The sequence below is a fragment of the Ixodes scapularis genome, unplaced genomic scaffold, assembly GCF_016920785.2.
Source record: "Ixodes scapularis isolate PalLabHiFi unplaced genomic scaffold, ASM1692078v2 PGA_scaffold1__304_contigs__length_218370807, whole genome shotgun sequence".
Lineage (NCBI taxonomy): Eukaryota > Metazoa > Arthropoda > Arachnida > Ixodida > Ixodidae > Ixodes > Ixodes scapularis.
The window spans coordinates 59,445,555-59,517,643 of record NW_024609846.1 but is presented as its reverse complement, the minus strand read 5'-3'; the positions used below and the strand labels follow the sequence as shown (position 1 = coordinate 59,517,643).

The following is a 72,089-nucleotide window of genomic DNA, read 5'->3' as shown; positions in this document are numbered from 1 at the left end:
TATATTTGTTTTTTAATATCTGTACTTTTAGCAACAAGCCAGCCATAATATAGGGCTCAAACCGGAAAATTGGTATGTCCTGATTTCAAGTTAAACGGTTTCCTTCGTTGATAGCAGATCGATTGTCGCAGATCTGGAGCAACATTCCCGTTGTGAAACCTGCGCGAGCCAAAAGAATATTTGTTACAAAGGCTCTTTCGGTTTTAATAAAATAGCTCTCTATTTACATCCGGACGAACTCATCCTCGACCGTACATGGAGAACCTGTATCGAAGTTCCTTAAACATTCCCCAATATCGCGAGGAAAGTTATTTCGAATGGAATGCTCATTTCACTGGGCGTATAGTGCACTCCACACTGCGCGATCACGAAGTAAAGCTACAATCTCGAGATAGCGACTGTGTTCCCTGGCAGATCGGTATATCGCGGGAGGAATGCAATGCTCCGTTCACCCCTTAGCCGGCAGTGCGGTTGGAGCCACGCGCTCGCCCGGCCAATGAACAGCTTCCCTTTTATCTTCCGAACCCGCTCTCTACGTTTGGGCTTGGGCGCTGCAGTGATCACGTGACAAAATATAGGCATATCACTGATCGAACCAGTATGTGGCTTCCACGGCGCTGTCAGCTTAGGGGTGAACGGAAGAACGAACCCGGTCTGAGGATTCGAGACGCAAATATTTTGGCGAGGAATATGAGTCCTCCCCATCCGCACGTTCTACTCGGATGGCATTTAAGGGCGTGTGCTCTGCAGAAGCCTCCGCGGAGAAAAAGTATTTCGAATGTGGGGAGGCCCTTCGGGAAGGTGGTTTACAGAGATGATTCAAGGAAAAAGGAATTCCTGGAAACGTTCGCTCTATAAGCCTGCCTTATTTTTTGACGCGGTGCATACGCTTCTTCCCGAGGGAATACGCAATCCGAAAGGCCCATCGAAAAACTTTCGTTGGTGGTCTGGATTATGTGCGTGGGTACACCGATCCGCAATCGAAAAATATACGTGTCTTTTCGTAAGTCTGGCTGCAGTACAAAGCACTTCCGGCCTTTAAGCTACTCACCCAACGTTTGGAGCGATAGCTGCGAACCGGCGCTTCCAGTCCACATAAACATTATGTTCTTGCATGAGCCTAAGACGGGTGGAAGGAGAGAGATACATTTGCCTCCGGCTTCACAGCATAAGGTTTGATTATTTGATTTATCTTCACGACGATGGCCTAGTTTTTGTGCAAAAAGTCGTTTTTTTTTTTTTTGCATTTTCAGTGACACACACTGAAATATCCAATCATTGTATTTACCAGATACGCCCATGTAAACAATCGGCGGGAACTCGTAGATTGTTCTCCATGGGGGAGATCATTAGTGGCATTTTCGCCAGCAGTCACTAAGTGACCTTATATTTGAAGAACCTAAAAATCTTAATAATATGGACCAACCGAATTCTGTGATGAGTATATAATTCAAATTAACGTTTCCAAGTCCATACATTTAAAAAAAAAAAAAAAAAGACAATGACTCAATTCTTCTCAGCAACAGCGAGACACGGGCCTCTTGAATATTGAGTTTCGGTGACGTCAACCCACTCCCCCGTTGTACTGACTCACCAGTCAAAGAGGAATAGCATTTCAAATGAGAGAAACCTCATGACGTTCAAAGGTGGACTCCATCAAAAGTTCTGCCGCCTTTGTCTTGAACTTTGTTTTTCTATTTTTCCTTTTTGGGGAATATAGCTGCTGCGACTGTTCGCGCGCTCTTTGTTCCGACGTGCAGGGACTTTCTGAAAAGGGTAACATCTGTGGAATGAAGAATTTCGTAAACGCGTTTCTTTTCTTGTGTGTGTGTGTCTGTGTGTGGGCGGTGAACGAGACATGAGTTGGAGGATGTAAGGAGAACAATATTTCACGACAAACGGAACCCAAAAGACTGGACTTCCATTGTGCCTGCGGATTAGCATACTAAAATTCTTCGTTCTGCTTTCATTTTCTATGAAGTAACCTTACGATGCTGCCTTGGGAGCGCCAAAACGTGGTATTTCGCCATTACAAAGAACAGTTAAGCTAGCTTCAAGTTTAAAAGTTTGAACCGAAATTCGAAGAGTCACTTTGAAAGGATTGGTTAGTTATGCATACTTCTCCTTATATCTAATTTTAGCCCCTTTCCTCTGACTTTTAGCAACTTGAGCTTGCATAAAAAGCTGGTTGTAATGTAAATTTCTTCTTAAACAAGAATTTTTTTTTTTTTTTTAGTTTCAGTGCGATTATTGAGAAGAGGCGCGAACCATTACATTTATGAGATCCCTATCATCGTCCCTATCGTCGTAATTATTTGAAATTCAATGGACCTCATTCGCTTAGGTGCTGAGGCTAAAACACTGATCATGCGTCTATTCAGAATAGTTCGAGTGCTCCCCTTACCCGAAAACAATATTGCAAATAAAAAATGCATACCTGTAAGGATAGACCAATTATTCTTTTGGTTTGCTTCGCGTCATAACACTCTAAGTTTACAAACATGTGAGGTCTCAGAACGTAGATGCGCTACGTTCTGAGACAAAAGTCACCGTACAATCTTAAACGCCCCCTCATAAAAAAAAAAAAAATTTTTGGTTGAGATTTGTTTTCGTGAACCGTGTAAAAAATAGATCCATTGATATAAATGGATTCTGATATTCACTTTCCTAGAAAATGCAGGGACTCACTGTACAGCCACGAGGATCCGGTTACAAAAGTTACAATACCCACTTAAGATAATATCGTTGTATAGCCCGGCACGAGCAAGCTCCGGAAAAGAAGAAAACAATAAAACGTACCCCGGGCCGAAGTAGACCGTTCGTTCCTTATAAGATGATAAAGAGGGACAACAAAAAACAGAAGGCGAAGGCAACAAAAACCTCAACTTCCACCGTCAAAAAGAGGAATCTACGGAAGCTATAAATAATGGGAGCGTTTCGGGTGGCTAAGGTTTCCGATTCTCTGCGGAGTCTCTTTTATCTCAACTTTCTTTGCTCTTCGATCTTTCTTTCTTATGGCCGTTGGCTTCTTTTTGATTGGATGGATTTCCGAAGCACTAGACTTTATCCCTGCTTGAGCCTGGAGGCTACAGCCCGTCGTAAAAGACACGGAACGCTTCCCAATCCCCGGAGCATTCACTGTCTGGATTTTAGCGTCGCCGGTGTAGTGCAGGTATGGGAACGGTGAAGCTTAGCCTAGGCGTAGGTGAACTTCCAGAGCAGACCAACATAATGCTAGAGAGGCTAAGCGATCTGGATAAGGTCTTACTGGGAAAGTTTTGTTGTGGGTTTCGAGCTTGTTGTGCGTGTGTGGGTGTGTGCGTACTCGAGTGGCGGGTGTGCGTGCCTGCGTCCGGGTGTGCGTGCGTGCGTGCGGGTGTGCGTGCGTGCGTGTGTGAGAGAGAAAGATTCCAGGTAGTTTTTGGCTCTTAAAGAATATCCAAGCAAAACGTTCGGATATGTTGTTCACCACAAAACGTTTAGGTCTTATGAAGCTTTCTTGAGGTCACTTGTATTCCAGATTATTAGCTAAACGATTTTTATCGTAAGAGCACAAAATCTTTTCCTTCTGTGGAAAAAAAAAACTTTTTTTATATATTCTTCTGTAACCAGGTATACATCTCGCGAACGGTTCAAGGACTTCAAGCTTCTAAACAACTGCATGCCACCGTTCTACCACTATTTTCACGATGCAATAACCAATCTTCTGTTGTCAGTGGTATTCCAACAAAAAGGTATTTATAGATAACAATGCGAGCTGAAACTAAGAGAGAGGTGGAGACCAGTGAGCGGCAGGGACGTCGGAACGCAGTGGAGACAAAGGCTGCTAGCTTTTCGTCTACCCCCTAATCATCCTCCTCTCCCTCAGTTTCTGCACGCATAGAAGGGCAAGGTCACCAATCAGTTTAGACGTCAATTGTGAGAGGAAACGATAGACTCTTCTACAGCTACATATACACGAACTCAACTCTGTGACGTCACGGCGCGGTGGTGGCGCGTCGATCGCACTTCCGGTCTGCGGCTGTGGGCAGAAATCCCCATGCCAGACGTGTATTCCTGCGTTGTTTTGAAAGGAACCAGACAAAAACCTGCCTTCTCGTCAAAACGTCGCGACTGGGGCCGTACCAAAAGTGTCGAGAAAGGTTTGAAGGTCAGTTTTCACCTGATCGGTTCGTCCGAGAATCTGGATTTGTGCCCTGAAAAGGGAAAAGCAGACGCCGTCGGACAGCAATTGCTTGGGCGGGAAGCACTTTGGGTTGAATGCACGGATACTTGTGGTCATCAGATTTATTTGTTTTGTTCTAACATGGACGCCAGAAAACCGTCAAGTTGTGCGGACCGCCTGCAAACTACGTTCAGTGCGTCTTCAAGTTCAAACGGCCGCCTTATCGTTCGAAATGTCGTCTGCTCTTTCAAACGTTTCTGCTTGTCGCCTGCTCTCTTAGACGACGCCGGCCCGTAGACCAAATGTTGGCCCGTTACTTGCGATAAGAAGTAAGTACAGGCCTCAAAGAAATTAAATTGGAAGGTTGGTAAGCAGGCTCGATATAAACAGTAGATACAAGGAGTTGTTGATCATAGTTACCAGTGACCATCACCGACCTGTTATGCCTAACACACTTGGTCCGATTCTGCTTGCGATTTTCAGTATCGACGTCGACCATCTCAGCTACGGTTCACGCTTTTGCAGCCCGAGCGGCGTCGCGACTGACAATTGCGAGCGAAATCTCATCATGCGAATCAGGCTTTAGCGTACATACAGCTTCGTCCACGCGGAATGCATCGCCGCATGTCACATTATTCACGCCAAGTTTTGCGGTGTAACGAGCCTCGGTAATTTCGCCGACGCCGCTCAAGATAGTCAGACATCGCCAGGAAGATAGAATCGACAATTCGAACGCTAAAACGGGCAGGGGGACTCACACCGACGCCGACAACATCGCATTTCAATGGTTTGTTTATGGGCGACGGCGAGCTTGTTGCCCACACCCCCCTCGCGCATGCGCGGCGCCGGTAGCGTCCGCTAGGGGCGCTCCGGTTTCTTTGTAAACATGAGAGTGTGTATAGAGATGTTTTGTGAATCTATTGACAACTATCCTTTATTCGTCGCTTCATATGGTTTTAGAGAGCATCTCTTAGGCGTCCGTTTTCGGCTTGAGCGGCGTCGGCGTAACCGCACGTTGCATTATGGGACGTTTCCCATAATGACGTCACACGTGACGTCACGTGTGACGTTACGAGGGTTACGAGTGACGTCACCGCGCATTGCATCATGGATAAGTTCTCCCACTAAATTTAGCGGAAAAATTTCCCCGCTAAATTTAGCGGAAAATTTTCCTGTTACATTTATCGGAAAATATTCCCTGCTAAATTTAGTGGGAGAAACTTCCTGCTAAATTTAGCGGGAGCATTTCCCCGCTAAATTTAGCAGAACAAATTTCCCGCTAAATAAGTCTCCCTCTAAATTTGGGGGAAGAAATTCTCTGTTAACTTTAGCGGAAAATGTTTCCCGTCAGATTTTGCGGGAAAATTCCCGGCTAACTTTAGCGGAAAAAATTCCTCGTTTAATTTAACAGAAAAAATTTACCGCTAAATTCAGCGGAAAAAATTTCCCCGCTCAATTTAGTGAAAAAGTATTCCCGCTAAATTTAGTGAAAAAGTATTCCCGCTAAATTTAGTGAAAACGTATTCCCGCTAAATTTAGCGCGAAAAAAATTCCCTTCTAGATTTAGCGGAAAATTTCCCCGCTAAATTTAGCGGAAAAAATTTCAACTTTAGCGGAAAAAATTTCGCGCTAAATTTAGGTGAAAATTTGTTTCCTAAACTAAAGAGGGAATTTTTTGCTAAATTTGGCGGGAAATTTAGCGAAAACTTATCGCTAATGGGAAGGGGAGCAGGAGAGGAGGGAGGGGGGAACGGATAAGGAGGAGGCGCATACCCTCCTCTCCGTACCTTCCCCTCTTCCTCCTTAAGGGCTGCGCTCTAATTCGGCGTTACTGGGGATTGTGAACGTCTTTCCTTTTTTATTTCTTTTTTTTTTCTTGTTTTCATTATTTTTTTTTTTTACTTTCTCCGGGGCTTGGGATTCTCCCAGGTCTATCGTAATATTATTTAATTTGGCCTTATTGGTACCATTTATAAGTTGCCATGTCTCAAGTCTAGCTAAGAATGTTTGTTTTAAAATCACTTAACAAAACGTCAAGACTGCAGTAGAGTAGATGGCAGACAACGCTGCCATCTACTCAGCTCTATCTAACGCCTGCAAATTTCTTCAAATCGAGTTATTTGGTTTAGAAACACGAAAACAAGGCTGACAACGCTGCCATCTACGTGCAGACAACGCTGCCATCTACTCAGCTCTATCTAACGCCTGCAAATTTCTTCAAATCGAGTTATTTGGTTTAGAAACACGAAAACAAGGCTGACAACGCTGCCATCTACTCAGCTCTATCTAACGCCTGCAAATTTCTTCAAATCAAGTTATTTGGTTTAGAAACACGAAAACAAGGCTGACTCTTGCAGGTGGTAGTAGTTAAATAAATATAGGCAAAGAACAATAACTTTAAAGCATACCCTCGGGCGTATCGCGTTTAGGTTTAAAAAAAAATATAGTAAAAAATAAACTTCTACTTTTTGCGTCAAATTCTGAATTTACGTTTATCTCTTAAAATAGCTATTTAGACTCCCAGCCAGGTTACCTCTGCGATCGAGGGTCAAAAAGAATGAAATACATACGCTCGGAGAGCAAGCTTTCCTATGGGTTATGGGAAATGTCAGCGGTAAAGGTTTCCTCATATTATCGATTTGGAGGCTCGCCCGACCGAAGAAGATAAGACGAGAACATACGCTTGCGAAGTTTAGAACATGGAGCACACTTCCCAATTTTTCGACACTTTATTTGCTTCACAAAATTATACTCCGGACAATTTATTTTAGCGGTACATTACTAGGCCGCGTGAACCGTCAGAACTGCGAGGCGGCGCTATTGCGCTAACATTCGACGGAAAAAAAAAGAGAGCTTGGGGGAAACTTTGCAATTCGTCTTGGAAAACCATTAACACAGCCATCGAGATACCGACCCCGTTGGAGTCATCGTTAGAAGTTCCGAACCGATAAAAAAATACACGGGCAGTTCTAGAGTTTCTACGAGTACGTTCGAGTGTGAAAACAAGAGTCAAAGCTAGGATGCAGGCGAGTAGTTTAATTTATTTCAAATTGATAATACAGACTGCCATAAAAAAGGGTGAGATAGGCGCCTTGTCTACTGCCTATTTCGGTCCCTTGCGTCCGGTATCACCAATTCGTATAAAAAAAAACAGAGTGACAGAGAGTGTTTGTAGGACAATACGAACATTCGACACTGATGGTGCGACACGCGGTCCGATGCCTACTTGTTTCTGTACAAAACTTGCCTTGATTTTCGTATAGAATCCCTTGCAGAGAGATAGAAAGGCACAAAAATATAACAATGGTCACTGACAACGATACGAAACGAGAGTACGGCTTGTTCCTTCACACGTCTTAACTAACGGTTGGTTCCTAGGCTTTCTTTTAGTCCAATGGCGTCATCTCACTGGCTTGAGAGTGACAGTAAGACAGCGGGGCTCACCCCGGCTCCTTTTATTTTTTAAGTTGCCGGTTACTATAATCTTATAAACTGTCACAAAAGTGTTTTTGTTTTTAATAACAGTTTTATTGACGAAAAGCATGAAGGTTAGAAGCAATTGAGCAATTTGGCATCGCATGACAATGTCCCTTTTGTTTTCGTGAATATCACGGAACGAATTAAATGGATAGCTGATGCAACAAAACGAAATCAACAAATAATCTCAATTCCGTCACTATAGGCAACCTGCGAAGCTGTTAGCGGCAGGTCTGGTGGTATCTAGTGACTGAAGCGAGAAACATTAGGTATGCCTGGAAGTGGCGGCTGCATTGCTCAAACGGGAGCTATATACTGCCGCGCGCCAAGTAGGCAGCGCGGCCGTGGCCTGACGGTTAACGCGTGCTTGTTTCCACGTGAAGAGCCAGGATTCGATTCCCGGGAGTTACGTGTCCTTTTACTTATTCTTTCAGTTTAATGTTATGGTGAATTCGAGAACTCTGTGGCCTGTTCCAGATGCGAATGTTCTAGTCGCCGGACCTTCTAGGTCGATTGTTCCAGAAGCCAACGCGTGTACATAAGGGGCTCCACTGGGCGATCTGCAGTCAATTTCGCCCCAGCGTTCGACTCGGCTGTCACACCGATTTCCACGCCCGCGACGCTCTGCTTTCTTCTGTACGTTCCCTTTTTATTTTTTTAGGCACAAGTTCGCCCCATTAAACGTTTAGTTTCTTTAGTTATAATCGCCTCACCAATTGTCATTCGTGACAATACTACCTACATTGGTGGCGTCGCTTAAGCCTAATGTCCGAAGCAAGAAATGCTCCGTTGGACAGGAAGCCGTGGGCGTGTATAACATGCGAGTATACGGCGGAAGCTACGGCCCCTGCGGGTGAATCGGAACGACGGAGTGCGGCACGTGTCTAACGTGTCGCCGGAGTGATCTTTTACTGCATGCGAAGAGGGCTTTTCGCTGCGTCGTGCTCCAATACGCGTGCGTTGCGCCCGTATGCGGAGAGCAAGTCGTCTGCTTCTTCCGCAGGAGTTGCGGGGACGTCAGAACGATGCTGAGCTGCGATTGGCTTTGATTGAAAGGATAGTGGGCAGAGCTCAAAGCAAGCAGCCTTGACGTCTACCCACTACCCTTTCAATCAGAGCCAATCAGAGCTCGGCATCGTTCTGACGTCACCGCAACTCCTGCGCAAGAAGCGGACGACTTGCTCTCCGCATAATCTTATAAATATTTTTATTTTTTTTTTAGCATGAATTTTATTGTCATGTAGGTTGTACGATCAAACTTGCGAGGAGCTTCCCTTTAAAAAGACACTCAAATTTAAGAAAAAAATGTTTAAAGTGTTAATTATCTTTTTTTGGACATTTTTCCACTGAAATTTTTTTAAACAATATTTACGTTGTTAGATTCAATTTAGTTGGTTGTCGCGACACACTCTAAGCCCACCCACAGAGCAGCGACCCAGCCCATTACTACTGAATTGCCTAGACTGCTCGGCTGAACACGCTAAGAAAACTATAGTGTCCCCTTTCGCGACGTAGAGTGCCTCCAGTCTGGGCTTCGCTTGCTAGTCGTGCGAGCAGACGCGCGGCAGTTTCCGGCATCGTCTGCCATTTCACAACCGTCTATCGTCGTCTGCAGTGCCCGTGAGACGCGGACATGAAAGCTGCGCGTCGGCGTCTGTCTTCGCCTCCGTCCGTCTGCTATTCATCCGCCGTCTAGAAACTTCTGCAGAAGACGCGACCATGAAAGCGGCGTTTTAGCGTTCCATCATGCGCGAGTCACGCTCTAATACATGCGTATATCAGTGGCTATCAAAATGCGGTAATAAGCGGCCAATAAGACTAAAAAGATCAATAAAAAATATATTTTCCTTTGACCCTACTGTTCTTATTTTATTTATCTTTTTCACATGGCATCCGTCAGCAAGGTGGATGAGCGTCATGATGCACAATTAAAGCGTGACGTAAAAGTATTCCCTTTGGTAGGCCAGGACTCACTGTTAAACTTGATATATACTTGGTTTTCGAGGCGAAATGACGGGATTATAGACAAATTAACTCCCGATTGCTTCCAGCTAGATGGCTTACAAACTCCTACCTGTCTAGGGAGGTATCTCCTCGGTATTAGGCCATGGTTGCAATCAATACGGTTTCACAATTCACAGAGCAGCGAGGCCGCTTTTACGGGAACCAACATCTTTATTCAGTACCAACACACGCAAAGGAACAAGTCAAGCCAGATCAAGCAACGTAGTTAACGTGGGAGGCTAGGCATAGGAGAGTTCCGCAACGAACCCAAGCACCGGCACAGTGCTTCTGAAGACGCGTACTTGCGACAGCTGTTGGCTGCAAAATAAGTCGATTGATGAAACCTTCCTTTAAACACCACGGCGAACGCAGAACGACTCGCACTGATAAAAATAAACGAGCTCAACGAGCGTAGCCAGCCATGTTTGTTATCGTTTGAAGCCGGAGTGACCGAAGCTATGATGACGAAGCGGAAAAGAGGTCTGGGGATATTTTTGAAAACAAAAATGACCATAACTAAATTATTTGTTTCTAAAACATAAAATATATTGATGATATAAATACTATTACGGCACGGAGAAACAATTTTACAACGAACATGTTGCACGTTAATCATCTTTCCAACCAATAAGAGATGATTGGCTGGAAAGATGATTGGTTGGATTTAGACGCGCGGGGCGGGGCCCACAGGGGGGCTAACTCCCCTTAATTACGTCTAACAGGGTAAATATTGCTTCTTCTTTTTTAATATTAAACGATTTTTTTTTTACTTTAGTGTTTTTTTAACGGAAAACTTGGATTCATTATTGATGTTGAGAAAACTATGCAGCGCTCTTCAGTATCATCTAGGAATACCACGTGTCACATATTACGATCTAATTCCGTCTATATGTTTAATAAACTGGCCAGAAAACTTCTAAATGTGCCAAGCCGCCAATATGTGCTAGCTCTAGCATGCGACGCGACGCGCAATCAACAGCTTAGTCAAAACCAGGGAATTGGAGCAGCCAACATTGAGCCACTACGTCAGAGTAATGTCTACGTCCTTCTTACGTTTCGTTTGTTTTTACTTCTGAGAGCGAAATTTTCACGATGATGTCATGAGTTTCTCCTCCCGGTATTGGCTCAACGTCGTCTACGTGATCACCGTAACACGGATGCGTTAGTTTATGCTGCCCTGCGCGCTTCTCGGAGCTGGGAGCTGGGAGCAGTCCGTTTCGTCTCACCGCTGTTGTAGTTTAAGAACGACGTTACGTTTACGATACGAGCGCGAGCCGCATCGCCGATGCCTAACTGCGATGCCTGGCGAAAGATTTATATGCTCGCGATGTTGTGTTGCTGCCTGCTCGAACTATACCAGTTGACCAGCCCGGGAGTTGACTAGCCCGGGAGCACGGCATTCATAATTTCCTCTGACAATCCTGCTATTGACAACAAACCTGAAGTGTGCAGTACAGATTCATAAAAGTACACAATACAGGCGATTAAAGAAGCTGGAGACACATGCACAGATTCACAGCTGTGAATCTAATGAAGCAACTTTTTAAACTGCTCTCAAAGTGAGCTTAACCACCTATTGTGAGGTTTGTTCTCATCGGACAGTCCGCGGCGCTCGGGGCTTGTGTTTCTTTTTTCCTTGCGGCGCGCTCCTTGCAGACCCCTCAAGGTAGGAATCTTCCTCCTCGACACGATCTAGCGGTCGCTTGGAGGGCTCGGAGCTGTCGTCCATTTGCAGGTCATTGTTGGTGGCATTGTCTGTAAAGCCGTCGTTTCCGTCAACTGTCTTCGTTTGCTGGCTTTTTGGGGAGCTTGAAGCGGCAATGTAGATGTGTGTGCCGGTTCCACCGCAAGCAGCTGTCTTGGCAGAATCCAGACTTGACGTGGTGGTGTCTAGGAATGTGCCTCGTTCATCACCGGCTGAATACCTTTAGGCATGGCGGGTTGAATGCCAGGTGCTGTCTTCAATTTGCAAAGCTGCTTCTTTATCAATTAAGAACTCCAAGTTGTCTTCCTCGGGGCAAGCCGCATTACAGTGGCGTACGTCCGGATGCAATCCTCTTGCTCGTGACCAAAACGATGGCACTTGGCACAGCGAGGTTCGTGGAATTTTCTACGAAAGTGGCCTGCCCCCTTGATCGGAGTCAAAGCGGTAGCTCCTCCATGGACAAGAGCAAGAACGTTGCTGTCGAAAAGACACAGCTGTACTTGGCGACGACTTCCTTCAGGTTCATTCTCACCAGCCTTGTCATCGCCTGAACATTCTGAAAGCCTTCCGTTCTTTATCATGTCTGCGGCTACTTCGTTGATCTGTCCGTGGGGCTTGAGGGCTCTCCGCACTGTGTCGTCGCTGATGTGAATTGGTATCCAGCGGAACCATATTCGCACCTCGCACTCATCGGGATCTGTGAGCAGGCATCTTCTTTCTTGCACCACAAGTCTCTTAGTTTCGAGAAGTTTCCACTTCGCTGTCAGAGAGTCGAACGTGAAGAGCCAGACATGGTTGATCTCGTACGCGCCGGCTTGAATGAGGCCATGGCGTTTTATTTCTCCTCGAAAAACGACAATCTTGAACGGCAGTCCGGTGATATCGCAATGAGCGAATACAGAGTTCAAAACTTCACTACCTGTAGGCAGAGATGACAGAACCACACGGTAGTCATCCTGGGACATTTCAGCAGATAACCCATGGCAGGTGTAAGTCATTGGAGACGCTCCACGGAAGGCCATTTTCTTAGCAATCATTTCGAACGGTGTCTACTCGGCTACGTGAGCACGCGGCAATATTACAGAGTTACTGTGCGACAGGTTAAATCACATTTAGGACAGTTTTCATTGAATGTGCTTTTAATATTTTGTAAAACGTTCAAACATATTATAGGCATCCTTATGCCTATGCGTCGAATCTATAAGAAGTAATGATGCCGACACTTCGGACGACCCTGAAGTGTTCCACGCAGGGGATATAAGCAATTAACCGACTTGCAACGCAACAAATATATTAACCGGCACAGTGCTTCTAAGAATAGAGAACAAAAAGCTACCCTTCCTTGCATTTAAACGACGCCAACACAATAGAACCGGTTGCTCACTCCCAACACTCAAAATAAGATTAATCCCGACAGCAGTTAATAAACAACAGAAAACACGACAAACAAAAGTGAAAAAAAAAAAAAAAACGTCGGGACGTTCGCTTTTTTTCCTCTCTCCCTCAATTGTTAGAGTATGGCAGGCTCGTAGTTCTTCATCCCCTACTGCGCTCAAAACGAGGACCGTAAAAGGCAACGCACTAGGGTTAAGAATGGGGAAGGGGGAAGCCGCTGCAGTTCCACCGCGAGCCGCCGCAAAAAGAGATCCAAGCAGCCAATAAAAGCGGCCGTTAATCACGTCGGGGGTGGCAGTAAATTAATCACAAAAAGTCATCGCCTTTGTAAGTCGAGCTCGCAGTCATAAAAGTTGCACGGGATCCTGAACCGGGCCCCAGCTCTCCTCGTCGGCGTATTCCCCGCGATCCCGCGGGACGGCGCTCCAGTCGAGAGGACACCAGAGCAGGACACGCGCGCTCGTGCACGAGAAGGCCAATTGGGTTAGTCGCGCTTACTCGAACCGAGAGGCCTAGCGTCAAGCGTTCTTCTTACCGTATCCTGAATAAGGATAACAAAGGCCCCGGCTTTTCAGGCAAACTTGGCAAAGGATTTAAAAGAAACGAACGAAGGCAAGCGTAAGATTCTGTTGCGCCTCGCACCTTAGGTGGTCGGAAACTAAAAAGACGAATGCAGTATAGGGTGCATTGAGATCGTGTCTTAGTCATTTCTCGTGAGTGTGGTGTTCGTTAGATCTTGCCGATTGAGCTGTAATCACTTCATGCGATTTATCTTTGAACACGGATGTCGCCCCGTGCACAACCGGCACTTCAGTTTATTTTTAGCGTCTTATAAACATATAAATTGACCAGGGTAAAGGGTTAAGCATACTCCTCATATATTCATTGCATTGTGATTGCGTGAAATGCACGAGGACCATTTTGAAAATGAAAGTTATGTTATATCTCGTATTGCGAGATTATGGCTGTTGGAATCATTGATATATGGCCTGAGCAAAAAAGACATCTATTTCATGGTGCTGATGTCATGCAATTCTGAATGTAAGGACAATTTGTTTTTTGTGCAATCGTATGCGCCCCTTTCCCCTGCCCGCATGAGCGATTGGCCTCTTCATTTATCTTAAACTGCGGCACTGGATGCAATAGCCTATAAACTGATCAAATAGTAAAAAGTGCAAGAGTAAAAAAAATATATGTCGTTTTTAAAGTGTTTTACCACATACGTTCACACATTATGTGCGTGCCATAGAGGCCATTAAAACAGATAGCTACTGTATAACGCTACAAAATAAAAATAAAAATTCCAATGGGTAAATTTTATGGGGTTATTGAGCTTACACTGATGAAATTTTAAGAAATAGGTTTGCTCTCAACATCACTAACCAATTAAACTTAAAATACGTCCGGGTCATTGATTAATTTTATTGCCGGTCAGTTATACGTGATTGAAATTCGTATTTATTTCGAAGCCGCTAGATTTTCTACAAGGTTAACGGAAAAAGATTATATTTGTAAAATGTATTTGTATTTCTATGTGTCCTATCCTTCTGTCCTTATTTATGAAGCGTTGTTGCTACTTATATATTCGTATTTTACGACGGATAAAAATTCAAATATTGCATCTCACTATACATCAGTATATCAAAAACAAGGTTAATATAGAACGCTCCCAATCTTGTTACAAAAGCAACGCGTCCGTCCTACCACGATATTTCGGTCGGTGACACCGAAACCCGAATTCACAAATTCGAAAACTCAAAAAATAAAACGCTCCCTAAAAAAAAAAATTAAAAAAAAACGTGCATCGTCCATTCCTGTCTTTCATTCATTGTTTGCTCATAGTCTGACTGGGCTCTGCGAAGCCTCAATAAAACGACACTTTTGGGGATTCGAGTGACAAATAACGGTATCAACCAAAAAGAATATCTTTCGTATTTCGGAGACACAAAAAGAAAAGAACAGGGATTTTACCAGACACGGCGAAAGCAGCTTTGAAATCGGGAGCAATATAAGAAGAGAAAAAATACCAACAAAAAAAAATGCGGGATGTGCAAGACGGGAGAGCAGCTCCTCGGCGGCACGCATGCGCAGGAGGGGGCCGTCGGGTCTCCCCGGCTCGGAAGCCCACTTGTTGGCCTGGCAACCCTGCGCCTCTCGCTTCTCGCTCGCGTCGGGCAGTCCTCGGAGAGCGGGCTTCATTCCGATGCTCCGAGCAAGACGGGGAAGTCGTCCTCCCTCGGGTGAGCAGCTCGGCGATCGGCACTGGACCGCCATCCATCATGCTCTGATTTCGGACGCCGGCTCGTGGCAGCAGCGGCGGGGGCAGTGAGCGGTCGCTATGCTCACCACGGCTCGTACAGTTTGTTGTCGCAGCAAGACGAGGCATGTCGTGATAAGGAGCGAGCGGCACGGCTGAATAGATGAAGCCTTTCGTGAACTAGGTCGACACCCATCATCACCGCTGTCATGCGTAACGGAGTTGAAACGCACACCGAGGACTGCCTCTTTCACCAGTGTCGACGTTTCGCCGAATGTCATTAGTGAGTTGCGTCATGATGTGACACTAACTGTGTTTCGCTTTTTCACGAATGGGTGCCCAATGTTTGTGGCGCTAAAAACGTGATAATTTGTCCTCGCTATCCTGCATTGTACTCGAACTGAACAAGTTGCCGCTGATGATCTTAGAAAACTGGTAAATATTCATTAGCGTTTTCATACGCGTCCGTCACCTACCAGTACAACAACACTCATTACTGCTTTTAACATCGTTCCGGTGCGCGCGTATCTTCTAGAAAGTTAACTCATTCGCATTTCTCAACTAGACGTTCAGTGTATGGTAGTGCAATCTGCTCGTGCAATAACAGTCCTCTCAAAAGGGAACTTTGGACGTTAAGCGAGATATAGACCCACGCATTCCAGTTAATTATTCCCCCTAAACTTACCAATGATACTCAAAGGCACAGTGAAGCCCGTCGAGAAACCAGACAACTTCGTAGGCGAGCAGCATCCGATACCCCCTGAAAAGAGTCAGCACGTCCACGTCCTCTTCAGCAAGACCTCATGGCCGGTATCTGTTGTCTGGACCCTGCTGTCCTTTCTGGTGGCCCTGACGAGCCTGGTGAGCCTGGTGCAACCCGAATGGCTAGTTCGCGAGCAGAACGACGTCCCAAGACCGTTCTTGACGTACGATCCGGACACGCTGGTCTACATGCTCGGACTTTACGGAGTGTGCTACAAGGACACAGACGTCCTGGTGACCGGCAGCGCCTTCTGCTTCAGCTTCGAAGGTTCCTCGGGCGACCTGGGCACGGGACAGTTCCCCTCGACCACGTGGCGACTGAGTTTCCTCCTGTTCGGTTCGGGATGCGTGCTGTTCACCACCAGTTCCCTGTTCGCCATACTGTCGCTGGGACTCTTTGGGCACCACAGGAGGAGGTTCGCGGCCCGGATCATTGGGCACGCCCAAGGCGTGGCAGGTAAGTGAGATTTGATAAGTTTTCGTACTAATTTTAAGGAGTCTACCCGTTCTCTCAAATGAGAGAGACTGCAAAGAATAAATGCCTCGCAAACTCTCATAAGCTTATTTGCAGCAGTTGTAAATTTTCTTGAGTGAATAGGGACACAACGGAAAGCCACTCTGATTTGAAAATGGCATTGACTTCCTTGCCACATACAGGCAGTTGGTGTGTGATTTGCAGTCGTTTATCCGGGGTCTTTCACGTATATCTTGCAATGCGGATTGGATAAATGAGCGTCAGTAGAATGCTCATTCATGCTTAAACCAGGACGAACACAACATTGAACGGAATTAATGCTATTTGAACCTTCATTGAAATTGTTTGCTCAAAGGGCGGCCGACCTTTGGTCTCTTATCATTCGAGGCTTGGTATTCGAGTGGGTTAACACATGTGACCATAGAAATATATAAAGCGAAACTTTGTGTCATAAACATACCGACTATAAAAATTATTTTTCTCCTCTCGGTGCTGAAATATGTGAAGCAGTAGCGGCATGGATTAGTGAAACCAATACCATAAGACTAACGTTAAAGTCTCTGGGTTAGCAGTCCATCTCTCTTTATCATCTTCTGCTGCAAAATCTGTACGACAAGGAACCGAACAGATCTTTCGTCGTGTTGTTCATCTGTAGGGCCTTCATTAAAAACGTAGACGTGCCTTCCTTTCCTTTTTTCTATTGATTTGAGACCTCATCCCACTTTTATCAAGTTTCTTCGAAGAAATACACTTTTAGTGTACTAAGTAGGCTTTTTGCGTATTGGTTTTTGACGAGTGTAAACAAGCTTTTAAAACATTTTTCTTTATTTTCTGTTTGTCTATCTGGTCGCTTTGGTAATATTATGCACAATTCATGTTAAAATATGGAGAACTCAGTTCTTGATTGCAGCTCAGAGAACCGACGCTAGTAAGCGTATTTCTTACATTAGCTTAATTTTGTTTCTTTTGAGCTCGCAAAGTATTTAAAAACAGATCACAAGGAATAGGGAACGCTGTTTGCATATTTATTGCAGCAAAAGAACAAGCCAATGTAGCAAAAATGCCCAAGAAATTAAGCTCCCCCTGATTGCGTTCTTCCGTGCCCATCGACATTGGAAGAAAAACATGAAAGGCCCCAAAGCACAATGGGGAATACCTTTGTAGTGCCGCCAACAAGAGTGGCGGTAGTGATTGCACAAAGAGAAGTTAATTAAGTCGGCACGATTGTGATTCCGCTTGCCGAAAGGCAAGGACCCAAATCCTATTCAGCGATGCCACAGTTATTCGTAGGCAACTCCATACAACTACGGGCAGTGAATGAGAAAGAAAAAACTCATGAGGGCGCGTATAAGAAAACTTTCTTATTCCTTTGGAAAGAATACAATCATTGCTTCTCTTTGAAGCTGGCACTTACTCACTTATAGCTCGCTATCGATCTTGTGGCGGTTTATGTACTGCAGACAGGTAAAAACTTTTGTATGCTTTCCAAAAATGCAGAAGAAAATTTGTGTTTATCAAGAATTATAAATACTTCATTATGTAAACAAACGGACACGTTCGAAGCAACTAAGAACACAAAGTAAGAAAGACCATATAAAGTTGTAGATAAACTGACTTGCTTCCTCAATATATTGCCCTACACATCCTTGCTTGACAACTTGAATGTGACACATGATTGACGAGAGCAAAAATGCGTATTGTAACAACAGATTATCATTCGATCTAGAAGGCTGAGCACGACGGTTTACCTGTTCAGTTTCACATAGCAGCTACACTTGATGAAGAAAATATAATATAAATTAGAACGGGATGAGGCTATAGTCAGGGTATGGTATAGGACAAATAAAGTGCAGCAGTTATTTGAAAGTGATGATCATTAAGCTGCATGAAATTTGAATCATGAGAAAGTGTGAATAAAAATTATGTTTTCCAGAAAGGCCTTATTTTTTTGCCAGTCTTTAATTACATCAAAATAACTTCAAACTTTGGAATGAATGTTTCTTTTTTACTGTATCTCATTGAAACTTCCATAAATAGTGAAAACTACCACTAAACAATGAAATTAGTAATAAAACCTGTTCATCTTCTTTATTTTTTTTTTGGTTCGCTGGCTGTTGGGCGGTCGATGTCGATGCATGACTTGGAGAATAATAAACGGTACAAAAAAATATATATATACCTCGTTCCAGTGAACTCAGTTAGTAGCCGCAATGAGACACCAAGGCTGTGCTGGTAAATTCTGCATATACTTCTCTTCAAGGGACAGTCACAAAAACCGGCCTGGTCTCCAAAAAGTGAGCCAGGCAATGGTTACTGACACGGCGCATCTCCGTCACTTTTCTTAGGCGGTAATCGGCGGAATAATTATGGCGGGGATCTGTGAGTTACCCGTCGCATGGGACACAATTTTAGCATTTCTATGGCCTCTTCGCTTTCGAACCGTGAGCTTTCTTTCCAAAGCTCCGATCCTCAGAATTCGGAAATGGTTTGCAGCTGCTAAAAGTAAATTTTTTATATATAATTTTTTTTCCTTTTTTTTTTTGGGGGGGGGGGGGGGGGCGGGTGTGGGGGGAGGGGGCGCGAGCGATGCCCAGTTTCACCACTAGGACGCCTCTGGGTGTGGTGTTTGTTTTGTCGGAAAGCAGGAAAGACGCGGTCTCCATCTTGAGGTTATTGTGTTTCGACGATCTGTGCGCGCCGCTTGGAGTTCAACGGCGCGCCAGTCGATGCGGACAACTGGTAACCAGCAGTCGGCGGACCCTTAGACTCCGGACGTCTCCTCGTGGGTACCGCGGCACCGAGTGGCTAATCTCTCTGCGCCAGCCATGCGAGTTCTTCCATCTATAGAGTGACGTGCCGTCGCCACGAGTTGAATCGGAAAACTAGCGGCAACCACCCGCTAAACCTTTCGGCTCCGGACGTCGCCCCGCGGGCACTACGGCAGCGAGGAAGGCTCAGTCTGGCCACAGAGTGGCTACTTTCCGTTTACCAGCTCTGCGAGTTCTTCCCTGACCCGACTGCCCCAGTGCGATGTCTCCCGAACCATTCTCGTCGCACCTGGAGCACCGCACCACGACGAAGCAAGTTTCAGAAACTTCGGCTCCACCTCGCAAGCCCCGTCGCGCTGGACTGCTCTATTGTGCGCTACCGTCTCTATACCCTTATTGTACTTTGGCATCTCGCCCTGCACTCATATAACTTCCGTATCAGTATATGCATTATATCTGCCATTTCTTTAAGTTCTTGATTACTTTTTTGTGTGTTCTGTTTTGCGTGAATATTATTTTGATATTAAATACCTTTATTATTCCGTTTGCACAAGTGTTCTCGTTTTTGACCCCCGCGTCCTTTGAGCCCACGCCCTGCGGGATAGCGACTCGCGCTACCACCACCGGGTCGTGGCAAGACACGACTTGTAACTATTCGTTTGAGCGGTACAGCGTTTCGGGACGCGACTCGTAATTATTGGTTTGAGTTCGGCCGTTAATTTGGTTGGTTTGGGCGGAAACGTATCAATTCGATTAACTCTTTGCGGGCTGGGTGTGTTCAAAAATACATCTGTTCAACCACAAGCCGCAAATAATTTTCTAGTAATGGTAAAACGCAGAAACTGTAAACACCGCGCTTCAACGTCCCTGTAGTTCAATGAGCGTCGTCTTTTAGTCACTCTTGGTGAGTTAAAACACACTTGACGTGATGTTTCAATAAATGGTCTATTCAGTGGAACCATAAACGAATTCAAAGTGTGCCTGATATTATTAAAACTGCATTTTCGTCCAGTTTAAATGCGGTAGACGTCGGGCTTCAATAGCGAGCCATAAGTGATTAAACAAATACCCGATAAACAATGCGCTGTTCAGCGGCCTATATGCCTAATTATAACATGGGTGAAAAAAGCAAGGAATCCCAAATGGGTGTGCGATTCGACCTCCATTAGTGTAAGCGGAAAAACGTTTACGAAACACAGAATCCGTTCAAACCGGGTGAACGAGGAATGGAAATCAATTAAGTCATTATAGCATCCGTAATAAAATTACTCTATTTAGACAAGATAACCCTACTTATATAAACAGGTTATAAATAACCCTACGTATATAAACAGGTTATAAATAACCCTACGCATACAAACAGGTTATAAATAACCCTACGTATATAAACAGACGAGCATCAAATGTGATGCCTCGCAACCTGTTCAGTCGTTTCTTCAAAACTTGCGTGAAATGAAACTTGTTTATTTGATAAACATAGTTCTGGGCTTTTATCGATATTTTAAAAGCTGGATGTTGATTCAGAGCATTCACTGATGCTTTATTCTATATCCAAAATTATATTCAGGCAGCTCATCTAACATTCTATGGTACAGCTATTGTACATAACGATACGTAATCCGCATTCCACAGTACTCTGATGACGTCCTCGTGGATTCAGTGAATTCTTTCTTAATTCCGTAATGCTGTCGCACCCATTTTTTTTTTTTTTCATTTTTCTCCTCCCCTTTTTGCTGTTGAGTTACTCACTATAACAACTCCTTCCAATTTACCCTGGAAAATCATCTGCAAACGCAATTTTTACCTAAAGTGGGAACGTAGCAGGGCTCCGAGCTTACAGCGACCCTGGGAAGCACGTGCTATTCCGCAGTCTAAAGCGTCGTTAGGGCGGCTTGTTTTTGGTAGTTTTTATTTCGCTCGCACAAAAAGTAAAGCAAGCCGTAGATGGTGCTTAATTTTAATTCGAACAGATTTTAAAAGGAAGGGATGAGGTTTAGACGAGTTCTGTCTTCATCATGTAATTATCAGGCTCGGCGGACATCAGATAAATGAATAATCTTCACGGTACGTTGACTGATTACATCAAATGTTTTAATTTATACTTTAAATTATTGGTATTAGGGGTGATGTAGTTATCGCAGTATTGACGGCAATTACTACGAGCGGCCAGACCAATAATTATAATTCGCGGAATGATAATGATTTTTAAAAAATTATTCGATAAACTTTCGCGTTTTTTTCGCTCGCCACGCCCACAATGACGCTTTGAGGAGTCACGTTGTAGTTTAAATCATGTCGTCACAATATCGGCAGCGCGTCTTTGATGGGTGTGCTGAAAACGCAAGTGACAATATGACTGAAAAAAAAAAAATTACATACGTCTTCCAAACGTCATTATGTGCAGGGTTTGCTACGCTCTCTTTGAAAGCAATTTCCAAATCGCGCGAAAAAACGCGAAATTAATCAGGTGTTTTTTCAAAAACCCTCACCTTTTTGCAGTTTTTGTTTAATTCGTATGGCCGCAAGTAGTAATTCACGTCGATACTGCAATTCCAACATGACCCTTAAAACCAATCATTAAAAATGTAATTAATGGATGTTTTCTGATTAGACAAGTTAGCATAACGAGTATTCCCTCATCTAATGTCCTCCGATAGTGATAAATAGGTGGTGAAGACAGAACGATGTCTAACCTTCACATTCTATATTTAAAAAAAGAATTTTGTACAAATTAATGCTACACATCCAGCATACTCCTTGCGCTGACTTCTGGGTACCTCCTGAAACATACATTTAGTATCATCAAGTGTGTTTTCCTCTAAAAAAAAAAAAGTATGAATGACCGTTAGCATGATGCAATGACATAACTTAAAACCGACGTATAACGATACCGCGAATCTCCACAGAGCAAGGTCATAAAACCAGTCACCGTTCTATGCCGGGCGACATCTCAACGTTCGTTTGTGCGTGTCTATAAATATCAAAATGCGACGCACGTTTCAAGACACTCTTAAATGATTGAAATATACCCCTCGGGTTTGTCGACCTAATTCATGAATAATTTTCTTTGACTACATATAGTCGCCTTTTTCCGTAGCTTTCCCATTTTTTTACCACCTTTTTTTTTTTGTCAAAATAGAAGAAACAGCGAAAGTGTCGGCGCCCTTACAGCGATCCCTCTTCTTTCACTAGCCTCTATATGTCCACGCTCCATCTAAAGGCTTCTTGCATGCACCGAGGCACGTCATCGCGAACGCGCAAGTTCTGAAAGCGTCTCCCTGCACTCAGGCATTCCGACGAGGCAACGCAGCCATCATGCCCACGTCCATGCAAATGCCTCCTCGCTCCAGGGAGGGTCACGTATCCGGTGTCCCGAAAGATGCGTCCCGGAAGAAAATGGAGGGAAACTCGCCGAGACGAGGGGGGCCGGGTTTCATTTGCCTCCTTTGGAAATTCAATTATAGATCCATCTGGCCGTACGTGCCTCAAGTGCACAAGGACTCGCTCCAATTTGAGCCGCTCCGTTTTCTTCCCAACTCGAGACGGTCCGCGTAATCTCTGGACTCGGCGTTGTCGGATCCGCGAGAAGAAAGTATTCCATTAGCACCGTTGGCAAGGCTGCAGGATGGAACCGGACGAAACTTCCGGCTGATCGCTGCCTCCTCGAACGGAGTCCGGCGGGCGAAGCCTCTGTTCTTCGCCAGATTGGGTTCGTCGTATCGTGGCTTTCTTTGTTTTTGCTGTCGATTAAATCGCGCGGAAGGTGTCCTCCTTGGTTTCCCCATTAGATAATTGGGGAGCGGAGGGGTCCAGGTATGGGCGTAATGTAGGGCTTACCGCAGCGCGCGCCGAGAGTGGAAGTTTTAGTCGCGTGGTAATTGCTCCAGTCGACGCGAGCGTGAACTTAAATGGATTTTGAACGGGTCTTTCTTGTTCGTTGGCACTTTAGCGCGGAATCTTGAATTTCGAAATATTGCAAGATGAGCAAACGGTCTTCTTATCCCACGCGTTCAAGCTCAAAGTTAATCCAGAAGCGTTAACAGGTTCAACTCGCTGTTCGAGGACGTGTTCGGCTATCAGTGAAGAGATAACTTCGGGTCCCGTTAATCGCCGTCTCGGGCACCAGTTGGCAACGGCAAAAACAAGAGATAACCATGCTTTCAAAATATGAAGTACGATATCATCCTAGTTTTATATGTCTCTCTTAAATATGTTGCACTATTTTATAGACATACAATATACTTGATCATCTATGTTCATTTTGAAAATACATACCTTATAATTTACATAGATTCCTATCTAGGAGCTGCAATAACTTATGGGAACCTGCATATAACTTCTCCATACCTTACAACAAAATATTCTATAGTATCCAGCATGGGACTGCAGTTTTGTCAAAGATTTGCTGAAAATTTTTATGTGGTAGGTGTGGTATTGTACAGACCCAAGTTACCCCCTTTGCGACGAATATTCGTTCGAAAATATTACAAAAAAAATATCTGGGTGGACAAACATTTTACACCAATGAGGCAGTGAAAATTAACAGTGCATCTCAAATGGTTGCACAAAACAAAAGAGACGTTTCATCATCATGTAGGGGTATGGACAAGTATACCACACGTTCGTCCTAGCGTTTACAGTCTTTAGGAAATAAGTCGAAATTTTAATAAAAGTAGACGGTTTGAACTAACATAAATAACGCAAGTTTGTCTCCTTTTTATCTGTTTTATTTGAAGCTATAATTTACGCTTTAGTAAGCCCTCGTAAAACCGTTAAAAGATTTTTTTTTTTTTTACAAATGCGTGGTTGATGTGGGTGGCCGTGCTGAATAGGTATTTTTGTCTTGAGATTAGTACCCACAAACACTTCAAAGGTATTTCCTCACTTCCCGTACATCTCCAATAAAATTGAGCAACTTTTTATTGCTAGTACAGCACTTTATTTCATGATGCAGACAAAACCAGTCGAAATAAAAACAATAAACAGAAAATAAAACACAAACGGGCCCTCCTTGTAGTTTGCATTACACGAGAAAGCACGAACGGGACATCGGAGTTTTCTGTTATACCGTTTTTACAAGTTAGCGTTGAAGACTGTATTTTTGTATCATCTAAGCTAGCACTTACGAAAGTTTTACAAACACCTTTTACATTCCTTCAACCACAAAACAGAACAAAAAAACTGCAGTTGCGTCTTTTTTTTTTTTTCTAAAAGTGTATAGCTTAATGCATGGAGTAATGTTCAATCAAGCGTTCAATGTTGCTGTACCGATATTCCGCGTAGAAGCGTTACACGTGTCCCGCGAGTAATCGCATCTTGATCCCTGCTCGCTGCCCATCAAACAGCCCTGAGGCCCCCGGCCCGTGTTCCAGTGGAGGTGTGAGGCCGGGAGTCGCCACCACGGTCGTGTCGACACCCCGTGCCGCATTAGGCCCTCGCAATTAGATCGCCGCCCGGAGTGTAGTCTCGCGGGGCTCCCTGTCTCACCAGCACTCCCCTGGATGGGGGGAGCCTAGTAGAGAGCCTAGGCCTCAGAGAGGAAGCAAGTCAAACCATGGACAGCGCTTTGCAATTTAATGGCGGATGTCTCCTGTGCATGCTGGTCGCAAGTGCGCATGCGTTGTATTGTCGCAAGACGAAAAGACGCTTGCAAGCGATGGACGATTGCGTCCGCCCCCCCCCCCCCCCCCCCCCCCCCCCGTCGCTGCTCATATTCTGCAGAAGATTGGCCTCGTGGGGCGTTTGTGAAGGGGCACCCCTCACATAAGAGCTGAATCCCTCGTATTCGCCTGAAGTCCACACCTTGAACTTCCTACAATAGATCATTCAGATATTGGATTTTTTTTTCTTTTTTTTTTCAACCAAATTTCGCTTTCTTCCTTCCCTAGCAGGGTAGCGACTTGCCCCTTAAAAAGGGGGGGGGGGGGGGTTCACATCTGTTCTAGCTATCCACCGTTTTCCCTGGACTACAGTTAGTAGAACAACTATAAACTGAATGTTCGTCTCGCAAACAAACTCCATCAATCACGTGGCCTTGATCGAGCAGTTGGGAAAACTCTACAATCTAGGCACACTCGATACAAGCGTTCCTTTCTCCGAGCTCAGCCTGATTGCGACCTACGAGTCATTTGTAACCGCACAGCGTTCCGGGTGATGGGGCCTGTACTGGACCCCGAGGCGCGGTAAGCTTGCCCCTAATGAGGATTTACGCGCGTTATCCCCCCCGACTAATCCTTTCGAGACCGGCTTGCTTTGAAAGCATCACCAACGTGTCGCCGAGGGACTTGGCGGATAAGGACCACGCTTGTGCATAAAGAACGAATTTAAATTAGTTGGGTAGGCCGCGTCGTGTCTAGGGGTTAGCTTGGATGCTCATAATCACGTTGACTCTAAACTTGATTGGCTCTTGTTGCAAGGCAAGTCGTTCTTCAAGCATACTATAATTCTCTAAAACGTTTTTCTCTTTTAATGCCATAGCATTAACTGTCCCATGGAGCGGAGCCGGCGTTGTCCGTAACCGCGAAGAACGGCAGAAAAATTCCCTTCGCGGAACGGCTTTTAAAATGGCTGCGACGCGTAGCTCCAGGGAACGCCACCCCAGAGAGAAACCCTCCCAGCGCCGGTAAGAGGAAGAGGAAGAGGGTGGCGCTCGCGAGGCTGCCCCAGGGGCCCGAAGGGGGGGGGGGGGGGGGGGGGGGGGGGAGGAAGCGTCACTATTACTTGTTCTATGCTCTGCTTGCTGCGATGTCGTGTCCCACACTCCCGCCGGCGCTGCGGCCGTCGCCGAGACTCCAAGGAGTGCTCTTCGGCGTTTAATTGCACATTTATGCTTTCGCATTCACAACTCATAGGAAGTGCCAAGGTGTCCACGGAATCTTTTTTTTATTATTTTTATTTTTTTCACATTCATAACAAGCATTTCGGTCAAACCACGCAAATCACGTCCTTGGCTGGAGAGAAAATTTGTTCAGGTAAACCTTAACTTTTTTCTTATTTTGACATTGAGTGTATCATTGAGGTTGAGTGTATCAATTTGCTTGCTTACTAAAATTAGCAAGCCAGATATTTGATAGAAAAATATATTATGCTTAATTGTGTACAAATAGAGGGAGTAATATAGTAATATTACGCTAACTTTTTATTTAATTATTTTTGACTGTCAGAAAAGTAGCAAGCCTTTCCTGAAATTGTGGTGTCCCCAGCGTCTACTTTACGCATTGTGACGTTTAGATGTACTCCACGTGAAATTATCCAAGAAGCGAAGACGAAGTTGACATTGGTTTAACAATTCGTGATTTCAGAACGCAGAGAAGGCGGAAGGGAAGCAAAACAGTTTGTGATGATCTTCTTTTCCGGTCGCTTAATTTTTGTATGTGTTACGAGCTCCCAACGATAAGAAAGAATGAATGGTGGCGCTAACCGGATATACGAAACGTCCGAGCTGGCACGAGCGTACCTCCAAACAACCCGACAATTCCCCGCGTTGCGAGGTCTCCTGGGGTTTTACGGAAAGGTATATCGCCTGCATCGAATGATGCAAGAATTGCCATATTGTCGCATCCGTGGCCGAGTGGGCAGCACACGCGGCAACCGCGCGGATGAACCAGGTCTGAATCGCGCCGTGTATTCTGCGTTTGACATTTCGCTGGACAGCTGGAAAGTTGCAGTGCATTCTCGTTGGCTATTGTATCTTGTGGCTAGAAACCTTCAGGAATACAGTCGTGTTCTATAAAAACAGCCCTAGCATACACCACCAGATCAGCCTTCCGCTAGCGCTTGATCCCGCTGCCTCGCCAACATCGACGCGCGAAACGCGCATTATTGTACTTTTATTAACGTGAAACGTTCTTTGGTTAGGTGTTCGGCATTTCGTGAAGCCCTCATTAAATCGTGGCCGCGAGCATCGACACTGATTGGTTGACTGGTGGGAGAGGAGGAGTGAGGTGTTCGACGCTCGTTGGTTAACGGGGAAAGGTCATATGACTTGAGGGTTAGGCGAAGAGGAGAGCGGAAGGCGAGGAACAGCTCGACTACCTGTGCGCACTGAGGGAGAGGAGCTCGATAGCATGGAAGGCTCTGGAAGATCGTCAGGTTTATCAGCCCGATTACGGTAGTAGAGCTTCATTATGGGAACAACTATCAAGTCTACATATGGTACGCGTTAAACTATCTGATGAAGAGCGCCGTGAACGTAGGCATCTGGCGATTGCAAACTGAGAGTGTTGCTAAACGTTTGTGATGCAAGGATGTTTTACGTATCCAACAAAATTGTCTAGCAATTTGCCGTGAAGTTTTTTTGTTTTTTTTTGGCAGAAGTTCGATAAATTCTACTTCTGGGTTTCTCAGTTAATCATTGTTTCTCTACTCGTCATCCGTGTCAATATAAAGGCGTTGAGAGGTTGTTTAAAAACAAAATCCTTCTGAACCGAACAAGTTACATTTATTGCGTGTTGTAGCTTGCACCTCACCTCGCAAACGTGGTAAAATATTACAATTAAAAAAAACATTGAGACACTACTTCCAACTTAGTAGGCTCGAATATATTTTCAGAAAGCATAGGCCCTCAAGACTCTTCTCTTAGAGCTGAGTACCAAAGGACGATGCCAGACCATTTATTTTAGTCAGTCATCGCATTCACAAAGCAATGTCGTCTGCGCTTCTTTTTTTTTTTTTTGATAAAAGCAACTTTGAATGCAAGATTGGTTTATGTCAAATAATCTGGCAAACTCTATGCCTCATTAAACTCGAGGAAGAAAACGAAATGCATCTTCTGCCGTTTCCGAACACGAAAAGCAAACGCCAGCCATATATCGAGCCGGCCGATAAATAAAAAAGCACCAAAGCAGCTGCCAAGCATCGTTGGACAGGCTGCGGTCTCCCCCTTCTAACAAGCGGTGATGACGAACCAAAAAACAAGAAACGCAAGCAGACTAGAGGCGCGCTAAAACGCCGATCGAGTACACCCCTGACTCGCGGCGGAGAGCTAAGAGCGTGTACACGCCAGCAAGCCACCGGTCTCGGCCTAACAGAAAATCAATGGAAGTGTCACTGCGCGATCCGGAGGCGCAAGGGAAAGGGAACCGAACAGCGACTTTCGCGTGGGTGCCTCCAACGGGGAATGCAGTAACGGCGACGTTCCGAAGGCACATTCCTTCCCTCCGCGATCAGCACACTGGAGTGAACTCGAGTAGAGTGTACTACGTTCACCCCTAAACTGACAGTGTGGTGAAAGCAACGCGGTCGTTGAACCAATCACACGTCTATCTTTCATCACGTGGTCCACGGGTCCCAGGGGTCAGGTGATGAAAAGGAAGCGGCCTATTGGCCCGGCAAGAGCGTAGCCCCCTTCACACTGTCAGCTTAGTGGCGAACGGAGTATAGGACACAATGGTGGACGCGTTTGGTTGGCACGATTTCAATTATCCTCTTACAACGATCCGGTTAGATCGCCCCCGCAGGGACACACTACTGGCTTGTTTGTTCTCGAGGTCTTTCACGCGCCGAGGGATCTCAATGCTTTGGTGCTTCAAGTTCGATTTCGTCGACGGAACGCCTGGATTCGCGTGCGTTGTTTTCGAAGTGATGCGGGTTTACAAACGGGCGTTGTGTGTACTGCGTCTTGGTTCTGATGGTGGTGTGTTCTATGCTCGCTGTGTTTGTGTGCTCAGTTTAGAGCTTCTCGGAAGATCTATACGCCTCCGTTAAAACCTGGTGATCGCGACGGTGCTAAACTGAGTTGAGTATGATTGAGTGCTGAGCAAGAAAGTCCTTGCCACTTGCGAAAAGGGGTCCTTCGATCATACTCACTGTTTAAACACGCGACGGGCTTTATACTTGCGGAAAGCGCAGCTACAGCTTAGAAAGAAACTTGCGTTAAAACTTCGAAACACTCATTCGCCCCTAGCACCAGGTTTCATTAAATAAATATTTTATAAATAATTTCTTTTATCTAACTTTGTTTACAATGTGTGCGAATGTAGTACATAGCCATGTTAATATTTTTTTTCTTTCGGAGTACATTGAATGTCAAGCTTGTTTCTGGGACATTTAAATAACTTTTGTTTATTTTAGGATACACAAGTAAGTAGGTGAGGACGATGTGAGTCATTTAAATCATTTTCCCTTTCCTCTTTTCACTCTAAGGTTTAGGGCAATATATGGTACAGTTAATACCAAACCCACATTTTTACTTGATGCAAAAAAAATAATATTTTACGTGTTGGTACCAGAAAGAAAAAAAACATACATCCATCAAAAAAAAAAGAGAAACCACCGTCTTTGTTGCCTATGGCCCTTCTATTGAAAGCTGAGTATTTTATAGAATGGTGAGCAATGAACAGGTCGACAAAAGGGCAATTGAGGTAAGGCTGGAGGAATCATGTCAAACATAGGTAGCGCCTTGTTTTCGTTTATTGCCACATTTAGTTATCTTAGATACTTCTCAACACTTCTTGATCGATCGTACTAATATAAAACAGCGTAAGAAAAACAACACGCTAGCCCAAATACCCTTTGTTCTGCTGCCTCCAAAAAACGTCCGAATTACGCCTGTCATGCAAATTTCGTTAAACTTCAGTGTGCCATGGCGAAACGTTAGTCGCTATCCTGAGGCTTCAAAAAAATTCTTTGACAAGCTCTTTTTACTAGCTTCGATTAAAGCGTGGTGTCATGTTTCAAAACGTTGAATTTAGCTATGTCGCTTAGCAGTTGGCAAATTGATTGTCTAAGGAAACTGCCCTAACTTACTAACGATTTTCAACACTCGCTCTACAAAGGCAACTCTTGGCGAAAATGATTTTCCTTAGACTGTCCCCTCTCAATGTCCGCAGCCTGAGATTAGTCCTTACCTAATGCATGTATCGTCTTTAAAAAAAAAATATCAAGCGTAGTGTGCTGGGCATGACAATTGTTTTCTCATGCTCCTCGAAGCATACCAGATTTATTAGCACACAGAAAAACCGGTATTTTACACAAATTATCCTAAACATAATTCGTCATTTACGAGATATCTCACGTCTCATAAAAAGCGACCTTTACAAAATTACATCCGATTGTACAGTGCGCACCCGTGGATTTTTTTAACATTAATAGCCGCGAAAATACGGTGACCTCATTGCAGCTGTCCACGCTTACTGAGCTGAGGCGGAGTAGGGTACGGGTAGATCGAAAAGTTTCCGGAATGAAAATAAAAACAATATATATCTGATTTCAGTTAGACTTTATTTTTCGACGTAATCCCCCTGAAGCTCGATACACTTGGTCCTCCGTTTCTCCAGGTTTTCGATTCCCTCCCGGAAGTGACGTTCTTCGAGATTCCTAAAATAACTGTTCACAGCCTCCATGAAATCTTCTTTCGACGGAAATCTCTTTCCAGCCAGGAAGGTCTTGAGCTTCGGGAATTGGTGTAAGTCCGAGCGAGCCAAATCGGGTGAATACGGTGGTTGCAGAAAGAGTTTGAACTTTAATGCTGTCAGTTTTTGCTGAGCGACTGCACTTGAATGGGCGGTTGCATTGTCGTGGTGAAACAGTACCTGTTTCTTGACCATTTCCGGTCGTTTTTCTTGAATTACTTGGTTCAGCTTGTGCAGGAGTATTATATATTATTGCTCAGTAGCAGTCTTTCTCGTTTCGAGATAATTAATAAGAAAAATTTCTTGGGCGTCCCAAAAAAATTTATGTCCTCACCTTGCCAGCCGACTGAATGGTCTTTGCCTTCTTCGGAGACGATTCAACGGGCCCAGTCTATTGTTTCGATTGATTTTTTTCTTTCTGGCATGTAATTGTAGAACCAGGTCTTGTTCATAGTTAGAAATTGTCCCTTGAAATCTCTTGTATTTGCTTGGAACACTTGCAAACCATCGGCTGATGTTCGGGCTCAAATGTGTTTTTCCTCCGGATTGAGCAAGTGCGCGACCCATCTTGCAGAAAGTTCCTTTAATCGCAATTCATTGTGTAAAATATGAACAAGCCCTTCAAAAGTGATGCCCGTTGCTTCCTCAATTTCACGCACTTTTATGCGGCTATCTTCCAAAACCAAGTCATGGGTTTTATCCACAATCTCTGGTGTGGTAGCTGTTTTTAGAGGTCCTGAACGTGGTTCATCACAATTGCGTCCGTACGACCGCGCTTAAACTCGGACACCCAAAAACTCACAGTGGAAAACGAATGTGATGAGTCCCCAAGAGCATAATTTAACCTGGATTTGATTTCCGTCGTAGTTTTTCCTCCAAAAAAGAAGAAAAAAATAGATGACCGCTCGAATTTCGTTTTTATCCATCATTGAAACTGTTCATGGTTGCTCAACTAGAATGCTTCTCAAACCGAACTTTTTGAAATATCAATTTGACATTTGTGGTAATTTCATACGAAAGGATGGCCAGCACAACAACATAAAAATATTTTGGAAAAAAAGAAACCCAATTGGTGATTCCGGAAAGTTTTCATTCTAACCGTAGTTAAAAATAACGTTCTGAAACATCTTGCCGCGCGTTTAATTTTATTTATTTTCGCTTATATCTCGCTACACGGATGAAACATCTGAGAAGTAAAATATCGAAAAAAGAGACGAAACCGGCATCCGTCTTGATCTACAAACCACCGCTTGAGCGGCTTGAATGCGTCAGACGCCACCCTGCCTCTATTGAAGCCAAGCAGTCTGGGCAAACAAAGGGTCCTTTTCTATGGAAGTTTCGCGACGGAATGGCTGGAGGGCTCTCCCGTCGAGTAAACAAGCCACTCCGTCCGTCAGAGAGGACAGTCTGTGTTGACCTGCAGACTACGGGGCATGGGCTCGGTGAGAGCAATAGCTGAATGTTGCGTGCCAGCGAATTTAATCACGGCGGTACTCGCTTGAAAACTTTGCGCTAAGGGAGCTCGAATCTGGGTCGTAACTTCTTTGTTATGAGCAGCTATTTTTCTACGTTTTTATTCGCTGTCAGATCCCTGGCCGTATGAAAAGGTTCTGTACCAAAAGTACGCACCAACGCCTGTCCGCCATTGCTTGCCCACTGTGATGGAAATGAAAAGGAAGGGACTCAGAATTCCGGAGCGGTGGTTGTAAGAAGAAATATGTTATTTACAGAGTAAGAAATCAAAAATAAAAGTCAGATAGAGTGAGAAGAGCAAGTTATAAGAGTCATCAAAATATGTACAACGTTCAGTCCGCCGACTTCGCTTACGCGTTCGCACGGTGTTAATGCTGAGAAGACGCCTCGTCGTCGGAACATTGGTTCTGGAGCCTGGCAGGCTGGGTCGTCAAAGGCGTAGGTTTGCTAGAGCTTGGCTAACGGCGGCAGTCCACGGTGTGCAAGCTCGAAGTCCCCACGGGCCTCTTGGCACCCGTCCGGAAACTTCCTCGACTGCCGGGGCCGCTGGTGTTGAGCCGGGTGCCGATGCCCAACCGCCTTTTACAGCGGAGCTGTTAAGATCTAGTTTCCCCGCTATCGTGTACCTGGGAAAACGAATTTCTACACAAAACTCTGGATAGCTACCGCCATCTATAAACGACGGCGGCAACCTTTCCAGCCTTTCCACTTTGGCTTGTCGACTTGCGGCCGGCCATTACTTCATTCCCCCCATAGTACAGCTCCGCTGGTCTTCCTTCTTCACCAGAGTAGAAAGGCTGAAAATGTTTTTCGAGCGCCTTGAGCGTGTGTGTCACGTTCACTCTCCTCGCATGGTCATCTTTTTTTCTTTTTTTTTTCTCTTCTCTTTTTCTTATCCCCATTCCTTTGTATAGACTTGCAGTCTTTATCATTGATAGTTCAAGCGATCACCGCGTTCATCTGCGTCGTCCTTCTCGTCGTTTGTTCAGCCCACAACGTCACACTCACACACCCTGAGCATGCAATGGACACGAGGCCTACGTCAACGTTCGGCCTGAACTCGGCTGAGCTCGTATTGGACACGAGCGCTGCGTCAGTGTTCGGCGAGGACTCGGATCCAATCACGCGCTTCGTATCCAAGCAATGGCGACCACCAATGTTGCTTGATGAACTTTGGAGAATGGTCTATTGCAGTCTTACGTTATGTTTTGTTTGTCATTTTCTGGATCATTCGGCTTTCGGTAATTTATCTTACACATTTCAATTTAATGTTTTATTATAATTGTTCTTTCTTCCAACCGCATTCACTTCTCAGATACGAGCTGCCGGTCCGAGGATTTTTTTTTCTCTATTCTTACACCGTACATAATGTGTTGAATCAAGCGTAGCATTCTAGAACACTAGTGCAGTCAAATTGAAAAACTAAATTGTTAAAAAATACACGTTCAATTACATAGAAAATCCTTCTTCCAAGTTTTCGTATACAAAAGCTACGGCGAACATTCCGTATTCAAAAACATTCTTTTCAGAGATACTAATAATCTAACTATAACCGTAAAAAAAGCACGAAAAGGTCCCGCAATACACTAACGCATCGGTATACGTGACCCTCAGCTCACCAGGAATAATCGGAACGCCGATTTCTATCCCTTCCCTCCTGCCACACGCACGGACGCATTCTCTTCTCGGGTTGAAGGCGAGCGCCCTCAACAGCAATTAAGCGCACTTTCCACGTCTCGTGAAATAGTTCCGTCGGCACCGCCAACTACGAGGAAAGAAAGTTCAAATGGGGAACTTTCCTCTCGGAGAGGTAGGGCGCTAATTGCTGGGCACCGCAGGCCGCGGCAACATCTTGGAGGGGGACCAAGTTCCATATGGAGTGATTCTCGAGAAGGCCAGCTAGAGGAGTTGCTCGCCCCTAGCACACGCGAAGGATGAAGGCGGGAACTTCTTTCGCCATTAGGCCAACCGAAACCCCTTGTACCTATTCTCCGGGATCTCGAGAAGGAATGTGTTCTTTCTTTTGTCTTGCTTTGATGAGAATGAATCTCGCCTGGAACACTGGGGCCGTTGGTTTCCGTGGCACGTTTCTTGAAGAATGGGGCGTCCCGAATCACTGCAACCACGCGAGAAGGGAGGGAAGCTTCCTTCTTGAGGAATGGGAATTCCCGCTTACACCATTTTCTTGGTACCCACGGTTTGTATTCGCCGGGGAAAGCAGCTAGAGATTCCCAATCGCCCTTTGAGTACAAAGAGAAGTGGTTCCGAGTGCCGAGCGCTTCCCGTGGGGCGAATATCGTTGGTTGTGGGAAGGAATTAAAGGGCTCAGCTGCATTACAGGAAGTGGCATGGATTTTTGTTTGGTTCATTCGGCCGGGTGCTTCCACTCCGCTAGTTTTTTTTTTTTTTTTATGTTTTCCGGATGTTCGCGAAATGATTAGAAAATAATTGATTTAAAAATTTGCCTTTCATTCAGGCTCATTCCCGAGTCCCGATATGCTTTATCTTCAAAACGAAAGACCTCGCGGTCAGAGGGGTGCAAACAAACGTTGTTTTCTATTCTTTTCATTGAGAACCTCGCGATTAGAGGGGTCTAAACAACTGTTGTTGTTGTTATTGTTTTTTTTTGTATTAAACGCTGCACAGCACAACACGTTTGTTTTATGTGAATGATGTTATAGTATTTTAGAAAAGAATCTTTATGTGGATATTATAAAATAAATTGGTACCTCCCAAACAATAGGCGTCAAAATGTATGCCGCGTTACGCGATCATCATCTTCAGCCGATTTACAGTGTTGCTAAGACTAGGCTGCAATGAATAAAAACGGCGAAGTCCGTCTATTACTAAAATTGTTGCGGAATATTCCAAAGCAAAAGTAGTAATAGGATAAAAAAAATGTCGATTTCTATGTCCATCAATAGAAAATTACTAAGGCATGCGACACATAAGTTCAGGGTCAAGGTGGCGTTGATTTACTGCATGTCCCCTTTACGTAAAAAACCTAATATGTCCACCAAAAATAAAATTTACATTTTTTTAGAGCTAAGATTGGGAATGGGGTGAGCGCAGCACACCTAACAGGTTCGTATTTATGCTGTTCAGTATGTGCAAAGGTAGAGATTATATACCTTTCTACATCAGTAGTTTAATTGTTGAACCATACCAAATTAACTACGAAAATTGATAAAAGATGCCTAATTTTATTTTATTGTGGTTCCGCAACCTACCCTAAGGCATGCAGTTTTTTGTGTTTTTTTCTGCTTCATGTGGTCCCATGATGCAGTAAATACAACACTTAGGAAAATAAACAAAAACTCTAGAGAACATTACCTTTCCATTAAAAAAAACAACAGCTCATGAACTCATTGAAAGAACAATAAAAATTAAAGGCAGGATATTCAGTTCTCGAGCTGTTTACGTTAGGAAGGTGAGCGAGCATGTACTTAAGCTGAAAAGGAGTTTGTGGTCGCTGGAAACACACCTTGGCTCGTTGTGGTTCGCTGCGGAAAGATCCGACTTTTCAGGGAAGATATCGACCTCCGGATTACACGTCAAGCTGGGACACAACAAGGCACTTACGACGGAAAAGAAGGAGAGGGTGGCCTAGCGGAGTAGGGAACAGAATGTGGGAGAGCGAGAGCGGGATTAATGCTAAGTGGTGTATCTTGTCCGACATGCGTCTGCCATTCAGCACACTGGATTGCGGTGTCTAGCAATTAGGTTTCGTTTTAGGGGAGAGCGCGTCAACACGTGTGTTCGCAATACGGAGTGGTAGTGTTTGTGAGCGAATGAAGGTAAGAGAGAAGGTTAGTTTCCATCTTCACGACTAAACTATTGTCGGATCCAGAAAAGTTAAATTCACAGATGTATAATCCACCCCTTTCTAGCCTATTATCTTCATCGTGATTTATAATTATTTATGATTCCTACTTTATTGTCAAAATATATTCTAAAATAGATCCACGCATTCTATATTCCGCTATTATTTGTGGTCAATTATTGGCGGACGAGCAAATATCTTTATTTTCGCCTTTTCCAGACAAACCCTTTGACTAAGCGCACTACAGTATTTGTTCCTCCCCTCGCCACCAAAAAAAAAAAAAAAAAACTGAAGTGCAGAAGTGCGGGGAGACGCAAACAGGCCCTTAATTTTGCCATATTAATGAGTTATTTACATTTTTAGATGAAGTCGGAATTTTCTCGTGGTATCACTCTACAACGATTATTTATTCACGAGCCTCACACAAATCTCGACAAGCAAACCAGCACATCCTATTCTCCTACAAAAATCAAAACTTGAACACACACACACGCACCAGAAAAAAATGCATTCTATTACTTTTTATACGTGTAGTGCTTCTCAATATTAATAGTTCAAAACTAACAATGAACTCGTAGTGACCCCCCCCCCCCCCCAACCCCCCCCAAGCCAATCACCAACCTTTTCCTCGTTTTTGTTGTCTGTGAAGTATAACTTAATAAAATACCATTTTGACTTAGTCGACAAGGACTAATTGGTAAAAATCTGGATACAAATCAAAACGTTTGGACTGCCTAAAAACACCTCCACATTCGACGTCTCGTTATACCAGAGCGCATTAAAAAAGTATTGAAAACGCTATCTGATCATTTTTATCAGGGATCTCAAACACGCGGCCAGCGGGCCGTATGCGGCCCGCGACACTTTGGGGCGCGGCCCGCAAGAATCCCGCGGCTGTGACGCCCCGTTCCGATGCCTCGAGCGCTGCATGCCTCATAAATTATAGCTTTACATTGTCGATTCATTTCCGCTTGGAAAGCAGCTCTGCTCATACGACGTGCTCACACATTTCGCACTATTTCTGTTTTCTTTTGAACTGGGTATTGAATCGTGTAAATAAATGTTTCTCTTTCTCAACTAAATGCACCGGAACAAAAATAGCCCGTCTAGGCTGCATGCGCCAGCTCTTCGCTCAAGAAGGTACCACGGCTGCACGAACTTTCGCTCAGCGTCAGCAACTGCTAAAGATAAAGCTACGAGCACTGCTTCTAGCTCTCAAAAATACCGTTTCAGTAATAGTATTTTCTTATAATACTGCTATAAAAATCATCAGGAAAGCAAAAACTGCCGTATAAAGAGGTATTTCCCGATGCCTGTTGAGTCTAGTGAATTTTGCGACAGGGCAAGGACGGTGTGCTTGCTCTCGTTCTATTTAAAACGGCCAGTACCTTGGTGTTTCACATCTTGTTATAACGTTAGATGTGGGCCCGAAGTAGTCGTATGTGCAAGGAAAAGCTAAAAATGGCATAACGGTGAGCTTATAAAAAGCACCAACCGCAAGGTTGCTTGTCTAGAAAATCTCAGGGGTATTGCCAAGAGAGTTGGCTGCTTTGCAACGTGAACCACCATTGCTGCTAATTGTTGTTTTTCTCTCCCCCAAGGCCCCCAAGTTGGCTCTCGATTTTTCTGGGGTCGGCTATCTGGCCCTAACACTCGAATGAGTTTGAGGCCCCTGATCTATAGAGTCCCTGAATGTTTAGGAAACGAAGGGCATTACATTATTGTGTTCGTGTTTCGTGCTTTGTGGTTTGTTGTTCGGTCTTTCTTAGCGGTTGAATCTGTAATCTAATTGTTTGCTAGGGGATATTAATATGCCCAGCACTTACCACGCTTTGAATTACTTCGGCTGTCAGATGACTGACATAAACGTTGCTTGAGCCGAATTAGTTTCTGGCAAAAACGTCGGACAGAATAGAAACACTTTTAAACTGAAGGCCAGGAAGCAAGTACACTGTGCACAAGCTAAACGTATAACCAAACAATGTAGTTTAATTATACTTAGGCACAACATTTTCTGGCCTTTCAGACGATGTTAAGACCGCGCGTGCACAACGTCAAACACAAGCGTATAGTCAAAAGTTTGGCTTCGTTGCAGAAAGAAAAAAAAATTGCACCCAAACATACACCCGACGAGACGAATAAAGATTTCCGCACCGGATGTCACTGACGGTAATCCTCGTTGCGCATTAGTCCCTACATAATCTCCCGCTCGGGAGCTGGGGGTGACGCAGTGGGGAGATCAATTGAGGGGATGACAGACGCTCTGAGTTATTAAAATTACAACAACAAAAAAAAAAGATTGTAATCCCTTTCTAACGTCCATTTAACACTCCGGGGTTTTAACGTAACATGACGGCTGTAATCATTTTTATAGATGCGTGTGTTCTTTTCTACATAATATTTCATTGAAGCTAGACTATTTTTTTGTTTTCTGTGATGTGCGCGGATTGAACGTGGGCTGTACAAGATGGGTGCCACTTGCACTGAATGTCAGATCGTTGAATTTTGTTTTACAAAATAAACAAAAATACTCTATTCAATTTAAGAGCCTGTGTAAAGCGGGCGAACAAACCTTGGCGATATACTTCGTTTACATGGGCAATCCCTTAGGAAAAGGTGTGCCATGGCCGTACTTGGTGCGTTGTCTTACCGTAATAAATTAAAGAAAGCAAAAAATTAGTGGAAAGAACCGCAAGTGTTTCGGAATGGCATCATGGGCAAACGCCACGCCATTTTGTCTAACGCATAAATGCTAGCATACCGCTGTATATAAAGGCTTTCACTTTTACGCACCCCATGTTCATCTCAGTTCAACGAAAGTACAGAATGTGCAAAACACGGGAACAACCTGGATGCGCAGAGGTGAACACCGCGTGTTGCCTCGAGGAGGGATAAGTGGGATTTATTGAAGTACCGACGACTAACTGCGTGTGCGTGATGCGCTGAATGGGCTTGTTCTTAAATAACAAAATAAAACTCAACGGCAAGTTAAAAGATCCCCGCAGCGGTAACGGTCCCGTCGTGAAAAGAGTTTATGGCCAGCGAGAACAGCATTTCGCCTTACTCACCATTAGGGGGAGTTCGTCAGCGTGATAAACGGTGCGTGCAATACTTAATGGGGTTCCGACTAATTAATAGTAAATAAAACGACGAGGACGGGAAAAAACCGTCGCCTTTCTTCTGTTTCTTGTGCTAAGTTGTTTACCTTCCTTGCTTTTATCGCGTTAAATCACAATTTATAAACTCCACATGAAATTAAATGTAAAATATAAAGGTATGCATTTCCTTAGATCCTATCTCTGGTGCGCTATTTCTCCCTGGCATTGGACGACTCGTGGGAGGTGTTGACACTAAGCTATGTGTATTTGTTTGTCAGTGTGTGTGTGTGTTCACGCGTGAGTTGATGTGTGAGTGTACGCACGTGCGTGTGAATGGGAGGGCGCGTGCATGCGTTTGTGTGTGTCTGTGAAGGAGAAAGAGCAAATGTTAGTGGCGTGGAGCATATTATTTAGTTACGACACGCACGGAGCTCGCTGAATATCTACTTTTTCATCATCATGTATTTTACACAATTTGCTTACTGAGTGGACAAATTCTTATATTTCACAAGCACATCATTTTTCGCGTCTTGATAGCACGTGTAGCGCGGAACATAAGTTATTGCTAACAAGATGCACATACATACTGTAATATATCTATATATATATATATATATATATATATATATATATATATATATATATATATCTGTCGAAAAGTCCTGTATTTCTTATGTTTAACATCTGCCCTCACTCCAAAATTATGATTTATGATGAAGAAAATTCGGTTGTACTATGAAATTTTAACATCTAAAGTGCCTAAATTGTAATATATCTTTAAGCATCTTACTGTCGTGTGTTCACGCATCACTAGTGTGTGCTTTTCATTAAGACACAAGCTTAGAGCAGTTAAATGTGGCAACTATATGTCAAGTCTAGAGCGTGAACAAGTTGCGTCATTTTACATAGCCATACAGACCTCGCGCTGTATAAGGCACGTTAAATTTGCTTTGCATTTGCTTGAACAAATCAACATCCTGGAGTCTGTGTAACTACGCGTAATTCCTTTTATCGTGTTTTAAGTTAAAAATTTTGGCGTTTTCCGACGTTTCCCAACTAACCTGTATTAATCTACTTAAAATTGTCGCATCGGCACAGCAAGTAGAAACGCGTACAACGCGTTTACTTTTTTTTTCATTCTTTTTTTCTTAACTTACAAATATTTTATCAGTTCGCAAAGTTGGAGGTAAAAGCGATATCAGGACCTCTGTCGTTGACTTTGTCAGCAATTCGTAGGAGAAACAATTATTCGCTTATTATCTATTTCGTCATTTGGCTCAATCAAATTTGTCCGTACTTATTATCATTCGGCATATTATATCTCTGTGCGTAAAACACAAAAATCGACTTTGTAAAGATAAAATGGGCGACCTGACGAAATGCTATGCAAGCAAAACAAAACAAGGCGATGAAACCGATTTCGTTCTTTACTATGTCGCAGAGTTAGAATGCATGTATCAATACACAAGGTTTTGAATTATTTTCAATAAAGATGAGAGCCTTCAACTTCACTCATCTGCTATTTGGTCGGCCGTTTCCACTTTCATCGCGGGAGGCACTTAGGCCCTCATTGGAGCATACCCGCTTCATCCAAAACCTATAAACAACATGGCACCGTTCCCCCTACCCAGGACCAACCCTTGAGGTCGTTGGGCAAACATTTGCTCAAGTTGGGGTGTTCGAGATTGCTGCTGGGCTGCCAGTTCCCTCCCACAAACTAAAGAGTAAAATTGGCGGAGAGAAAATTGGACAGCCTTCCTTGATGCTCCTGGAACCCACTGGGAACGTTCATCTAATATGTTGCAATGCGGGCAACGCAAGCAGCAGCTACGCCAACAGCTTGCGCAGCGACTGTGCAAACTGGCGGACCCAATATAATGAGGGCGGCTTTAATAGAATCTGCTTGTTTTTTAGGTAGGGAAAGCTCTCATCGGATCGAAGTTCTCAGTTCAGGACGTGTCCATGCATTGAAGAGCCCGGTGGACGCCAATTTTCTGGGGATGTCGCGCGGTGATAATCATACCAATCATGGAGCCAGCGGTCACTGGCAGGAAGAACACAAAGGAAAACGTCTGCACGCGTTAGAATAGCAGCCCGTAATTCGCTAAGAAGCCGAGCTTCTTGCTCGCTAAGAAGCCGAGCAGAACGTCTCCACGTTCGGTCGTATTCCCGATGCAGGAAAGCTTTCTGGGAAAACTCTATTCCGTCTCAATAAAAACTGTGCAGTAGAGCCAAAGCTACAGGTGTGAGAGCGTATCCCTACCTATTCAAGAGGAAGTAAAAAAGAGTACCTGGAGAGAGAGGTTGGGAATCCCAGCTTATCCCAGTCTCTCTCTCATGTTCCTTTTTTCCCTCCTCTTCAACAGGTTTGGGTACGCTCTCTCCCCTGTAGCTTTGGCTGTACTGCACGCTTTTAGTGAGACGGAGTATAAAAGAACCCCAAACCCCAAATCTCAGATTGGTGAAATTGATTGATCGATTGAATACTGTCCGGGATTGGCACGCTTCAGCGTAGTTGTTTATATCTTAATGGTAGAAAATCTCTTGTGCAACTGCGTTATGTTCAAGGCCTCTAATATTCCATTGCTTTAACGTTGCTTTTTTATTATTTAAGCATCTAATTATTTTAAAGCATACTCTGAATGCCTATGACATTATATATTTCTCCAGTCAGACAAAAGACCTGCGTCTCTTCGTCAAAATGACCGACTGTCGTCTTGAAAACCGGCGGTGTTCAAGAAGTGTTGCAGACGACTGCATTACATTCAGGACCGTTACTTGTACTGAAAATGCTCATGTCATAGAGCAAGACCTTAGACGAATTAATCTATGCTGCCTCAAATGGCGCATGCAGGTAAGTTTAGGGAAAGCAGTTTATATCATATTCACGAGGAAAACTAACCTGTCTGTTCTTAAGCCATGAATATATATTTCTTTTTTATCCAGAGTGTCCGACTATAAATATAAGGGGGGGGGGGGGTAACTTACATGGCTTACTTAAAATGGCATCACCATGTTGTTTGTTTGATCGCAGATCATTACAGGCATACGAGAGCTGCTCTACAGAACACGTCAGATCAGTTTTGCAATACGGATTTGTAGTTTGAGATCCGCCTACGCCGCGTAAAAAGCTAAAATAAGAAAAACTGCAAAATTTAGCCGCTTGTTTTGTTACCGGAAACTACGCCATTTATTTCAGGCGACACAAACAAAAGATATTTTGAAATGGGAGTTCTTCGAATCTCACAGACATCGTCAGATATCGTTTCATCAGATCAGATATCGTTTCAAGTTTTTTCACAGCATTTAGCATTTGTCACTTGGCCTAAAAATGCAGAATTATACATAACGCGCGACCCCACTACCCATGGGACCGTGTTGACTAGGGGTGTCGCGAACTTTTGTCGAACCAGATTTTTTGGTCGACCTTTGGGGGTTCGACTGGGTCGAACCGGTTCGACGAACCTTCGAAACTTTTCACCAAATTCGACCGGTTCGACGTTGTGGACAGTGTGGCCAGTCCTTAATACGAGCATGTCTAGGTTTGGAGAATTATTTTTTTTTATGCAAAGGGTTATTTTATTTTGTGAACAGCTGCAATTGAAAGGAACTAATTCTATTCACTGAAGATGTTAATAACTTAAATTTTAGTACTGTATTGACTAAAATAGGGGATCAGCGCTGCACTTAATTCATCTCTTAGCCATTACCATCTAATCCGAAGCCAACTGGCCAGCCTGTCGCGCATGCGCACACGAGTCGAACCTCAATACAAGGTTCGACGAACTTTCCACTAAAAGTTCGAAAAAGTCGAACCTGGTCGAACTCGAACCGCGGCCGATTCGCGACACCCCTAGTGTTGACCATCATTTAAAAATACAAGAATTTTCTTCTAAAAGGGAGATTTTTAGAGCATATTTTTTATTCCAGAAATATGTATGATTGGAATCGATTTTTTTCCGTTTTTGTTTGGTGCGCTATCAAATGATGTCTTTTTGTTCTCCTTTTTTATGCTAGATTAAAGTTTTCATGATTTATTTTATACATTAACTTATATTTCCTTGCTTAGTTTGTTTGTTTGCTAGTTCCTTTAGTGGGTTTGGCGGTACGACTCGGGGCATGTCGACGATTTACGTTGGAATACTCATGTTAACTAAATAGTGCGTCAGGCACTGTCGAAACTATGGTACTTGCTTCGAAATTTCAAACTAGCTAGCGTGGATATTAAACTGACCGCTTATAAGACATTTATTCGTTCTACTCTCGAATATGCTGCGGTCGTATGGGATCCCTACACTGCACAGAATAGTTCCTTACTTGAAAATGTACAAAAAAAAGCCCTCCGTTTTATTTTTAACAAATATGGTCGTCTTGACTCAGTCCCAGCCCTTTATGAGCAGGCAGGCTTGCCTACACTGTAGGAGAGACGTAAGGTGGACAGATTGAAGTTTATGTTCAGCCTAAGTTCCGGTCATGTAAACCAGCATAAATCTTTGTACATAACACCACTTGGGGTCTCAAGATATCCTTCCTGAAATCGAAATAGCAGAGCCTTCGCCGAGTTTAGCTGCACAATAGATGCTTTTAATTGCCCATTTTGTCCGCGAACAGTCAATAAGCGGAACAAGTTACCCGAGGAAATCGTTCATTTTTGCATCTTGCCAGAATTCGTTAATCGCTTAAACGACTGCCTGTAAATTTTTCCTTTGCTCAGTGGGTATTATTTTTGTGAGCTGTGACTGGGATGTGTAGGGCGTATTCTTTTTTTTTTTTTTTGTGTACCTTTTTGTTTTACTGGAGTGGTTGACCTTTGTATTTATGCTTTGAGGTGTATTTACATGCGAGCCCATTGTTCATTTTTATGCACTGTCGGCTGTTGGACTGGTGTTTTCTGTATATTTGAAGTGTTTTTCACTCCTATCATGTCTCCAAACTGGAGTATGTAGTATTTATAAATAAATAAATAAATAAACATTATTTGCTTTTCTTGTGTGCGCAGGTTATTCTGCCGTGGATATGAGGTTTGACTGACATTTCATGTTTCTCGTATGTAGTATATTCCCCAGTGTAATGGCGCTGTAGGCATGACATAAAAAATTAATATGTGATTCAATCTTCGTGACAGCGACATGTCCGCCGCGGACCAGGTAGTTGTCGGGCACAAACCAAGCCGCTTTCGTGTCTGTCTACTCTCCAATTGTTCACAAACACAGGTTTAATTGCCCATCACTCACCAGTTTCCGCGTCCTAGTCAGCGCCTTCTTGAACAAAACCTATCATAGTGTAACTAGCAAAAAGCAAAAAAAAAAAGCGTTTACAAGTTACAATACTTACTGACACGATAGTATATTTCCTAAATAACAAGTTGTTTCTCAGTTTATTCTGAGATTTTATTCATCCTGATCTTGCACTGATAAAATTAACATTCCCGAGAATTCCTCAGTATGACGTTGTCGTACGATCTAGCTTTCTGAAACATGTAGTTGTGTGTGTTCGTGTGTAATTGTTTTAAAAGTACCAGAATTGTTTTCTAAGATTGAACTAAATCAAAGAATATTTTAACCGTTCTTTCAAAACATATTGAAACATATTTGTTTTCGTTTTATATACTTGCACACCTCGAATATACGCTATAAGTATTTGCCTTGTCCCAACTGTCATAAATGTGAAACTTTGGGTGTTATCTGGACAACTTGATTGGATAATCGTTTTTCTTTTTTTCTTCATTTTTTTGTTTATTTTTCGCGCTCATGAACGGCGAATAGCCTAAATAATAATGCACAGAGTCAAAAGAAGCACAAACAAGAAATCTATGGCACGTGCAACAGCTAATATCTGCTATGAGGGAACGGTAAATAGGTAACAGTTAAATATCAGCCATTGAACGCCTAAACTCTTGAATGCTTGAGTTGAAAATGTCGATGCTGGTTGTAATGAACGTGTTATGAAAATGTTGAATGCGGTTCATAGGAATTTGATCTAACGCTGACTAGAGTCCGCGTATTGATCAGCCAGTATAAGCGAGGGCAAAGTGCGGGATATCTATATTAGACAAAATTACGGACTTTGCTCGCTCAATCTGTGGTGCGAAGACTAGTAATAAATTACACCTAACAGTCATAGGCACACGTATAAAATTAGTCGACTTTTTCACGTTTCTTAAAATGGCATGTGTTTCGGCTAAATTTAAAACTGAATTGTCCGCACAATTATTTTTACTCGGTTTATGAAAAGACCATACCTTTTTGTTTTATTAGCTGACAGGTTCAGTCTGCGGCTGAATCTAATTTTTATTTAATTCGTCATCACATGTGTAGCCATTTTGTCTTTGCGTGGCGCGTATGTTTCGTCTTTCTCTTTTTTTCTTTTATCCGACTATGATTTTAAATTCTGCAACTCCAATTCTGGACGCCCATTATTAATCGGGTGGCAAAATCAGTTTTTCGGGACAGCCATTAATATTTCCCGATTATTTTATTTGTTTATGTTCCGTTCCGGCGCTTTCGCTCCGCGTCTGGACAATTCGTTACACTTACATTTAAATCCTTTGACAATTGATTGCTTACTTTTTAATTCCAAGCTGAGTATAAAAAAAAAACGCTCGCGTCTTGCAAAAAGCTTTAAGTACGTATAAATAAGAACATATTTTTTTAAAGCGCCGTTTGGAAGTTTGACGTAAAAAAATTAATTTAGAGATAAAATATCTATGAGAAAAAACCCCGACATTAAATATGCAAAAAGAAGCCTTTTTATTTTATAATTCTGCAGTTTTGAGTGCATTTTAAATTAATTCATGAATGACACTCTTCGACAATAGAAACCTTCCTTAATAAATGTTGCAAGTTCATTTATTTTTAGCTTTAACTGATAAGCTCTCTACTTTAAACCTAAGAAGGGTAAGTCATATTTCATTTTAAAACTTAAAATTCTAATTAAAAAATAACTTTTTTAAGTTGCTTGGTGGAATTGTCTAAGCAGAGACTTTCCAAAAACTATTTCAACTAAAAGGCGCAAACGAGCATCGTCAAGTTCGGACGTCAGCAGCAGGCGGCATTTGTATATTCGCCAATAACTGCTTGTTCCCGATTCATTTTCATTTCAGCGGTTCTGCATTATTCATGGTGAATTCGGGTGGTCGCCTCTCTCCTCTGTCCTCGATTCAGCAGAGCGCCCCCTCCTCGCCGCCAGACCTACTCGGGATCCTCTTCAGCCTGGGTTCAGAGCGCTTCCAGATTCTCAGACCAGTCACGGAATTAAAATTTCTTGACATTGGCAATGCATTAAAAACAACACGATCTTAAAGCTTACGGTGGACGAGTAAGCAAAATTTATGCTCGCAACGTGCTGAAATAACGGTTGTGACGTAAATTGTTTTACGCAGCGGCATGTAAAAAAAAAGCAAAAAAGTAGTATGCGAATTGATTTTTGCAGAGCTGAACGAAAGCTAGTGCTTGGAAAAAGTTGTCAACTCATCGCGTTCTCGACAGTGAACGCGCTGCGATAGCGGTCATGCGTACGACAGAGCAGGCAAATATAAAATGTTTAATAAACCGCATTTTTCTCACGGCGAAATATCGTCCAAGCAGGATATAGCACATATCGCCATGGGTCACAAATCACGGGTATCATATTCGGCTCCCCTTTATTTTACAACACAAACCTTTGAACGCACTTTTACCAAGCCTGAAAATTTTTCAAAGTGACCACAAAACCCGGTAAAAGAGCGGCGAGCTCCGCGAGCTGTTTCTTCGTCGGTTAGGCTTAGCGGATTCACCGCCGTGAGATGAATGATCTCGTGAAAGCACTGGGAATGCTTCACACGTCGACTTTCCCTGTTTCGGTCGCAAACGAATGTCGTCCCGTCCGTTGTAATCCTCGCACCCTCAAATGCACAATCACTTTGTAGAACCACATATCAACCGCCGTTATGCCGTACCCCGCACACCACCACAGACCACTGCCGGCCATCGTCAACAAAATCACGTGATCCCCGTCCAAATACCACGTGACGCCTCCGCCGCTCCGCACTCCGACGGGTATACAGACGGAGTGCCAGGGAGCGCTCTGAGAGGGAGCTGTGCCGTCGGAATGAACCAGCCGATCAGGCAACAGCACTCTCTTTCCGCCACCCGATTTTGCGCTCTCTATAGAAAGAGCGCTCGAGAGCGCGCAGAAAGAACCACGCGAATTCGCCATCAATAAAAAACAAATGCTGCTCTTCACCTGAAAGGCAAAGGCAGTAGTAACACGGAATGCACTGTGTGTTTCTTCGCAGAGATGTTGCGCAGATAAACTTGCTACTGGGGATCGGTTGCCGAGTAGTCTAGCGCACACTAAAGTAACTGGATTGTGGGAAAGTGGCGGCAAGCTCACCGTATGGACACCATTTTGGCTCATGGAATAAGCAATTTCTCCCTGACCCTTCCGTTCTTGGTGAGCCGATCTAAATTCGCTGGTGACGGGTAGCTTTATGGAGACGCTTCCTTTATACCAAGATTTTGCTGCCCGCACACCGGCGAAACAAGCGTACATCTTCGTACCACCACAACATGAGAGGCTTGGAGGCCCTAAAAAATAATGATCCAGATTCGAAATACGCAAGAAGAACAATATAATTTTAAGAGATCTGTGCATATGGACATGATTGACAAGTTGATTGCATGGACAGTGTCAATGATCTTTATATCGGCCAGGAACGCCTTCAATGCAATGATGCTCTATGGGGATCTTGGTGCGACTGGATTAGAACGATTTTATCAAAGCTTCGAAGGTTTGAAGGGGCTGAAATGGTGATTTCCATAGTAACGGAGAACAATTAGTGAATCACCTTGCGAGGTTTTGGTCGCCTGTATGTTAGTACTTGTTTGTGTTCGGCTAGCACGAAGCGAAGGCAATGGCGCTACTTTCCCAAACTTCAGTGCCTTTAGCATACTTGGGTAGTAAATCAATTACAGTAATTGAATTGCTTTGATTTAAATACTTTTCTTGGTAATTTGTAATTGTAATTAATTACTTTAAGCTAAAAGGAATTGTAATTGTAATTTAATTACTTTCCAGCGTCAGTAATCGAAACATTTCAGGCACAATTACAAACACTTTTGCAAAACTTTTCGGCACCGACGGAATTACTGAAAGCCTCAACGCTCGCACAAGCGGCCTGGCTCTCGATGAAACACTCGCACAGAGACACACTCACACACACGCACAACATAAATAGTGTCACATTTTTTGTTGTTTTGTTTCTTACACTGCGGGCCGAGAGACAATCCTCTTCAGAGCCTACCTCAACGGCGCCGTGTGGCGCCGTCTGAGGTGCGAGCAGAAAAAAATAGCGTAAACGTGCCAAAATATTGGAAAAGAAAAAATTGAGCTTCAGCTTTCAGCCGAAGTTGGGAATTTTAATTGTCTATGAAGTTATTTTTCTTTCTTTTATGCCAGTTTTTTTTTTTTTACTTCATTCTTCCAGTACTGTCGCATATTTGTATCTTTGTATTATTTTCAAGTTTATTTTATGTTGACTTTACTTCGGATATTATTTGCATAAGCATATTGGAAACTGACCTCGCACCTGTGAATATTGTCAACCATTACTCGGGAGCCCCGATTCGGTTCTTATATATTTAGGAGCCATTATACTTTCAACTCAATGTAAACAATTTACAATATCATGATGTTCGTTTGTGAATTAGGTCGTATTAGCTTGTGTGGATATTAGTTTTATATGAACACTGGCAAAAATTTTCATATATCACTAATTGTCGCATTTTTATTTGCCTGGCTAACAAAACTCTGTCAGCCAATTTTTTCTTTCGCTATCTGGCGTTTTCCAGTATATGAACTAATTTTTTTTTTTTTTTTAATATAAGAACGTAGTACTTCATTGCCCCAAACTGTCAAGTTCTATCATGAATTTAACAATATTTATAAAAGGAAAGTACAGTGCGTATCATTTATGCAGCGATGCTTAAGCCTCCTCAAACATTGGGGCAAAGAATGAACAAATGCGTTGCATTCTATAGTCGGTGACCGGTCCAGAACGAAGTGGAAGCTCCTCCCACCCCTTTCCGCTTCAGCGGAGCGAACGGAGGAGAGGAGGCCGCCTCCTCTCCAGCGTTCGCTCTACTAAAGTGGAAAAAGGTGGGAGGAGCTTTCACTTCTTTCTTGACCGGTCACCGACTGTACACAACTCGTTCAAAGCTATAAGGCCCAAGTTGGGTCGTTCTCAGAAATAAGTAACTGTAAAGTAATTGTATTACTTTTTAAAAGTAATTTATACTTGTAAATAATTACTTTTGACGTAGTAGTAATTGTAATTGTAGTTAAACTACTTTTGAAGTAAACTAATTGTAATTGTAATTAAATTACATTTTGGAAGTAATTTACCCATATATGGCCTTTACCGCGCACCAGCTCGGAGCACGTGGAGCGAAAGCTCGCGCTGCGCAACCACGGAACCTGGGTTCCATCCCCCCTATCCGTTTCGATCTGGATGAGCATCGTACCGGCATGCGATAATGTATGACTAAGGCGTGGTTCACTTTAAAGACCTTAGGCTAGCTGTTGTACTGTACTGGCTAAATTGCTCATCTGTACAGCTGAGAGACAAGTATCCCGTTGAGGCAAACCAGGTTCAGGATGTCTAAACATACCCACAACCCAATAAAATTGGTAAGTGTTTTGTGCCTTGACAGCACGAACATAGTCGTACATAGCATATCTGGAAGAAATATTTCTATCAAATAGAGCGCTTAGCGGGAGGAAAACGCGAAGTTCGCGTATCTCGCGGTTGCACACCTTAGACCTAGACTCGATCATTTCTCTCATATTTTTATCTAAAAATTGTACATGTTCTCTTTCCTTTCGCTTTTTGAACACCCTCTTACCACATATGTGAAAGAGCTCACTCAACATCTTCTAAGCTCTGTTTTCTTTTTAAAGAAGATCGTAGCGGCAGTTGCAAGAGCAAGCACAGGTATTTTAGCATCCCTGCCAGCAAACGCATTCGTGCAGTGCATGCATCGCATGGGAAAACATATGCTAGCTCGTAATTGTAACTTCGACTTTGTTCGCACATAACGTGAAACATTAACTGCGGTTCAGAGCTAAATTTCCTACCTCTTTTACCGAAAGCACTTCACACAGATTGGACACACCTGCTTCGTCAGCGTTCTTCTGGGAAACGTGTGCCCAATCAGTGGAGAACACGAGTTCAAGCAAAAACTTTGAAAGTGCGCTATGAAATTCTATCAACTTTCGCGTGAAAATTTATAAAATTCCAGTAACGTTTCCAGTAGCGCACTTCCGTTAAACGAAGCGCGTTGCTGGAAACTTCTAGAAGCCAGCCATATAAAACATTCTGTATTTATAAAAAAAAAAAAAAAACACAGTGACATGACCCTCTAGGTTTTATACGCAGTAAACATTTTTATTGTGTGTAGGGAGAAATGTACTCATTAGAACAATCTAATTTAGGTATAACCACTATGTATAAAAATGTAACGTAGTGTTTTTACTTTATCTATGAAGAACCTTACCCATTTCAATATTCCTGCACTTTTGCTCATCTTTTTGGGCGTAGAAAAACAACTTTCACTTCCCATTAGTTTCAGCTCCCAAACAATCCTGAATAAAGGCATCCGGCCGCGTGACGGTTCTTGAGGACTCGCAGGAAACCAGGCGTCTCCCCCACTCCCCCTCCCCCCCCCCCTCCTCCCTTCCCGCTTTATTTTTACGAACTAGTCCGTGCACTCTTCCCCATCGGCAAGCGTTCCCGGGACACAACAAAAGCGCGCGAATATTGAATGAGACAGGTCGCCGGCATCGCAGATTTAATCTAACCCCGCCAATAGGGTCTCCCTGGGTCTCCTCCACGCAATGACACAGCCTGACTCACTCAGGCGTCGCTCACCCGAAGCCCTAGGAAAGCCAAGTGCGGCGTGTACGGGAATGGCCCTGCGCCCTTTTGTCCAGGCGTACCAGGACACCTTCCACGCGGGGTCCGCAGTTCTTCACGGCGTGCCGCCCGGTGCAGCTCCACCGCTGTATCGGTCTGTGCTCCCGGTGTTCCCTCGGGTGCGATCTGGGGCGGGCCCTCTCTACTACTCCCCAATCGGGACCCCGAAAAAAGAATACCGCCTGCGAGAAAAAATACGAGCTAGTCTTCCGGCGTATTCATTACGAGGACGAGGGGGGAGTAAGATGAACGTGGGCGTTGATTTCAGACGAGCTCAGGTGTGTGGTATTGAAGTCGACGCCACCCCAGTGAGCGATCGTTTATTTTTTGTGCGTATAGGGATTCTTTCTGGGGGGAGAAGGCAATGTAATGTTTGCATCAAGCCGGGAGAGACTGTTGGGAGGGACCGTCAGAAAGTTAGATAACGTAAAGGAACTGAATATACTTAACATACAAGTGCCCGATACGAGCAAGGCTTGCAGGCCTAGTTTTTTGTATATGTTACCGTAACTAAAATATATCTAACAAATATGTAATAAGAACGAGGACGTTGAAAATTGAAAGGTTTTTTCGTTTAGGAACATATTCGAGCCAATTTTTTTGGCAATCAAGAATACGGTGAAAAGGATCCTAGTGAAAAGGGAAATAATCGCCTCTACAAGGATATACTTGGTAGTGGCCGATACTGCACACGGATTATGTGTGTTATTACTCGTTTATGGTGAGAAACTATGACTTCGCGTTGAATGTTAAATGGGTCTGGACAATTAAAAAATGAAATCTGAGATAACTATTCAGCTCCGACCTATTGTGTGTTTTTATATTTCTGCAGAATTTGTCGTAAAAGTAGAGCTACAATTTTGTTGATAAATAGATTTATAGAAGAAACCCTCGGATAAACCCCATTCAACAAAAAAAATTGCGGTGGCTTAGCTCGGCTATGCCAGCATATACGTAGCGTGAGATTATGCGCACAAAATGAGAGGCGCTATCAAGCGGCTCCGGTGCAGCGTCAGACTTGGCTACTCTGCAACGGAGGCGCACAGCTGGGCACGCGGCGGCGCCAGTGCGTTTGCCGCGGCTATGACGTCACTCCTCTGGAATGCGCAGACCGGCGAGGCGGGCGCGGCGGCGGCAGAGCGCGCGGCGACGGCGGCTCCGGCGCGCCAGCTGTGCGCCGTGTGACGTCATTGCTCCTCGCGCATGCACGGAGCACGGCTCATTATGCGAGCCACGCGAAACTGCTCAACCTCGGCCAAAATGTCGCGTGTTCGTTGGGTCGGTGACGTCATCCGCCCAACGCGCGGCGTCCACTTGGACGCACTCGCAAGACTTGGCTATCTCGGCGCCTCGCGGTTCAGCTTCAACGTGTACCTTCCGCGTTTCGAGCACACGGTATCGAGACGATGACGTCTACAGCATCGCTTATTTCGTCGGACTTTTCGACACTGATCGCAGCAGCGATGAGACTCTCATCAAACATGTTGGAAGCTAGTCATTTGGACTTTGACTTGCTCGCGACCAGCTCCAGTGACAACGACGAGATCGTCACGCAGGAACACGCCGTCGTCCGCGACGATCTCGCACAATTAAAGGCCAAAGGGCACAAAGACGAGAGCAAGAGTATTCGCGACTCCATCAAAACCGGACGGCACTTAGCGAAAAAAACACTGAAATAAGCGGAGCAGGTTATTTCCCGGTTTCTGCTCCTCTCTTGTGGGCTTCCGTGATTGCATGTTGTCGTCGGTTGGCGCGATGGAACAGTTGTCTCGGTGACTCAATTCTTACTGTTGTTTCAGCGTGTTGCCCAGATCGCTCGGAACGCAACCGCTACGGCGTGAACCAAACATTGGGTGTTTATCGACGTTCATCGGTACCGCAGTCCTTCTGTCGCTTCTCCGGAAAAGGTCGAGCCTCTGGAGCCTCGCGTACGCCAGCGCATTGCCGCAGGTATGAAGCGTAGTGAATAAAAAGCAGGGCAAACCATTTTGAGTACGTTGAATTCCGAATGTTGTTCGTTGTGCTAGCACGTGGCACGGTGGCAACCTTTCTTTTGGACCGTCATATGTGCCCGATAGTGGCGACCCCTATAGGTCACAGGAGTCGCAGATACGTTGGAGTAGCCGAGTCGTGTGAGAGTATACGATCGTACCGCGGCTAGGCGAGCTTGGACCAGCATGGAGGATCCTGGAATGAGATAGCTTTCGACTAAATATCACGACCAGGTAGTTTTTGGCCACTGTGGTGTCACTAACTTGAGCTGTGTTGCCTGGTCAAGAAACGACAATGATCAACAATCGTCAGTTAAATGTGGCGATTACTACCCTACCAAACAACGCGCAACAAATGTTCGCTATCTGGATTATGAAACTGAAAATTTATCTAGATTCCATCTGAATTTCAGGTTTAAAAAAAGAATATAACTTTGTTTGCAATCTCGATAGCAGGTTACCAGAAACAGATTTCCAGTTCCATAACCCTGTTAGTGAAAAGTTATACTAGGCCTTCCAAACGTGTAGAGCCCTAAAAATATCGCAACCTGGTGTATACACTAAGTAGCCTACACGCATTTCATTAAAAAAATTATGCTGCTTAATTGGCGTTACCTAGAATGGAAGCTGAAGCGGTTTATTTTTACACAAAATAGTTAATTCTTCTTTCTGGTCTAGTTTTCTTTCTGAAGAATCTAAATATTATGATCATTTGTCCTCAAATAGACAATAAACGTAAAGAAAAAATTATAAAAAATGAAAGACGTTTACAATTTTCCGTAATGTCAAATCAGGGCGCAGCTCTTCAGGAGGAAGAGGGGAGGATACGGAGGGAACGGTATGCCCCTCCTCCCCTCCGTACCCTCCCCTCCTCCTCTCCTGCTCTCCGCCTTCTCTCCTGTTCCCCTCCCGTTTCGCGGGACATTTTCGGTAAATCTCCCGCTATATTTAGCGAAAATATCCCCGCTAAAATTAGCGGGGAAATCTTGCCGCTAAATTTAGCAGAAATTTTTTCCGCTAACTTTCACTTAACGTCGTATTCATTCACGCGACGTCACATGTGACGTCACGTGTGACTTCATGAGGGTAATATTTCTCTGCTAAATTTAGCGGAATAAATTTTCCGGGTTGAGTGGCGTAACGTGTGACGTCATTATGTGAAACGTCCCATAATGCAACGCGCAGTCACGCCGATGGCGACGGTGACGGCGACGCGGCTCAACCCGGAAACGGCCAGCACCTAAAGCGCGATCCAAACCAACGCGTTTGTGTGCCCGCGTAGGCCGTGCGCTTCGCGAAAATTGCGTATTTCGTGACGTCGCGCTGATTCCTTGCGCCTTCCGGGCGCGCATAAGAAAGTTAGATGATTTTAACTTTTCCTGAACGCTCACGAAAACGCGCCGTGACGTAGTAGGGCGCTCCTCTTCCATATCGTCTCCCGGCCAACCGGTGGAGGGCACCAGTTCCGGCTACGCATTTCTTCGCCGTCTGGCGCAGATGCTCTCCGCTCGCCCGAAGGCGCACCGTCCTAGCCAACGCGCACGCTTGTGACTCAGAAAGCGTACCGGAAACAGCAAAAGCGTCACTTAATACGTAATTACCGGGAAGAGCACGGTTTACGCGCGCACAAAAACGCGTTGGTTTAGGTCGCGCTTAAAGGGGTACTCCACAGGTTTTTTCATTGTCTCCAATTTGCTTGAAATTTTGATAAACTAACCAACAAACATCGCGAAAATAGTATCCCAAATATTAGGTCAAAATATTGTTTTTTCGCGAAGTTATTGAATTTACAGTTTTGGTCCTCACCGTGTTTTTCAAGCTCGAAGTCTCTACTGGCAACAATGAAAAAGTGACGTCAGTGGAAGGCAGGGGTTCACTCTTTGGGCTGTAGATTTTGTTTTAAACTGATTCGAAGCAGTTTCATGGTGTCAAATGAATGCTTGGGAAGCTCGCTGCAGTACCCGCGCTCCAGCACGGAAGAAATGATTGGCATATTCTATTTTTTGGCTGCTTGCTCGACTGGCAAGCCTGCCTGCCACTGACGTCACGGCACTGAAAAGTGCGCGTATATTTGAATGTTGGTTTTTGCATCATTTTCATTTGCCGATTTCACAATACCTATTATGAATTTCGCGATTCTAAATAGCATACCGGAGAGAGTAAAGGCCGGGGAGTCAGAAAATGACCAGGCGCGGCTCCAATTGCATCTTTCTCGCAATGATCCACTGGCAATCCTGACCTCGCTTCGTCTCCGCTTCGTGCATCCACGGGTTCGTTAAGGTGCCCGCCTCTTCTCTAGAAAGATGCTCGGAAAACTGCTGGACTAGCCACCATTTACTGAAGATAAACCTATTTTTCTTCCACACCCGCTAGTTCCAAAGTAAACTAATGGGTGTGGAAGAGCGTCAGTAAATTGTTGCCAGTCCAGCACTGTGTTTGTCCTCTTCTCCCTCTCTCTCTTCCTGTATCTTCCTCCGTTCAGTTGGCATCTTTCAAAGCCAAAGGTATACAAGTGCGAGCTAGCCCCCGCTCCTGGCTTTTATACATGCATTTCTAGCGCGAGTGCTAGTTCTACAGGAGAACACTTCAAAGCAGGGAGCTCGAGCCTACGCCCGATGCTGGCTCTGTAGAGTGAGGAATCTTGTCTTTCCTTCTCCTTTTACTACCCACTCCTCCCGCCGCGAAGGAGCGTGGTTTAACGCAACTTTAACGGCGTCTTTTTATGTAATGCGGGAATGAAATGGCCTACATTGTTTTGTGATATTTTGATGCTTGAAGTTGGATGAAAAGAACCAAGTGTTCTAATCAAATCCAAAACCGCTTCAGCTTCCCTTTAGATCTCAAAACCATTCCTTAACTCTACACTGCTGCTTGAAACCGTATTAGATAATCCTTTAAAAACTAAGAAAATAGTTGTCATTCCCTTACCAACATTCTTTTTTTTTTTTTTCTACAACCCATGCTCTCGCTTTCAGCCTGATCGGCAATGGTTGGTTATCGATCAATTATAGCTCGTATTACAACAACACGAGAAATTGGATCTTACCTCAATAAACTTTCGGATAGTGAGTCAAAAATATTACTAACATAATGTAAAGCACGCTAAATAAGACTGCTTTTTCCTCCGTTTCGTTCCAGTGTTGCTACAACTGACCGCGCTGCTCGTTTTCCCGTGGGCCCTGGGCACACCGTTCGCCGAGGCTCACTGCGGCCCGGGCACCGGACCTTACCAGCAGGGAAGGTGCCGTCTGGGCTGGGCATCGGTGCTGGCCATCATCAGCACGCTCCTGGGAGTCTACTGCCCGCTGCTGGCGCGCTTCACCACGTACCGGGTCTACACTTCGTGCCCGTGGGAGCTCCTCTAGCCTCACCACCCTGACGCCTGTCATCGCGTCTTCTACGGCGGTCCTCGTGGTGCTTCCGGCACGGCATATTCCGTGCACACGAACTCATATATCACGTATGAACTGTGCTCTTCGCCGACGTGTGGAACCTGTTACCAAGCCGTAACGCTCTGGTTGGGACCGACCGCCGTGTGAGGCAATTGGATCTCGCGGTGTTGCCCAATTAATTTCTCTCAACGACGGCAAGTGGGTTGATATATTGTGGTAAATACCGAGGATTTAACGGGCCGGATATGGCTTCAAGCCAAATTCGGCTGCCTCGTGACGTATCGACCTCGGAGCAGCACCTGCTCCGAGGTCGATACGTTACGAGGCAGGTAGGAATTAAAAAAAAAGAACATGTGGAATGCTACGATGATGAAGCGTCTTGTCCTGGACCAGTCCTCGTTGGAGAGCAGAGCTGTAATTGCGTTCCCGCGCAGTACATTCCTAGATTCACTGATAATATAAAAAATGCAGGGTTTGCCGCGTCCCGAGCATTTTATCATCGCTTCGCAGTCAATGAGTTCGAAGAATTAACCGATTAAAAATGCCAAGAAAAAATCACGAGGCAACAAGAGTGAACCTGAGTTACGCCCTGCGTTTTTGACGCTGCCTATTACTACAGTGAACAAAAAAAAAAGAAGAAGAAAAGCGAGACTTAAGGAATATCACTCATGTTCCTCGACAATCGCATAACATTAGTAACCTTCTTTCTTTTTTTAGCACAATATATACAGGTTTTTCTTTTTTCAAGAGCGCACAAAACAGGCAGCCGGCAAAAACAAACCATAGAAAAAAAGCGAAAAAAAAAACGTTTACGATCTTATTTTTACATTCGATCAATTTCGATTTGCATCTGGCCTGCCTCGTTACATTACGACTCACAGCACAAAACCTTCTACTCTTTTAAGAAAGCATTAGTTTCTTGTCGGGATATTAAAAGAACTGTGCGATGGAGGGAATATTCTACCGAACTGTGAAAGGTGTATACTCGCGAAGCAGTGATCCACCTTTCTCTTTTATAGCACATATTTTGGGAAGTGTCAGTGTGTTGCGATTTTCACCGACTGTGGCGCGGGGCTGTCAAGAATTGAGAAGATAGAGGGGTCAGGTTTCATTACGTAACCCTGAAGAGGCCAGTGTGTGCAATCTCTAAAATTGTTTCATGCAAGACTACAAGAGATCCTTGCGTATTCTTCGCGTGCGTATCTGTGTGCGTGTTTGTTTTGGTGCTCAAACATGCGGTCGGAATTTAGGCATTGTTATCGTTTTCCGAGTCAAGTGGCATTAACGCTAATTTTTTTCTTAACTGCTTCTTATTTGTTGTTTATCTACGAGTAGAGATCTCTAGGGTTGTGCAGTATTTTATCTACGTTTTGTTACAAATCTTGGCAACAAACTTCGCCCTTAAATTTCCTCATTCGCTGAGCGGAATACCCGCGATTTCAAGAGCGTGTTCATTTTGCACGTGATCATTTTAAATATTTTTGTTATCTTGAAACAACTAGACAATAAAAGGCACGAGATACTTGTCCATTTTCTGCACACTACGTTTGTCAAATACAGCAACAGATTCTCTTGTGAAAAGAAATAAAAAAGCGCTCTGCCTTTTGCTTTAACGGTGCGCACCTAATTATTGGTGTTTTCCGTCCCCCATATATATATATCTTTAAAGAACAAAATTTACCTTTCATGTGTGGGACGTGTTAACGAGAAGCTGAAGAAGTTCTTGAAAAAAATGAGTTAAAGGTGAATTCTAGAGTTTTTTTTTTTTTTTTATCCCGCGAATTTAGGTACCGCGTTAGTGATATTCAAAAAACAAGAAAAACCTCCAACCAGTCGTTACATTAGCATCGGAGCCGTTTATACCAAAAGAGTTCGGCCAAAAGGCGGAGCGTGTTGCCCGCTAGAACCAGCGGATTTCGTGATAACACAAAATCGCGTTACTTCTTTGTCATGTTTACTCCTGAGAGATCGCATAAAGTTCCTATGGCGGGTTTCAAATGCAGCGAGTTTGGCCCTAGAGCGGAGCGATTTCTGCTGTCGCGGCGTTCTGGCCAGCCGCAGCGGCTGAGCGGCACGATTCCACCAGGTTTGAAATTTTTCGCAGCGGCAGAGCGGCAGCTTCCGCGCTGGCCACTCAGAGCGCAGTGGGAAATCACGTGACCGGAAGAGAAACATTGCGGGAAAGCTGGCGCATAAAACGGCGGCGTTTTCACGTTCTAGAAGCAGACGACAATCAGAGAAAGCACGCAAGCGACTGGTTTGCGGTTTCTTATTTCCGGAGGGTCGAGCTTCTTTGCTTCAGCTGTTGCGTCGGAACTATTCAGGAGACTATGGAGGAGGGAGATTGCTGTCCCTTTCCCCAGAATTTGTTCTCATAATGAATTACGCGGCTCTTTTGTACTTTACTCGCCTGAGTACCAACAGTAGCGAGAGCAAGAGACGCTAATCGGAAGTGGCTTGTTTGAGCGCTAGTGAGAAAAACAAGAGAAGGACAAGAACTGAGCAACATGAACGTGTCTTTTCCAAGACAGATCGTCACACTAAGTAAGATTAAATGTATCGCGCCCAGTTCAATGAAATGCTCACCAGTGAAGTGTCGAAACATCGGGTTCTTTGGGACGCGCAGCTCATATAATTTATGAACAATGGGACCAAAGAGAATCTCTGAGAAGAGGTGATCGACAAGTGCCGTGAAAGTGATCGACAAGACCGGTATAAAACCACTGCACTATACTACGGGTTTTAACGTCGTCCAGGAGGTTCGGGTCGGCCATATCAGTTGGAATCTTTAGATCCGAGGCAGGCGGTGCCCGTGACGCTGCCGAGGATGATCCGTTGTTTCATCCTCCACGACAACAAAGTTTGGAAAAAAAAATCATAAACAAATAAGACCAAGGTTTATTTAGTGTTTTAAAGGCATATTTTTGTGTTATTAAGTTGAAATTAAAGGGGAAACTGAAAACTAAGGCATTAGAATTGTTGCTAGAAGCCGCTGTAACCGACTGTTCGCATCTGCTCGCTGCAAGCAACATTAGCCATCGCAACGGCAGCAGACGCTCATGTGAAAGTGAACCTCGCGATCCGTGCCGCCGCGTCACTAGCGGCAGCAATTTCGGCCGTGGAATCGCTGCATGTGAAACCCGCTTATGAGTCACAGCCACAAAACGTCAAACGGGAGTAGTTATCCCTGGTGTTAAGACTACGCTGCTGTGGTTGCCAGGTTGTCTAAACCTCCTTAAAGGGGCCCTGCAAGGACTTTTTTACTGATTTTTAATTTGCACCGAACCTGAGCGCACTGAATGTAGTAACTTAGTGAAACTTTTCTTTTCTCGAAATTTGCTTTATTTTAAAAGTGATAGACAAATTAAAATTACAAAAACAAGCAAAAAGTAACCTCCCTCACGACGTCCTTGGTTGCTTGAGTGGCCGTGAACTAGAGGAGGGGTAGTGAGCTCAGCGAGCGCTCACGTCTGCCGCACTCCGTGTCGACGGCGCGAGAGGGCGCCATTAAAGCATGTTCTGGATAGGCTGTATGCAGCGGGCAGCCAGAGCGGCTCGCATTGCATTTGCTGCGCGATTAAACACTAATTCGGCATGACACTTCATTGGCCACAAACGACAGCAAATACGGGGTAAAGGTCAGTTCAGAATGGGAGCCACTTCGCGCTGCCATACCGCGAAACGGCCGAACCGCAAGACTAAGCTTCTCGCCAAAGGCATTCGAAACGCTCGGAGCCGGTCGAATTCTCCTGTCCATACAACCACAGCGCCGCCGCGTACATCCGGGACCTTTCCCTGTCGGCGCCTGATCCCACTACTCCTTTCTAGTGTGCGCCGCCTTTTCCACCGCCTGGTGTCAAGTATGTCGACGGGTCACTTCTTGTTTCCGTACTTTATAAACTGCATTCGTTTCTCTTCCGATTTAAAATACTGAACAAAAACTACTTTTATATACAATTGAAACGGTTCGCGCCACTTATATTTTATATTTCGACCAAACAGAAGCTTTTAGCGGCTCTGACCGCTAGTAAGCCCAGAACCAAAGACGTCACATTTTGCGCGCTTTCGGTACCGCGAGTCGCCCTCGTCGGTGGAGGAGGTTTCCGCGTCGTTCGGTTAAAATATAACGCACTAATATTTAGTTACTCTCTCCGTGGCCGCTGGCTTGCCCGGTGGCAGCTGTGCTAACGCTCCTGTGTGCAGTGCAAATGTCGCGCCTGTGCGCGTATTACGTATTTTGTTCTTTTTGGAAATAAATTGCCAATTTATCATTATTCTTTTAGTGGAGATTATGATACACATTTCTTTAAACTTCTCGCACAACAAGAAAAGAAAAAGTGCAAGTTTTGATATTTTCAAAGACATACCTGTATGCATTCAAAGGTTCTACGGTTGTAATGAATACAAGACGAGTTCTTATTTTTTTATTAAATAGGTGAAGGTCTCGCCTGGTTCCGTGTTTACGCGTTTTTTCTAATCAGCACATTCACATTTTTAATGTTTATTCAAGAGTAGCCTTTTTATGCGATTTTGAAGTGTTGTAACTCTGTTTCACATCATAACGCAGCAACGACATTTGAGGGCATGCTCCTAATAAACATAGAAACTTAGCATAAAAAAAAATTAAAAATGCAACGCCATCAGGTCTTTTTATTTTATGTTTTGTAAACACCATTTGAGTGCGATAAAATGTCAAGGAAATTCTTTAACGCGTTCTTGGTTTTCTCATACAGCGTTCTGGCATCTTATCTTATTTCTTTAATCGTAAGCTAGAAGAACTGGGCGAGTTCTCCGTTAGGCTTTATTCATATTTAACTTTGTTCAAAATAATTTTAAATGATGGGACTATTTTGAAGCTCGACTTTGTACGCAAAAAACCGGTTTCGGAGAAAAGGACAGCTTTTTAAACAATAATTCTTTAATTACAGCTTTTCTCGTTCTAATTAAAATCACTTGCTATGATTGTAAATTTTTAAAGCACGCTAATTGTCCTAAATATTAAAAAGGAGTTATGTTGTAGCAGACAACGCGCACACGCGCCATCTTTTGAAAGGTGACTGAAATTCGAGGTTGAGAAGTGCAGGAAAAGTGGCGCTGATTCTGTCCCTGAAGAAGAGGATTCCTGTCTCAAATATTTCCTCGCGCTTCTTCCTCGCTCTTGCCGTAAATCACTGCTAAACGTTCGAGAAAAAAGAACTAGAAGCGCGTTACAGGGGTTAGGATCAAGTTTTTGAAGAACCCTAGTGCCTATATATAGGGCATTCAATGCTGCCCGCCATGTTCCAACACCACGAAAGGTGCAAATATCGAACTACGTATGATAGGAACGACGAAGCGGAATTTCTTTCCCTTCGCTTCAAGGTACAGAACGAACAGATATTTTTTTTTAAGGTTCCAGCTTTCTAACCATGACGGTTCTGTGTTGTTCGCCATCGTGCAATGATTTCACATTTTCAGTTTTAACTTTACTCTACTCGTAGACAACTTACGGGGTGTGTTATGTCCAAACCACAGAGACTGGGCCTCACGGTAAGGCAACAAACAGCCAGTCATCGTTGCTCAAATCTGAGGAACACGAAAAGGGTGTGACAAACCTCTTTCCAATGAAGTACGCTATCAAAAGCGTTGCACATTGGTGAACCATCCCTAGGTCGTCTTGATTTGGATTAGTTTTTATTTCATTTATTGAAATCAGAATGTCAGACGATCAACTTTCATAGTGTTAGTTTAATATTGCAACAACTCCAAGCTTCCACTTTCCGCATTACTCCAACCATGACTTTTGTCCTTTGCAGCTAATGATAAGCAGCCAGGGCCGACTTGCTAGAAACAGAGTCTCAGCTGAGACTGTGGGAAAAAAAGCAATGCCAAAGCCAGCGCACGAGCTCAGCGAGACTCAAGTCCGTCTCAAAACGCTCGCCCTTCCCCGCGCCCCCCTCCCCCCTTTGCACTGCTTTCTTTTACGCACTCTCAGCTGAGACGCTGCAACACAAGATCAGCAGTAGATGCTCCGCCGCCGGAGCGAGCTTTCTACCTTCGGTAACACTTCGGTGCAAGTGAAGCAAAACCCGCCGGAAGGCAACGAGCGCATGCAGAAGGCAGAGCATCTACTGCTGTTCTTATGTAGGAACAGACTCACGGTGTAAGATAATACTCTACAGGTGAGGACAGCGCGCTCCTCGCGACGTGCCCGATAAAGTTGCTTTTCACTCTCTCTCACTATAGTTTCAAGCGGCGCCGGCAGGTGACTCGTCGACCCGTGGTCACGTGCAAGACGACTCGTGCCGCCTCATGTGCACATCGCGACACTGTTAGCACGAACACGACATCGGCGCATTTTCGCATTTTACTTCTAAATAGTATTAGCGAGCGCGAAATTTTATCGCTTACATTATAGAACTAAATGAGCTCATCCCATAGCAATATTAACTTAGATAACATCCCTCGGTTTCAAAGAGAAACACTGGAGAAACCGGCGATCGCTTGTTCGCGCTAACAGTGTCGCGCTCTGTACCACATGCACGCGCAGAGCTCCAGAGAGGTTGTCGCTCGTGCAGAAAGACCACGGTCACCGTGACCACGGTGTACCGGGCTGTCACGGCAACGAGATAATTTGTTTCGCTCTCACACAGTTTCGCCGTTTGGCCGCCGGCGACACTGTCAGCCGTGGGCACGGTGGCCGCGGAATGATGCAGCCTTTCGGATGCCCGTCGAACGAACACTATCTGATTCTTCGCGCCGCGCGTTCAGCCCCGCCGTGTCCTCACCTAAACAGTGTATCTTACACCGTGAACAGACTATAGCAAGCCGGCCCAGGATCACAACTCGTGAAGTTTCCTCGCGATCCTCTTTCGTTTTTTGGTAGTCCCCGCAATCAATGTTGCGAAATAAAATCAAGTGAGATGCTCAGTGCTGCCGTGCCATATTCTTCCATGACCAGGCTAAAGAGCGCTTTTCCTTGTGACCTTCACTTTCGCCCAGGAGCAGTGGGACTTCTGCATCCGCGTGGGGGTGCGACCACACTACCACACGGCCGCTCAATCAGGACTCCTCTTGGGAGCGGCCTGCCATATGCCTGAGAGTAACGCCATTCATTGTTATAGAAGGGCTCGAGGCACGTGCCGCACGCCGCTTCTGGAAAATTCATGGCGCCTGAAATCTAACTCAGTGCTACAGTGTACTAGAATACTTGGGTAGTGTTGGGACCGGAGGGGCTCGCCTGAAGCGCGTGGTATTGATCGCGACAGGTGTCGACACCGGAGCGTTATCCAGAAGGAGTGCGCATGCGCGGCTGCGCGCGCGAAAATATGAATCTTTGGTGCCGCTTTGGAGGAATGCACATAGGATTTCTGATACAGCTACGACCTGCCAGCGGTCGTACCGCGCCATCAATTACCCTGCGGCACGATCGTCAGCAACAGGGTGCTTCAATGTATTGGACGGTACAAGCTACATTACCCTTCCTTTGCATAAAAACAATTGCGACTTTAAAGAAGCGGATTACAAGTTGTTTCAGCGTAGATTTAGCTGCGACTTTTGGTTTGTCGGATAGTGAGCATCTTAAATGAAATGCCCATTTCCTTGGTCGCAAAGGTCGAACATTAGATATTTGAAAGGGATATAAAAAAAAAGTGAAAGCCGTTTACAACTTCCTGTAACGCCGAATTAGAGCGCAGCTCTTGAGGAGAAGGAGGGAAGGGTACTGGGGGGGATCAAGTGACCTTGGGTGGGGGTCACGTGACCTAGGGGGGTCACGTGCCGATGACGGTGCTGATGACGTCATCAGTAACGATGACGATGCGGATACCGATGACGTCATCAGTGATGATGACAATGACGATGCGGATACCGATGACGTCATCAGTGATGATGACGATGACGATGCGGATGCCGGTGACGTCATCAGTGACGTCACTGATGACGTCATCAGCGATGATGACGATGACGATGCGAATGCCGGTGACGTCATCAGTGATGATGACGATGACGATGCGGATGCCGGTGACGTCATCAGTGACGTCACCGATGACGTCATCAGTGATGATGACAATGACGATGCGGATGCCGGTGACGTCATCAGTGATGATGACGATGCGGATGCCGGTGACGTCATCAGTGACGTCACTGATGACGTCATCAGTGATGATGACGATGACGATGCGGATGCCGGTGACGTCATCAGTGACGTCACTGATGACGTCATCAGTAATGATGACGATGACGATGCGGATGCCGGTGACGTCATCAGTGATGATGACGATGACGATGCGGATGCCGGTGAAGTCATCAGTGACGTCAGTGATGACGTCATCAGTGATGATGACAATGACGATGCGGATGCCGGTGACGTCATCAGGGATGATGACGATGACGATGCGGATGCCGGTGACGTTATCAGTGACGTCACTGATGACGTCATCGGGGGTCACGTGACCCCGGGGGTCACGTGACTTGGGGAGCCACGTGACTTCGGGTGTCACGTGACCTTGGGGGAGGGGTCACGTGACCTTGGGGAGTCACGTGACCCCCGGTGACCCTTGGGGAGGGGTCACGTGATCTTGGGGTGACCTTGGGGTCACGTAACCTTGGGATGTCCTTGGGGTCAAGTGACCTTGGGATGACCTTGGTCACGCCGACGGCGACGCCGACGGCGACGGCGACGCCGCTCAAGCCGGGAACGGGCCCCTAAGAGCTGCGCTCTAAAACTCGGAAGCAGTTTTTAGAGCGCAGCTCTTAGGGGCCCGTTCCCGGCTTGAGCGGCGTCGGCGTCGCCGTCGGCGTCGGCGTAACCAAGGTCACCCCAAGGTCACGGGACCCCCCCCCAAGGTCATCCCAAGGTGACGTGGCCCCCAAGGTCACTTCAAGGTCACGTGACCCCCAGAGGTCACGTGACCCCTCCCCCAGGGTCACGTGACCCCTCCCCCAGGGTCACGTGACTCCCAAGGTCACGTGACACCCAAAGTCACGTGACCCCCGAGGTCACGTGACCCCCCCCCCCCCGAGGTCACGTGACCACCCCCAGGTCACGTGACCTCCCCGATGACGTTATCGTCACTAATGACGTCACCGGCATCCGCATCGTCATCGTCATCATCACTGATGACGTCATCAGTGACGTCACTGATGACCTCACCGGCATCCGCATCGTCATCGTCATCATCACGGATTACGTCATCAGTGACGTCACTGATGACGTCACCGACATCCGCATCGTCATCGTCATCACCGCTGATGACGTCATTGGAGTCCGCATCGTCATCGTCACTCATGACGTCATCAGTGACGTCACTGATGACGTCACCGGCATCCGCATCGTCATCGTCATCATCACGGATGACGTCATCAGTGACGTCACTGATGACATCATCGGCATCGTCACGTGACCCCCAAGGTCACGTGACCCCCCAGGTCACTTCACCCCCCAGTACCTTTCCCTCCTCCTCCTCAAGAGCTGCGCTCTAATTCGGTGTTACAGGGAGTTGTAAACGGCTTCCACTTTTTTTTTCCTATGTTTTTTAATAAAGGAACGAAACGGCACATACTAAAGTCTGAGATTGTTTTATTATGTTTTAAAACCCCAGGTTAACTTCCCTGTCTTCTTTTCTGCCCGTCTTTTTTTTCTTGACCTTAATCAGCTCGCTTCACTTGTCACTTATTCTTGTGTTTATTTATGCGACGAACCACCCAAGCGACGGTCGCAAAGGGGTGAGAATCTTTTATATCTTCATGGCTGCCACGACCATCCGAGGACCACCCGACGTTCACTTGTAAGAAATGGCTTATAAGCCATGACAATTTTTATCACGCGTTTTAACATGGAACTTAAGTCCAAAAACTGAGACAACTTGGGCTGAAAAAAAAATGCGTATAAGGTTAAAAGAAAACAAGCAACTATTTCACATCATTTTGAGCAGAAAACATGAGCACACGTAGATCAGGCAAGGAAAAAGTTGTAATAGTTTACAGCACGGCATTGAAATAATGGCTGCAATGTGCAGCGCATACATGGTTACAGTATGCGGCGCATTATCCTCTTGAGGGTAAACCATCTGAAACCCACACGCTCATAACAATACATTTAACCGACAGCTGCTTCCTGACAACCAGGCAAGTCTCGCCTGAGCTGTGTATTCGAAGGCAAAGACCCATGGTTCCACGGGGGGCGTATCTGGTTCATGCAGACATACAGGGTGTTTTTGTTTTATTCTTTACAGAACTTTACATATTTTACAAAAAAAAAAAAAAGGTTGTGGCAGATATGTGGATGCCGTCTTTCGTTATATCTGTAGTGCTCGGTGGACTATAAATGGGTGAATAACCGTTGCAATGTTTAATAATTAACCAAAATCTGGTAGTTAACTTGTTCATTAACGGCTTAATTGGCTATGGTGCAATTGCAGTTTTAAAAGAAGTCATTATCATTATTAAAGGCAAGCACAATTTCGACAATTCGCGAAGAGGCAACGAGGCTCGCGAAATTTATCGTAAAAGCTTGCCTTTTTTGCTTGATTCAAATACCGCGTTATGAAAATAATACGTAGAATAGTGACTTAGTCGTCTTGATATGTGCCGCCGGGAAGTCCACCGAAGACGCGCTGTCGAGCTAGGGAAAGGGGGACAGAAACAACTGCGTCATTCTTCTACGCATCAATTTTAGCACAACCTCATTCGCGCTTGCAGCGAGCGGTTTTTTAAATAAGTAAGAAAGGCAAAATTTTAGCAATGAATATCTCAGGATAGAACGAGCGGGTTGGTAGAGATAATTAAGCTTAAGGAAGAAAAGAAGAAGGGACGGACAAACACAACAAAAACGAGCACCTTGTTGCTTTCGCTCAAAGCTCGTTGTTTGTTCGAGAACTTTCTAAATTGGGTTGGCCTTTAATAATAGCTTCCTTTAAAGCTGCAAGTGCGACATGGCCCATTAAACCGTTCATTAACCCTTTGCCTACCGCAAAAATTAAAAAAAAAAAGATTTGAAAATACCGATTTGTTTATGTGCCCTTTAAAAAAAAACTCTGTTTCACCTTGTGTCGTACCGCAGGAAAGGCTACAAGTGCGAGCTCCTTGCTCTATGGCACATCTCGACGGCACAAGCTCTCGTGCACCAAGGGCAGCTGCCAATGCTATGAGCTCGCGCTTCTAGCCTTCGCTGCGGTACAGCATAAGGTGAAACGGAGTCTATCAAATCGTGGTACCGACACGTACGTGCGCCGCTCAAAGTGAAAAAAAAAGGCGGGCTGCGCGATTTTTTCCGGATAACTCGACTACAGCGCCGCCACGAACTGTCAATACACGCGCCCTCACGAGCTCCCCTTGCCGAGCCGCTCCGGTCCCAACACTACCCAAGTATTCTAGTACACTGTATCAGTGCTACAGTGTACTAGAATACTTGGGTAGTGTTCGGACCGGACCGGCTCGGCAAGGGGAGCTCGTGAGGGCGCGTGTATTGACAGTTCGTGGCGGCGCTGTAGTCGAGTTATCCGGAAAAAATCGCGCAGCCCGCCTTTTTTTCTTTTTTTACTTTCAGCGGTGCACGTGTCGGTACCCCGATTTTTTACACTCCGTTTCACCTTATGTTGTACCGCAGCGAAGGCTAGAAGCGCGAGCTCATAGCGTTGGCAGCTGCCCTTGGTGCACGAGAGCTTGTGCCGCCGAGATGTGCCCTAGAGCAAGGAGCTCGTGCTTGTAGCCTTTCCTGCGGTACAACACAAGGTGAAACAGAGTATAGGGCACATAAAAAAAAATCGGTAATTTCAAATCTTTTTTTTTTTAATTTTTGCGGTAGGCAAAGTGTTAGTGAACGATTTAATGGGCCATGTTGCAATTGCAGCTTCGGAGGGAGCCATTATTAAAGGCCCACCCAATTTAGAAAGTTCGCGAACAAACAACGAGCTTTGAGCGAAAGCAACAGGGCGCTCGTTTTTGTTGTGTTCGTCCGTCCTTTCTCGTTTTCTTCCTCAAGCTTCATTACCTCTACCAACCCGCTCGTTCTGTCCTGAGATATTCATCGCTAAAATTTTGCCTTTCTATGCTTAATTAAAAAACCGCGCGCTGAAAGCGCGAATGAGGTTGTGCTGATATTGATGCGTAGAAGAATGACAGAGTTGTTTCTGCCCCCTCGTCACTAACTCGACAGCGTGTCTTCGGTGGACTCGCCGGCGCCATACATCAAGACGACTAAGTCACTATTCTAGGTATTATTTCCATAACGCAGTTTCTGAATCAAGCGAAGAAAGGCAAACTTTTCCGATAAATTTCGCCAACCTCGTTGTCTTTTCGCGAATTGTCGAAATTGTGTTTGCCTTTAATAATAACTCCTTTTAAAACTGCAATAGCACCATGGCCAATTAGGCCGTTAATAAACAAGTTAACTAACTTATTTAGGTTAATTATTAAACATTGCAACGGTTATTCACCCATTTATTGTCCACCGAGCCCTACAGATATAACGAAAGGCGGCATCCACATAGCTGCCATATCCTTTTTTTGTAAAATATGTAAAGTTCTGTAAAGAATAAAACAAAAACACCTTGTATGTCTGCGTGAACCAGATACGCCCCCTGTGGAACCATGGGTCTTTCTCTTCTAATGCCCAGCTCAGGCGAGACTTACCTGGTTGTCAGAAAGCAGCTGTCGGTTAAATATATTGTTATGAGCGTGTAAGTTTCAAATGGTTTACCCTCAAGAGGATACTGCGCTGCATATTGTAACCATGAATGCGCTGCACATTGTAACCATTATTTCAATTCCGTACTGTAAACTACAACAACTTTTTCCTTGCCTGATCTACGTGTGCTCATGCATTCTGCTCAACATTATGTGAAATAGTTGCTTGTTTTCTTTGAATCTTATAAGGCATTCCTTGTTCAGCCCACGTTGCCTCAGTTTTTGTACTTAAAGGAGCGGTGCAACGACATTCACTTGGAATGTTTTTCACTTTACACGAGCTTACTGGCACTAGTGGAACTCAAGGATACTCGCACGCAACGCCACTGGCCAAGAAACTCCTTTGTTGCGGTGTAATTTCAAGGACAAAATCGATCATTTTCGTTCAATCTCTCCTTTGCAAAATTTGATGACGCAACGTGGGGATTGAAGTATTCCCAAGTGACGATATTTGAATGCGGTTCATAGATTGGACCCGAGCATTGCGTGGGCACTTGATCTGGGCTCGTACTAATTACTAGCTCGAGAAGCATTCGGGTAGTGGCCCGTGTCCAATCGCTGCAAAGACGACAGTGAGCCGAGCCATAACAACGTCTGAAGCTCAGCGCGTGTCCTGTGCTTTGCCAACCCCAGCGCGTGGCTATGATCAACATTGGCGGCATATTGCCGCGCGCAAGGCTGAGAAAGAAACGCTCGGTCACGGTCCTCCAGAAAGTTCCCGTTTATTCATGTACCGCACGTAACTTCTATCATTTATCCCTGCTTTTGTTTTCTAGAAAGTACGTGTTCATTCTCGCCCCGATCACCCGACGCTCGAACCGCTTTCGCCGAATCTTCGAGATAGCGGCGCACTCTAGATAAGAGGCCGCCCGCGACCTTGTCGAGTCAGTCTCGCCCTAGCGCTCGATTCTGCTGACACGCCGACTTCGACGCCCGCGACGCTCTGCTTTCTTCTGTCTCCTTCTTTATTTTTGGCACAAGTTCGCCACATTAAACGTTTATTTATTCCTGTTTATTTCTTGTTTATTAGTCACCACCCGTGACAATATAATCGGCTCCAGAACACGTGGCCGCTTGTTCTGGCTGCGAGTTGAGGGGGTGAACGCTGCTCGATTTTCTTTAATATTTTTTTTATGACTTCTATTACGTGGGGTGAAAAACGAACGCGTGTTTCATAGGTCATTAACGTCAGGGATCCGTTTAAGGGGTATTTGCGTCAAGTATAAAAATTATTGCATCGCCCCTTGAAGTTCAATGTTCAATGTCACGGCTTATAAGCCATTCCTTACAAGCGAACGTCGGGTGGTCTTCGGATGGTCCTGGCAGCCATGAAGAAATAAAAGATTCTCACCCCTTTGCGACCGTCGCTTGGGTGGTTCGTCGCGTAAATGAACACAAGAATGAGTGACAAGTGAAGCGAACTGAAAGAAAAAGCAGATGGGCAGAAAAGAAGACAGAGAAGTTAACCTGGGATATTAAAAAACATACTAAAACAATCTTGGACTTTAGTATGTACCGTTTCGTTCCATTATAAAATAAGATAGGAAAAAAAACTGCTTCCGAGTTTTAGATATCCCTTTCAAATATCTAATGTTCAGCCTTTGCGTTTGCGACCAAGGAAATGGGCATTTCATTTAAAATGCTGACCATCCGACAAACCGAAAGTCGCAGCTAATTCTACGCCGAAACACCTTGCAATCCGCTTCTTTAAAGTCGCAATTGTTTTTATGTAAAGGAGGGTAAAGTAGCGTGTACCGTCTAATACATTGAAGCGTCATGTTGCTAACGATCGTGCCGCAGCGTAATTGATGCCGCGGTATGACCGCTGGCGGGTCGTAGCTGTATCAGAAATCCAATGGGCATTCCACCAAAGCGGCACCAAAGATTCATATTTTCGCGCGTGCAGCCGCGCACGCGCACACCTTCTGGATAACGCGCCGGTGTCGACACCTGTCGCGATCAATACCACGCGCTTCAGGCGAGCCCCTCCGTTCCCAACACTACCCAAGTATTCTAGTACGCTGTAACGTTAAAGACCCCAGGCTAGCGGCTGTACCGCACTGGCTAAATTTCTCATCTACAGCTGGGAGACTCGTCGCCCCTGTGAGGCAGACCAAGTTCTAGGCTGTATAAACACACACAACCCAATTTTTTTTTTTTTAGTACACTGTATCAGCGCTGCGCTGTGCCGCCATGACCTTCCCAAAAGCTGCACGTTGCACGTGCCTCGTGCATCGACGAACCTTGCGCTACTTTTGAAACATGAAGGGGCTTTAGTAGGCCTCACCCTGCCTGTGAGAGCGATAGTTCTACTTCACCCCGCAGCGCCAGCCGTGGCGCAGTTATCGGCGAGAGAGGAGCAGTCCGCCCGGCGCGTCCCGGTGTGGCTATTTAGATTTTTCGTGAAGCGGCAAGTCTCATTTGAAACGAGTGTCAGATTGCATGAATGATGTGACAAATCTGTGTAGAATAAAAGCACATGATTCTTTCTGCGACGAGCTCACCCAGCCGCAGGCTGCGCTTTAGAGCCGCATTGAGCTGGCAGTATGAGCGAATTGTCGTTTTCTTGTTCCCGTAAATGTGACCCCGTTTGTATTACCACTGTAATAGAGGAGTTATAGTTGGATATAGCTAAGCCATGTAATCTCTGGCTTTAATCGACGGTCGAACACGCTCGAGCTGTGCCTTTTATTCATCTGTGAAGGACAATAAAAAAAACGAATTCCTCGTGCATAACTTCAGCAATATAAACTTCATTATTCACAAACAGATCAAGTTAGTCATATAATTCCCAAGCGGTGTATCTTACGGGAAAGAGGCTTTCGCGAAAGCCCCAATATATTTTATAGAGAGCTATTTAGGTCACCAGCCCAGTTTGCCAAAGCAGGTCTGAGGAGCTTCCTGAGAAAGAGCTCGCAGAGCTCTTCGCTGTGGTACTGTTCTCTGCAGTTAGTACACCACATCAGTGGGCAGTCTATAAGGTAGGGAAGCACAGCGCTCGAGAGGACCTTGTAAATCCCTCCGCAGCGACGAATCTCTACCGACTGTAGAGCCCTCTCGACAATAGTTCAGACGTGCTGGCACCGCCAGACAACTTCATTTCGTGGATAGCTGAGTCCTCCTTGGTCAAGGCTAAACCCGAACTGATATGCTCCGTCACGTGATGCATTTCCTTTAAGTTGCGCTTGCATTCAGGACGCGTCACCTGCAAAGTTGAGCGGGTTCTACACATTAGCCTTCCTTGCTTTCACTCAGACATTTCTATTGCTTTGCTAGGCTCAATGTTTTAGCTAAATACTTTGAAATTACGACAATTTCTACAAATAAAACGGGT

At 44.8% G+C, this 72,089-nt stretch overlaps 1 protein-coding gene across 1 annotated transcript; it reads left to right on the top strand.

The window, feature by feature from the left end:
• The first annotated feature begins 14,892 nt into the window (after positions 1–14,892).
• Positions 14,893–56,062, top strand: LOC8041887 (LHFPL tetraspan subfamily member 2a protein). The gene is made up of 2 exons (XM_029983672.2): positions 14,893–16,222; positions 55,836–56,062. The coding sequence occupies exons 1-2, from the start codon at positions 15,691–15,693 to the stop codon at positions 56,060–56,062; spliced, it is 759 nt and encodes a 252-aa protein (XP_029839532.2). The 5' UTR covers positions 14,893–15,690.
• The last annotated feature ends 16,027 nt before the right edge of the window (positions 56,063–72,089 follow it).

Excerpts from the sequence above, each read along its gene's own strand:
- LOC8041887 (XM_029983672.2), top strand. The coding sequence starts at position 15,691 with ATGATACTCAAAGGCACAGTGAAGCCCGTCGAGAAACCAGACAACTTC. Across the intron at positions 16,223-55,835 it reads GCACGCCCAAGGCGTGGCAG|TGTTGCTACAACTGACCGCG; the intron begins GTAAGTGAGATT and ends GTTTCGTTCCAG.